At 38.6% G+C, this 72,089-nt stretch overlaps 3 protein-coding genes and 1 pseudogene across 3 annotated transcripts; all 4 read left to right on the plus strand.

The window, feature by feature from the left end:
- Positions 1-7,997: 7,997 nt before the first annotated feature.
- Positions 7,998-8,939, plus strand: LOC140498137 (olfactory receptor 1f45-like). The gene has a single exon (XM_072599425.1). The coding sequence runs from the start codon at positions 7,998-8,000 to the stop codon at positions 8,937-8,939; it is 942 nt and encodes a 313-aa protein (XP_072455526.1).
- Positions 8,940-27,063: 18,124 nt separating this feature from the next.
- On the plus strand, positions 27,064-28,074 carry LOC140498138 (olfactory receptor 1M1-like). Its single transcript, XM_072599426.1, has one exon. It carries the CDS (start codon positions 27,064-27,066, stop codon positions 28,003-28,005), a length of 942 nt encoding a protein of 313 aa, XP_072455527.1. The 3' UTR covers positions 28,006-28,074.
- Positions 28,075-36,364: 8,290 nt separating this feature from the next.
- Positions 36,365-41,864, plus strand: LOC140502211 (olfactory receptor 1G1-like; annotated as a pseudogene).
- Positions 41,865-53,809: 11,945 nt separating this feature from the next.
- Positions 53,810-54,751, plus strand: LOC140498139 (olfactory receptor 1f45-like). Its single transcript, XM_072599427.1, has one exon. It carries the CDS (start codon positions 53,810-53,812, stop codon positions 54,749-54,751), a length of 942 nt encoding a protein of 313 aa, XP_072455528.1.
- The last annotated feature ends 17,338 nt before the right edge of the window (positions 54,752-72,089 follow it).

Here is a 72,089-nt window from a genome sequence, read left to right on the forward strand (position 1 = left end):
GCACAGGCAGCCAAAGGCACAGGGGTGAGACATGGCTACTCATGTACGTCAGGAAAGACAGATAAGCTAGGATCAATGGGATTGCTTTTGCTCTCATGTACTCTTCGATAAGAAGGTATTATTTTCTAAAATACAATATTCAATCTACTCCTCTTTCTATACACAAAAGAGGAAAGAAGAATATCACAAAAGGAAAAAGAGAATGATGTATTGTCATGAATATGAACATCTGTCTGGGAATTTAGCCACATGGATTCTAAATCTGGTTTGCTTGCCCACAGCTAAGAACCCACAACCTGGGCTAGTAACCTGCTTGAAACTTATCTGAAAGTAGCAACCGGGGAAGGCAACAGCTTGATCCTTCAACAACAAAAGAGAAGATCCAGGCCAATCACTGACGTAAGTGGATAGACAGAAGGTGTTTTCTGTTCATCTGAAGTTCAATCTCACACAAAGTAATGGGAATGTGCCTCAAACAATCTCACAGACATTGCTAAAAGGGATTTGAAAATGCAGAATGTCAGAATTCAGGGGCCTGTTGGCATATAGAACATAGAATTTCAAAGACAGAAAGGATTCAAAATATGAATAGGGCTATAGAAGACCTTAGAATATAGAATTTTCAGGCTCAAAGGGAACTTGGAACATGGAATGTCAGAGATGCATAGGGTTAAAAATAGTCTGCTAGCTGTTCTCCAACTAGCATGAACATGGACAGGGAACTTAACCTGTTTTTACCTTAGTTTTATCATTTATAAAGTGAGTCAGTGGGTTAGGAAGCTAGATTATATCAAAGATCAGGGGACTCAGAACTTGGAGAGCCCTTTAAGCAAAAAAAGACAGAGACAGAAGGTCCCTGACAACATAGAATGTAAGAGTCAGAAAAAGGTTTTTAACAGAGATGTCCAACCCTCAAAGCAGGAGGCATGTAGCCCATGACTCTCCTAAGTACCGTCAAAGCTAGATTAAAATGTAATTGGGAAAAATTGAACAAAATAAATAAAAATGTAATAACAGATAAATAACATTACATTTTGAGAGCAAGCAGTTATATAGCCTACAGAAATCTTTATGTGTGAATTACTGAACCCATTTCATTTTGAGTTTCATGACCCCTTCAGAATAGGGGTAATTGGTGCTGAAAGAGCCCTAAGAACATAGAAAAACTGAATGCTAGAGCTGAAAAGGACTTGAGACCACAAAATATAGAATGTTAGAGGAGGAACACCAGAACTGAATGCAACTTTATAAAATAGACTGTCAGGCATAGGAAATTCCTAAGGACCAACTTGTGAAAACTAAGCTAACAGGAGCAAAAGCCGATGGAAATCACAGAATCTGTTAGAGGAAGATCTGAGGCTAGAATCCAAGTCTCTTGAGTCCCATTCCAATAGTCTTTTTGCTACACAATAACGCTGTTTCTCACATTTTGACAGTTAAAGAGGAATGCAATTTCCACACAGGGATACAGAAATAGTCACTTTCAGAATCTCCTCTCCTATTACAGTCCCTAAAGGATCCTTATTCAGCAACATAATTAGCTTCCATGTGTCTATTAGATTAAAGGAACTGTGAAGGACTTTGCCCTCCACAACTCCAAGTAAGAAGTTACTGTTGACATGATCTAATAAACAGAGTCCTGGGCTTGGAACCAGAAAGACTTGGAGTCAATTTTTCTGAAAAGTCACAGTGTTTGTTCATCTATATTTTAGGAAAACGTTTGCAAAGTCTTTTGTGGAATTACTGAGGACAGCAAGTAGAGATGTAGGCTATGCTTTAGTACAATGAAATAGTCCTCCTTCACATGTGGTTGGTTCCCTGTCTCTAAAGGTTTTTAGGTGGAGGTGACATGGTCATTTATGAGAATATTCAAGAGAAGATTTCTGTTCAAGTGTGGGCAAATGGTGTGGTTGAGTTTATAATACTATTTAAACCAAGACTTCAAGGAATTCAGGAAAAAAGGAGGTGGAGATAAGGTAGAGAATTACATGTGGGACAACCAGTTAAAATGCCCAGAATCAAGAGATGAAGTATCTTATGTAAGGAACAGCAAAGAGGTCAAAATTATTGGATCACAAAATGGAGAGTATAGGGAAGTAAATTGTAAGAAGATTGGAAAGGTAGGAGGGGACCAGGTTATGAAGATTTCTGAAAATCAAACAGAAGATTTATATTTGATCCTAGAAGTAATGGGAAGTCATTGGAATATTTGAATAGAGAGATATCCCGGTCAGTTTGTAATGTTAGGGAGATCAATTCTACAGCTGAGAGGAGAATGAACTGGAATGAGGAGACACTTGTGGTAGGAAGACCAGTCAGCAGTCTAATGCAATAATCAAGCTTGAGGTGAGGTGGGTCTGCACCACCATGAGGACAGCGTCACAGGGAAGAAGGAGCTATATAAGAGAGACATCAAGAGGTAAAACTGACAGGACTTGGTATAAAGATTTATATAGATTGGGGTTGGCTGAGAGACAGTGAAGAACGGTGACTGGGAGGATGATGGTGCCTTCATCAGTATTACAGAAGTTTAGAAGAAAAGGGAGTTAGACAGAGAAAAGAAGATAATGAGTTCAGTACTGGACATGTTGAGTGTAAGATATCTGATCTCAGACACTTACTACCTGTGTCACCCTGGACAAATCACTTAATCCTTTTTCCACAGTTTCTTCATCTATAAAATGAACTTGAGAAGAAAAGAGTAAATCACACCAGTATCTCTGCCAAGAAAACCCCAAATGGGGTCAGGAAGAGTCAGACATAAACTGAAACAGTAAAAAAAAAAAAGGGGGGGGGGACATCCAGTTTGAGATGTTCAGTTGTCAGTTGTAAATGGGTGACTAGACATCAAGATGCAGGTTAGCGATGGATAAGAGGATTTGAGAATCATCCACATATCAATAATCATTCAATTCACCATGTTTCTCCCATCTGTTTCCTAGATTTCCTCCCATAGGTTTATGGTCTAAATATCTAGTGCTGCTTGACCATCCATCTCATTCTGTCTTTTGTCCTTTTGTATGAGATATACTATATCTTAACAATGTCATTTTAGCTATGGGTCTCTCCACATCAATTCTCAGTGACTAAATTTAAAATGTGCATCCTATTACACAAATCCATCTTGGTCCTCACCTAGACCGCTGAGGTCATGGTCTTGTCTTGGCTATAAGTACCATTTTAAGTTATGCTCCCCTATTAATTGTTGGTTCTTTGCTCTTATGCTTCCTGGTCTTTTTCCCTTTGAGCTCTGGGAGTATCTCATTTAGTAACAACAATATGAAATGTAATATAAACAGTATTTACAGGATCTTTATAGGAAAGCAGAAAATCACTTCTTAGCCATAATATGCATGTGTACACTTGTCCACATGTGTTCAAGTCCTCTGCTTTCTCAATTCTGTGATATTCTCTATGCATGTATCCCTAAACCACTTAATAATGTCCCCTGCTACCAACATTCTCATGAGGTTGAAATACCTCAATCCAATTTTTAGTCTCAAAAACCATATCCACGGCCTAAATCCTAGGTTCCCAATGTTCCTATAGTTAAAGCATTGATCTATATACTAACATATTCCTTCAGTAATCAGATGTTGGCACACTCTTTGGTATTTCTGTCATTCAATAGCTCTGGACATTTCCATGGCAAAATTCTTGCTTTCAAAGGAAAGAAGGATATTAGTGGCTATTGCTATTAAAAGACTATAGTCTTATAATCTCAAATTGTGTTGGTCTCTTTCAGTACAGAAACATTTGAGTACATATGAAACAGTACTCTCTCATATGCATATCAATTTCATACTGCTGTTTAAAATATTATTGTTTTATCAGATGTCATAAAAAGGACAGAAAGGAACCTTTCCTCATACCAATGGCTGGTATTGTCTCCAGATCTAAATCTTCTCATCCAATACAGAGGATTACACTGTAAAATGGCTCTGTGATTAAAATACTATCAAGAAACCAAGTAAATGGCACTACCCTCATAAAAATAAGATTGTGAAGTCAAAATGATAGAGATGATTGACTGAACCTTAAACTCCTCTGGTTATTACAATATTAAACATTGATCATCTCATGCATATAACACTCCCTCCAATATAGTAGATTTTAATTCCTCAGTAGCTTCATTTTAGTGGTACTAATTAAGAAACAACATCGTGTGTACAGTCTGGTAAGGAGATTCTCTTAATTCAAATTGATGGTCCTTAAACATTAGGTGCATATTCTCTGAGTGCTAGGGTCATTTTCTTTGTTTTTTTAAGAATAATTTTATTTTTAAAATTAATTTATTTTTAATTTTCTGTATTCACTTCCACAAGATTTTGAGTTCCACATTTTCTTTCCATCTCTCTCATCTGTCCATCCCAAGATATTATGCTTTTTGATTACCCCTTACCCCAATTTGCCCTCTTTCTATCACATTCCTCCCTTCTCATCCCCATCCCCTCTATTTTCTTCTATGGCAAGATAGATTTCTGTACCCCACTGCCTGCATATCTTATTACCCAGTAGCATGTAAAAACAATTTCTAGCATTCATTTTTAAAATTTTGAGTTCCAAGTTCTCTCTTCTTCCCTCCCCACCTATCCCTACTTATAAGGTAAGCAATTTGATATAGCTTATGCATGTGTAATTATGCAAAACACTTCCATAACAGTCATGTTATGAAAAACTAACTACATTTTCTTCCATCCTATTCTGCCCCCCATTTATTCATTTCTCTCTTTTGACCCTATCTCTCCTCAAAAATGTTTACTTCTAATTGTCACCTCCTCACATTTGCCCTCGCTTCTATCATCCCTTCCCTGCTTATCCCCTTCCCCCCTAATTTCCTTTCTTGTAAGATAGATTTTCATTCCAAATTGAGTGTGCATGTTATTCTGTCCTTGAGCCAAATGCATTGAGACTAAGGTTCACTCTTTCCCTAATACATCCCCCCCTATTCCTCTCCTTTGAAAAAGCTTTTTCTTCCTTCTTTTTTGTGAAAGATAAATTTACCCCATTCTTTTTCTACCTTTCTCCTCCCAATATAGTACTCTCTCACCCCTTAGTCTTACTTTTTTAGATATCATCCCTTCCAATTCAACCCACCCTGTGCCCTCTGTCTGTATATTTTTAATCCCTCCAACTACACTAATAATGAGAAAAGCCTCAAGAGTTACAAATATTACTTACCATGAAGGAATATAAATAGTTCAACTTTAGTAAGTCCCTTATAATTTGTTTTTCTTGTTTATATTTTCATGCTTCTCTTGATTCTTGAGTTTGAAAATCAGATTTTCTGTTCAGCTTTGGTCTTTTCATCAAAAATGCTTGAAAGTCCTCTACTTCACTGGATGACCATTTTGCCCCTAAAGTATTATACTCAGTTTTGTTGGGTAGGTGTTTCTGGGTTTTAATCCTTGATCCTTTAGCCTCTGGAATATCATATTCCAAGCCCTTTGATCCCTTACTGTAGAAGCTGCTAGATCTTGTGTTATCCTATTTGTGTTTCCACTATTCTCAAATTGTTTCTTTCTGGCTGATTGCAATAGTTTCTTCTTGACCTGGGAGCTCTGGAATTTCGTTAAACATTCCTAACAGTTTTCCATTGTGGATCTCTTTCAGGAGGTGATCTGTGGATTCTTTTAATATGTATTTTACCTTGTCTTCCAGAATATCAGGGCAGTTTTCCTTGATAATTTCTTGAAAGTTGATGTTTAGGTTCTTTTTTTGATCATGGCTTTCAGGTAGTCCAATAATTTTCAAATTATCTCTCCTGAATCTATTTTCCAGGTCAGTTGTATTTCCAAAGAAATGTTTCACAATCTGCTATTTGCTCAGTTTTTTAATTTTGATTTTTATAATTGCTTCATTTTTCATACAGTCATTAGCTTCCATCTTCTCCATTCTAATCTTTAAGGAATTATTTTCTTCAGTGAGCTTTTAGACCTCCTTTTCCATCTGATCAATTCTGCTTTTTAAGACATTCTTTTCCTCATTGGCTTTTTGGATCTCTTTTGCCATTTGGGTTAATCTATTTTTTAAAATGTTATTTTCTTCAGCATTTTTTGGGTCCCCTTTAGCAAGATTTTGACTCATTTTTCATGATTTTCTTGCATCACTCTCATTTCTCTTCCCAATTTTAGCTCTACTTCTCCTACTTACTCTTACTTACTTACACTTTTGGATTCTTGCATGGTCTGAGATCAATTCATATATTTCTTGGAGGCTTTGGATGTAAGAAGTTTGACTTTGTTGTCTTCTGTTTGTATACTTTGCTCTTCCTTGTCACCAAAGTAAGATTCTACAGTCTGCTTCTTTTTCCAGCTTTTGCTCATTTCCTCAGTCATTTCCCCAGTCATTTACTTGACTTTTGAGCTCTTCATCCAGGTAGTTCTCTGACTTCAGTGGGGTGGGGGTAGGTGTACTGTCAGTTGCTTGATCCTCCCACAAGTGGGTGGTCCTAGAGCTACAGAAACATCTTCTGCCTGCTTCTCCTGCTCCTGCTACTGGTGCTTCAGGTACTTCCTACCTCTCCACTGCCCTGAGATTGAGGCCAAATTACTCTACTGTCTCACATAGATCCCACAAGTGTTTTCCACTGAACTTCCAATATATCCTTGGTTTTTTGGGGTCAGGAAGTCTGAAAACCACCACAAGTGCCAGAGATTCAGTCTACCTCCACCCCCAAGGCCTACTCAGGTCCCATCTGCACCAGTGCAGACCATACTGGACTGCATTCTACTCCCAGCAAGACACAGTAGACACATTCCTTTGACCTTTCAGGCTGTCCTGTGCTAGAGATTTGCTTCATTCTGTCATTCTGTGGGTTCTGGATCTCTAGAATTTGCTTAGAGTCATTTTTTGTAGGTATGTGGCTGGGCTGGGGGGAAAGCTCTAGCAAGGTCAGGTTTTACTGCGCCACCTTGCTTCCACCCCCACATAAGGATGACTAGAGTCATTTTCCAACCACCTTTCCCAAGTGAACTCTGGATTTTGACAAAAATAAGCAAAAGTCATAAATTGTAAACCTAGGCTGATATCTTATGCATGATTTTTATCTAGAATTTTAAATAATTTTTTGTAAAATGTTAGAGTGACTATGATATGTCTGTGGTCAATGAGCTCCATTAACTCCCTATTTTTCCTAGTGACTTTTCTCTAGCACCAAATTCAGTCTGTTCACCTCCTGACATATACACAAAGCAGTCTGATGGAATACAGCACAGAATCAGTTGTCAGCATGCCTGATTCTAATTCTTCTTCTACTTCTTCCTAACTTCCTGATCCTCAATTTTCTTATCTAAAAAATTAAGGAAAAATTATGAAGGAGGTACTTCATAGAGCAAAACAAAATAATAACAAACTTCAAAGATCAATAGTCTTTTATTGACTTTGTTTTCAGGTATTTGCTACCACAAATGATTTCATTATGAATTTTGGGTATTTTTTGTTTTATTGTGTTTGATGCTACATCTGTCTTCCTTAGAATATATACCTAGTACTGGCATCTCTGAGTAAAAGTACATGAACAGTTTATTCAAATATCTTAGGAAAGTCTGAATTGAAAATGAATATATTTAGGTCACTTCTCAGCTCTCCAAAAGGACATGACCATGCCTGTTTTCCCACAGAAACCCTAACAATGGGTATTCTTAGCTTTTGTCATCTTTGACAATTTTCAGACTGTTAAGTGAATCGTAATAATTGCTGTCATTCACACTTCTATTATTTTCAGTGAATTGGAGCATGATTTTATGTGATTATTTATAATTTACCCTTCTTCTAAAAAATGTGTATCTTTTTTCCACTTATCATTTGCTGTTGCAGGGCATCATTTCTTGATTCCCTAGATATTCTCCATCATAGTACATTAGGTTTGATATTTTCCTTAGTGCAAATATGTTTCCACTAGCCTATATATCTTTTAACTTTATCTTCACTGATTAAAATGGAAAGAAAACCTCATTTCAACTTTGAAATTTTTATTATGCTCTTTTCACAGACCTATGGAAGGAGAAAATCAGTCTAGAGTCTTTGAATTCATTCTCCTGGGCCTTTCAGAACAGCCAGAGCAGGAGAAAATCCTGTTTCTTGTGTTCCTGCTTATGTATCTGATCTCAGGTCTTGGGAATGTGCTCATCATTCTGGCCATTAAGACAGATTCCCATCTCCACACCCCCATGTACTTCTTCCTTACCAACTTGTCCCTGTTTGACATCTGCTTCACCTCTACCACCATCCCTAAGATATTAGTTGCTTATATATCTGGGAACAAAGAAATTTTTTATATAAGCTGCCTGGCACAAGTATTCTTCTTCATTTGGTTTGTAGGATTAGATAGCATCCTCCTTGCCTCCATGGCGTATGACCGCTACATGGCTATCTGTGCCCCATTACAGTATAACATGGTCATGACTCCAAAGGTCTGTGTCCTTCTGGTAGCAGTGTGCTGGTTTTGGGCTTGTGCTAATGCCCTGACACATACTATTCTGCTGACCCAACTCTCATTCTGTGGCCACAATGAAATCCATCATTTCTTCTGTGACCTCTATGTGATGATAAGCTTGGCCTGCTCAGATACCTTCATCAATGACTTGGTGATCTACACAATGGGAGGACTGATAGCTGTAATTCCATTCACTGGCATTCTGATCTCCTATATTCACATTTTTGTGGCTGTACTGAGGATCCCATCAGCTCATGGGAAATGGAAAGTTTTCTCTACCTGTGGCTCTCACCTCACTGTTGTCTGTCTCTTCTATGGGACCATCATTGGAGTTTACTTTACCCCAACATCTACCCACACTGCACAGCAGGACACAGCATCAGCTGTGATGTACACTGTGGTCACCCCCATGCTGAACCCCTTCATCTACAGCCTAAGGAACAATGATATGAAAGGAGCCCTGAGGATGCTCTTCACCAGAAAGCCTGGCCTCTCTTTGTGAGTCTGTGACATCCTCCTGGGCTTTCTCACAGTGCAATTTTCACTGCTGTAACAAAAGGTTCTCAATGAATCTTCTCTAGTGTAAGATTCTGACTGATCTCCCTAACCTGCCCCAGAAACAGGGCAATGTGATGGATAGAACATGAAGCCATGTCAGAATGCAAGTTCTACTTTTTCTATCATTTCCTGGCTGTGTAGCCCTGAGCTAACCTGGTCTTCAGTTTCCTTATCTATAAAATAAAGAAACAACTATTCAGGTGGTACTTTATGTTGTTTAGTATTTTCCATCATTCCTGAACCTTTGTGATCACATTTGGACTTTTCTTGGTAAAGATACTGGAGTGCTTTGCTCTTTCCTTCTCCAGCAAAGTAGGGCAAACAAAAATAATTTGCCCAGGATCACACAATTAGTAATCGTCTGAGGGCAGATTTGAACTCATGTCTTCCTGGCTTCAGGTCTATGATTCTAACTACTGCACCACTTAACTGCTAGAGCTAGACAAAGTAATAACAAAGTTTACTTAGAGGTACAAAATTTCCAAAATATCCAAGAAAATAAATTTTTAAAAATTGTAAAAATGAAGGTGTAGTCCTAACTTACCAGTAAAGCATTCTGAAAAGCAATTTGAAATCATGCAATAAAATAAGCAACTAAAATATCTTGGATCCATGGTTTCCAAAGCTTCACAAATAGCTTAAGGAAGTCACACTATATGAGGAGAAGCTTCATATACAACAAAATATAGATACTGTCCTTCTGTGGTAGCAAAGACTGGAAAAGAAAGTAGTTTCCCATCAATAAGGGAATTCCAAACAAACAGTTGTTTGAACAAACAAAAAAAAGACTGAAAATTTTAATAAACTATATAAAAGAATGCTCTTTGTCACAAACAGGAAATGAAATGAAAATCAGTACAAATCTAAAGCTTTGTCTCACAACTAGTAAATTGAAAATTATTAAAAATGTGATTAATCAGTGTTGGAGGTGCTAGGAAAAGAAAGGTACACAAATAGCCCATTGGTGGAGCTCTGAATTAACTCAATCATTCTATGTAGTAATTTCATCCATTCAAAGATTAAGGGACAATCTGTGCAAAGAGACAGAGATAGGAGGAGGTAGGTGATATGTGAGGAACAGCAAAAAAGGTCAGTTTGGGTGTATTGAACAGTGACTGAAGAGTGACTAAAAGGGAATCATATACAATAAGGCTAAAAAGGGAGATTGGAGTCAGGCTGTGAAGGGCTTTAAAAGTCAAATCTATTTTTTCTTAAAAGAAAGAGGAAGCCACTAGAAATTAGTGAAGAAAACAGTCAAATATTAAGATCTGGGTTTTGAGATGATCACTTTGTCAGACATGTGGACAGTAGATTGGAGATGGAAGAAATTGGAGTCAGAGGACCAAAATGATGGTGGTTATCATCATAGTCCTATATATTGTTATGACTCATCTGCAGTAGGCTGGTAGTTATCTCCAGTAACATTCAGCAGCACGTAAGTGGTAGAGAAAGAAGGGAATGGTGAGAGTAACTGAGGGTTGGACAAAGGACTGGGATCCAGTCAACAATTTTGTATTCTCTATGTAATAGAAATGGACCCATTAAGAGCCCATGTTGGATTAGGTATCACTCACTATGGAAGTGAATATATACCATGTCTCCTGCCTGAAGAATATATACTTTGCTAGGTCGATCCCAGCAACTCCTCATTGGCACCTAGTGCTCGGATTGTCTCAAATGTGATTGATAATTGTGAGGCAAGGGAACACAGAATCTTGACAAGGAATTTCACTTTAGTCTGTAGGATGATTTGTGGAAACAACTCTACCCCTTCTTTTTTGGCCCTTTTACAAAAGTTTTCTCTGTTTGAATTTCTGACAGAGCATGGCAGGAATTTCTCATCTTCCCATTTGCTCAGTGGCAACAATGACAAATAAAATCTGACAAGAGTCCCCCTTAGGCCAACCACTCCCACTTGTGGAGTGTGAGCAGTACGCTACCTACTAAAGTTCACAAAAGCTTCAGATGACTCCATTTCTTGTGTGTTAGAAGGGTGTTCTAACACAGATGCAAATATATTAGCACATACACCCACACCCACACATACACCCACATTCACACACACACACACACATACACATGTCCAAAAAAAAGACTGTGCTGAAGATTCCATCTATTGTGGGCAAGTGGAAAGCTTTGTTTTACTGTGGCTCCCACCTCACTATGATCTCTCTGTTTTGTGGGACAATCATTGTAGTGTACTTCAGGCCCACATGCACTCACACAGCCCAACAGGACACAGCAGCATCCGTGATGTATACTGTGGTCACTCCTATGCTGTAACCTTTCATCGATAACTTAAGGAACAATGACATGAAAGGAGTCCTGGGAAAGCTCCTCACCAGGAAGCCAAGCCTCTCTTTCTGATTGTGAGACATCCTCCAGAACCAGGCTTAATTTATGTCAGTAATTTATGGATGATTATGTAGTAGGAAATCTATCAAACTTATATTAAAAATATTATTGATAAAAATAGCAATTATTATTTTTAATAGATGAAGAAAAACACTAGAAAGAATAGGAAGAAATAGCACTATTGTTCAAATAATAATTCATATCTGTCTAAAATCAAGAACAAGCATTATCTGCAATGGGGATAAGTTAAGAGATTTATCAGTGATAAAGGAAGAATGTCTATTATCACCATTAGTGTACCATATAGTGCTAGAAATGCTAGCTATAAGAATAAGACCCCTTCACAAAAAAATAATAATAATAATTGCAGTATAAATAAGAGAATTTCCTGCTCGGGCTTCTTGCTACCACTGTACTGAGAAAAACTCTCCCTCAGACTTCATGTGAAACTGCCTGACAAGTCTGTAGCATCAAGTTTGAGACACAAACTCCGGTTACTATTTCCAGGAGGACTTTACCCATTAGAAGAGGAGACCACAGAGGTAGAAAGAAGTTCCAAGTAAGAAATCTGCAGGGGCAGATTTATCTACTAGAAACATGCAAGGCTGGATGCTTCTTTTATATTTCTTGGACTGTATTTTTTAACCTGGGATCCATCTTCTAACTTTGGTTTGTGACATGATTTCAATTTCTTGAATTAGCTTACTAGTTACCTTATTAAACCATCAGACCTTGGCCTTTCCAGAGTTTTTAACATGGTTTACAACTATCTCCTACCCTGTTTTTTACCATAAGGCCATCACTGTCAAGAAGGTCCAAGGTTACCCTGTTTTTTGACATAGCACCATCACCATCAAGATGGTCCAAGATTAGAATACTGGCTATTCACTCACATTGCACTTGAAGACAACTCTATCACTATGTGTATGAGGGGGTGCAACATTCTCTGTGTGTGTGTGTTTATTTTTATTTTATAAAATTTATTTTTTTATTTCCAAGCTTTCTCTTTCTGCAGCCTCTCCCCTACCCATTTGAAAGGAATCTCTTACATTCTCATTTCACCTCCTTTCCACATGTGCTCTTTAACTGATGCAGGGAAGGGGAAATTAGCCAGTAGTCTCCAAGTTCTTCCTCTTGTGCCTTTCACACCAGGCAGAGCAGAAGAGGTTCCTGGTCTTCTCTCTCTTTATCTACCTGATGACAGGGTTATGTAAACTGCTCATCATCCAGGGGAACTGAACTAATTTCCCCCTTCACACACTCACGGTCTTCTTAATCATAAGTTTGTCCCTGGTCAGCATCTGCTTCACATCCATTGCCATCCTTAAGATGCTGTTTTATCATATACTTCAGGCAGCAACACAATTCCATATACCAGCTCTCTGAAAGCAGTGTTCTTTAATTGTTTAACAGGTTTAGACAGTATCCTAAAATAAATTGATACAAAATGAAGTAATAAATTCTTGGTAAACACTTTGGATAATAATAGCAATATTGTAAAGCTGGACAGCTTTGAAATGGTTAAGATCTTTACTCATCACAATGACTAACAATGATTCCAGAAGACAAATGATGAACCAAGTAACTTACTCACTTCCTATGGGAAAAAAAAATGTACTCCAAATGAGACATATGTTTTGGAACATGGGACTTGGTTTTACTTGATTACATACACTTGTTTTTGTAAAAGAACCAATAGTGTTTTGTGGAGATTTAAGAGAATAAGAAAGAAAACAAATGCTTATAAAAGAGAAGATATAAAATCATTAAGGAGGAATAAGAAGGAAAAGAAGGAAAGAAAGAAGGCAGGAAAGAAGGAAAGAAAAAAGGAAGGAAGGAAGAGAGGAAGGGAGAAAGGGAGAGAGGAAGGCAGAAAAGAAGAAAGGAAGGAAAGAAGTAAGGAAGGAAAAAAGGAAGAAAGAAGAAAAAAGAAAGAAAGGAAAAGAAAAAAGAGGAAGAAAGAAAAAGAAAGATGCTATATTTTCAGTTGTCTGTCATGGTCATCCTGGATACAAACAGCTGGTCCCCTGAGAAAGGAAACTCTGGCCACCTTCTGGGAAATTAAGGGTACTACAATAATCATAATAGAAATATTAGAAATCAATGCTGTGTAGAGAGAGAAAGAGACCAAGAAGGAGAGCACCAATATAACAAAGTAACCTATAAGTAAATGAGATTGGACAGACATCTGGGAAAAATTGGTTAATTACTGATAATTTTGTATTTTGTGAACTCTGATATGAGTTAAAAGTACTCAGGATTTAGACTCAGAGAAGCAGGGTTTGAAACCTAACTCATATTTGTGAGTTTTGTGACCTTAGGCAATTCCTTTAACTTCTCTAGGACTCTGTTTCCTCAATTATAAAATGATCAATCTAACATTCCTTTCAACACTAAATCTATGATCATATCAACCTACATATTCAGCTCTGTGAATCTGTGCCCTGAGAAGGGAAGTTCGTCACCACATCTGAGTTGGAGTGTTGTCAAATGGTAAAATTCCCAGTTTTATCTGGGTAAGAAAAATGAACTACAAAAAGAAAAAGACAAGTGCAACCAGGCTCTTTGAGGTCCTTAAACAAGACTTGGGGAGACAATGAGATTCAGGGCAAAGTTCACTGATTCTAAAATTAGGTAGCATGATTTAAAAGGCTCTTTCTGGGGTATAGCTTTTTGATTTTGGACACATCACTTAGCCTAAAGTTCAGTTTTTCCACTTCTGAAATGAATGTAGACTAAATGAATGGTCTCTGAGGTTCCTTCCAGGGCTAGATCTGTGATCACATGATGTTAACCTCAAACAAGACTCTGACAGAAAAGTGGCATATATTCTATGTCTTAAGACCTTTCTCAGTACTGATGTCTTTCACTCTCTGTGTTAAGAACTGTGTCAGTTCATACTTTCTGTGCTCTGAGATCTAAAATTCCTTTCCTGGAAGAGAACTAGAAACACAAGGAGCTCTCAATGTTGCCAGAAGAGCAGTGTGGTGAAAATGAATTTTAAAACTTAAGTCAACTTCTGTCCCAAAGGAAGCAGAGCCCAGAGTGGCATGAAATACAGACAATTAACTACTTTTTGTCTCTAACAAGGGGCTCAGGAAATTGGAGCCCTGGGTCCAGGAACTCCCTGTAAAGTATTTACAATAATCCTCATGCATCATTCCTAGGAAACAGAATAGACTCTTACTCTCATGCACATCACCCCTTAGTCAAATACTCGTGTTCTTTTTCCTAGAAGATTCCACAGCTTGGGCTAGATATCTAGTTTTCGAATTTCTATGCCAGTAGGGGACCAGAGAATGCAATAACTTAGTCCTTCAAGAAAAATGGAGAAGATCCAGGTCAAATAACCAAGGAAGTGCATAGACAGAGGGCACATCCTATTCATTTGAAGGTCAGTCTCACACAAAGTAACGATGTGAATGTATCTCAAAAAATCTCAGAAACTTATTGCTAATAGGGATTTCAAAAAGTAGAATGTCAGAACTGGATGGGCTGTTAGAACACAGAACTTTGGATGTCAAAGACAGAAGGGGCTTGAATTATGAACAGGTCTGGAGGAGATTTAAAAAAAATAAACTATTCAAGTTCGAAGGAAACTTATAACATAAAATGTTAGAGCTCCAAAGGACTGAAAATAGACTGCTGGTTAGTCTCCTTGTCCAAAGTCTCTCCTTACTCTGTTCATCCTCCACTCAACTGTCAAACTGATCTTCTAAAGGTACTTGTCTGACCATATCACTCCTCTATTGGGGTGAATCTCAGTTGGCTTTGAAATCAGATACAAAATCTTCTGCCTGACCTTTAAAGCCATTCATTATTTGAATCTTTTCTAGCTTTCACGGTGTCTTTCATCTTGCACCTCTGTAGGTACTCTGAAATCTGGTGACACTGACCTCCTTTGTTCTCACATAAAAACCTCTCTAAATACAAGCATTTTCACTGACTGGTCCCCATGCCTGGAACTCTCTCTAATCTCATCTCCACCTACCAGCTTCCATGGTTCCCTTCAAGGCTCAGCTAAAGTTCTTTCTTCCAGAAAAAGCCTTTTCCAGTCCTTAATCCAAGTATTTTTCCACTGAGACTCCACCAAATTGATCCTGTATGTGTCTAGTTAGCACATTGTTGTCCTGTGTGTTGTCTCCCCCTTGAGAGTGGAAGCTCCCTGTGAGCAGGGGTTGTTCTTTGCCTTTGTATCTCCAGTGCCTAGCACAAAGCCTGCCACGTAGTAATAAATGCTCACTGACTGCCTGGCTGACAGAAAAGTCTCTTTAAACAAAAAAGGAAAAACAAGGAGGGAGTTTAGAATGCAGGAGATATAATAGTAGATTACAAGATGACTCTCCCACATTGTTCATAGAATATTAATGTTATAAAGAACTTCAGAACTTAGAAAAGGAAATGTTAGAACCAGGAGAAAAAGTAAGCTTTTTTTCAGAAACCAACTTTAGAAGTGGGAGGGAAGTCAGAGTCAGTCTCTCAGTCAATGTTTATTAAGCAGTTCTTGTGTGACAGGCCACGTGCACATCACTGTGACCCAACACCAAAGGGGAATATTCCCTAGAATGAAAGGAACTTTCAATGTAACTCTGGTGATGACTTGGACATATGTAAGCATTTATAGATTAAATCAAAATAAGTGAAAAGTGCTTAGCGGGAGGAAAGAGACAAACAGCTGAGCTGGCTGCTCAATACATCAGGAGAGGTTTCACATAAAAGGTGGTCAGGCAGAATTTGAAAAGGGACTGGGAAAACTAACAGCTGGAGTTGAGAAAGCAAAACACTCAAGGTATGGGACGCAGGCAGTGGAAAGGGATGGTGGTGGGACATGGAAACTGAGTATGTCAGGAACAACAGATGGGGTAAGAAATATGTCAATGGAATGAGTTTTACTCTCACAATTACTTTTGTGTAAGAAGGTGTTATTTTTTTTTAATTAATTTCTTTATTTAACTTTTAACATACATTTTCACAAAATTTTGGGTTCCAAATTTTCTCCCCTTTTGTCCCCTCCCCCCACCCCAAAACACCGAGCGTTCTAATTGCCCCTGTCTGCCAATCTGCCCTCCCTCCCTCCCCACCCCTTCCCTTTGGAAGGCAAGCAATTCAATATAGGCCAAATCTGTGTAGTTTTGCAAATGACTTCCATAATAGTAGTGTTGTGTAAGAACTAATTATATTTCCCTCCATCCTATCCTGCCCCCCATTACTTCTGTTCTCTCTTTTGATCCTGTCCCTCCCCAAGAGTGTTGACCTCAGATTGCTCCCTCCTCCCCCTGCCCTCCCTTCCATCATCCCCCCCACCCTGTTTATCCCCTAATCCCCCACTTTCCTGTATTGTAAGATAGGTTTTCATACCAAAATGAGTGTGCATTTTATTCCTTCCTTTAGTGGAAGGTGATGAGAGTAAGCTTCATGTTTTTCTCTCACCTCCTCTCTTTATCCCTCCACTAATAAGTCTTTTGCTTGCCTCTTTTATGAGAGATAATTTGCCCCATTCCATTTCTCCCTTTCTCCTCCCAATATATTTCTCTCTCACTGCTTGATTTCATTTTTTTAAGATATGATCCCATCCTCTTCAATTACCTCTGTGCACTCTGTCTCTATGTGTGTGTGCATGTGCGCATGCGTGTGTGTGTGTGTAATCCCACCCAGTACCCAGATACTGAATAGTTTCACGAGTTACAAATATTGTCTTTCCATGTAGGGATGTAAACAGTTCAACTTTAGTAAAGTCCCTTATGACTTCTCTTTGCTATTTACTTTTTCATGCTTCTCTTCATTCTTGTGTTTGAAAGTCAAATTTTCTTTTCAGCTCTGGTCTTTTCATCAAGAATGCTTGAAAGTCCTCTATATCATTGAAAGACCAATTTTTCCCCTGAAGTATTATACTCAGTTTAGCTGGGTAGGTGATTCTTGGTTTTAGTCCTAGTTCCTTTGACCTCTGGAATATCCTATTCCACGCCCTTCGATCCCTTAATGTAGAGGCTGCTAGATCTTGTGTTATCCTGATTGTATTTCCACAATACTTGAATTGTTTCTTTCTAGCTGCTTGCAATATTTTCTCCTTGACCTAGGAACTCTGGAATTTGGCCACAATGTTCCTAGGAATTTCTCTTTTTGGATCTCTTTCAGGCGGTGATCTGTGGATTCCTTGAATACTTATTTTGACCTCTGGTTCTAGAATCTCAGGGCAGTTTTCCTTGATAATTTCATGAAAGATGATATCTAGCCTCTTTTCTTGATCATGGCTTTCAGGTAGTTCCATAATTTTTAAATTGTCTCTCCTGGATCTATTTTCCAGGTCAGTTGTTTTTCCAATGAGATATTTCACATTATCTTCCATTTTTTCATTCTTTTGGTTTTGTTTTGTGATTTCTTGGTTTCTCATAAAGTCATTAGCCTCCATCTGTTCCATTCTAATTTTGAAAGAACGATTTTCTTCAGTGAGCTTTTGAATCTCCTTTTCCATTTGGCTAATTCTGCTTTTGAAAGCATTCTTCTCCTCATTGGCTTTTTGAACCTCTTTTGCCAATTCAGTTAGCCTATTTTTCAAGGTGTTATTTTCTTCAGCATTTTTTTGGGTCTCCTTTAGCAGGGTGCTGACCTGCTGTTCATGCTTTGACTGCATATATCTCATTTCTCTTCCCAGTTTTTCCTCTACCTCTCTAACTTGATTTTCAAAATTCTTTTTGAGCTCTTCCATGGCCTGAGCCCATTGGGTGGGCTGGGACACAGAAGCGTTGACTTCTGTGTCTTTGCCTGATGGTAAGCATTGTTCTTCCTCATCAGAAAGGAAGGGAGGAAATGCCTGTTCACCAAGCACGTAACCTTCTATAATCTTGTTTCTTTTCCCTTTTCTGGGCATTTTCCCAGCCAGTGACTTGACCTCTGAATATTCTCTTCACACCCACCTTGCCTCGGTATCCTCCCAGCCAGTGCTTGGGGTCTGAGATTCAAATGCTGCTTCCCAGCCTGAGGGCTTTGGGCAGAGGTGGGGCTGCTATTCAGTGTGAGATTAAGTTCAGGTGCTCAGGTGGGGGCAGGGTCGCCACAAGGGGCTCAGTTCCTTCAGGGGGTTTATGCAGAGACCTTCAACAATGGATCCAGGCTCCTGCCTGCTTGGGGAACCCCAGTCTGCTCCCACCTCCACTTCTGCCTCCCGAGGGGGCCTGAGTTATGGGGGCACCCCACTCCCCTCTTGACCTGCCAAAGAGACCCTCTCACCAACCCTTGTCACCTGTGGGTGGAGGGACCCACACGGCTGCTGGAGATTACATCCCTGAAGCCTGCTTGAATCTGCTCCTTTCGGCGCTGCACCGCCGAGGCAGGGTTGAGCTCTGCTCTGGGTCTGGGGAGTGAGGAACCTTTTGTGAGAGGTTTTCAGGCTCTCTGGAGCAGAAATCTCATCTGCTCTGTTCTGTGGCTTCTCCTGCTCCAGAATTCGCTGGTGGTTCTTTTTTTTTACAGGTATTTTATGGGCAGTGGGTTCGGAGGTAGCGTATGTGCATCTTTCTACTCCGCCATCTTGACTCCTCCCCCGTGTTATTTTTTTTAAATGCAAAATTCAACCTACTCCTCTCTCCATCCACAAAAAAAAAAAGGAAAGAAGAATACCACAAAGGGAAAGAAAGAATGCTGTATTGCTGTGACCATGAACATTTGTCTGGGAATGAAGCCACATGGATTCTAGATTTGGTTTGCTTGCCCACAGCTAAGAGCCCACAACTTGGATCAGTTACCTACTTGAAACTTATCTGAAAGAAGAGACCCAGGGAAGGCAACAGTTTAGTACTACAAGAACAGAAGATCCAGACCAAACACCCAAATAAGTACACAGGCAGAGGACACTTTTTGTTCATTTGAAGGTCAGTCTCATGCAAAATAACGTTGTGAATGTGACTTAAAGAGTTCCGGAAACTTATTGCTTAGAGGGATTTGAGAATGCAGAATGTCAGAATTGAATAGGATATTCGCACAGAGAACATGGCATTTGAAAGACACAAATGATTTAAAATATGAATAGGACTAGAGAAGACCTTAGGTTGAAAAGGAACTTAGAACATAGAATGTCAGAGATGCATAGGGCAACAAATATCTCACTAGTTGGTCTCCAGCTAACATGAACATGAACATGGAACTTAACCTGTTGCTTTAACTTAGTAGTATCACTTGTAAAATGTGTCAGTGGCTTCTCAGACAAGGTTATTTCAAAGATCAGGAGATTTAAAACTGGGAAATTCCTTCAAGCAAAACAATGTGAGAGACAGAAGGTGCCTGATAATATAGAATGCAACAACCAGAAGAGGTTTTTAACAGATGTCCAACTGTCAAAGCAAGAGGCATATGGCCCATGACTCTGGTATCAGAACCACGATTCTGGTTCTCATACCAGAACCATATTAAATGTAATTGGGAAATATATAATAAAATAAATTAAAAAACATAATAAAAGAGAAATAGCATTTCATTTTGAAAATGTCATTATGTAGCCTATGAGAATCTTTATTTATGAATTAGTGGACTCATTTAATTTTGAGTTTGACATCACCCCTTTAGAATAGGGGTAATTAATGCTGAAAGGGCCCTTAGAGCATAGAAAAACTGAATGCTAGAGCTGAAAAGAACTTGAGATCAAAATATATAGAATGTTAGAGCAGGAACTTCAGAGTCAGATGGAATTTTATACAATAGACTATAAGACAAGGAAAGAACCTAAAGAAAAACTTGTAAAAACTCAGCAAGCAAAAGCTGATCCAAGTCACAGAATCTATAAGAGAAAGGTCTGGGACTGTAACCTAGGTTTCTTGAGTCCCATTCCAGTAGTCTTTCTACTACACAATGATGACATTGTTTCTTAAATCTAAAAATTTAGAAAGGAATCTAGACAGGGATACAAAAATTGTCACTTTCACAATCTCCTCTCTTACCTTACTCCCCAAAACATTCTTAGTCAGCAACATAATTAGCTTCTATATGAATAGAAGCTAACAATGAAGAACTTTCTCCTCCCCAACTCATAGTTACAGGTTACAGCTGACATGGTCTAACAAACAGGGTCCTGGGCTTGGAGCTGTAAAGACCTGGGGTCAATACCTAAGAAAAGTCACAGGCTTAGCTCATCTATGTTTTAGGAAAGCATCTGCCAAATCTTTCATGGAATTATTGTGGACAGAATTACTGTGTGCTAGATATTGGTACAGTGAAATAGCACTGCTTCGGATATGGTGGGTTCTCTATCTCTGAAGGTTTGCATGTGGAGGTTACATGGCCATTTATGAGAGTATTCTAGAGGGGATCTCTATTCACATGTGGGTGAACTGTATGGTTGAGCCTATGATACTATTTAAGCACAACTTGAAGGAATGCAGGAAAGCTAGGAGGTAGAGATGAGGTAGAGAATGGCATGAGGGACAACCAGTGAACATGTCCAGAATCAGTGGGTGAAGTACATTGTGTAAGGAACAGCAAAGAGGTCAAAGTCATTGGATCACAAAATGTACAGTATAAGGAAGTAAGGTGTTCAGAATACTGGAAAGATGGGAGGGGACCAGGTAATGAAGACTTTGAAAATCAAGTAGAAGGTTTTATGTTTGATCCTGGAAGTAATAGAAAATCATTGGAGTATTTGAATAGAGAGGTATCCTGGTCAGTCTGGCACTTTAGGAAAGTCAGTTCTAAAGCTGAGAGGAAAATGAACTGGAATGAGGAGAGACATGTGGCAGGAAGACTGACTAGCAGCCTAGTGCAATAATGCAGTTTGAGGTGAGGAGGGCCTGAAACAGCATGAGGGCAGCATTACAGGGAAGAAGGATGTATATTTGAGAGAAATCATAAAGTTAAAATTGATAGGACTTGGCATGAAGATTTATATAGGCTGAGGTGGGGTGAGAGAGAATGAGGAATGGTGACTGGGAGGATGATGGTGTCTGCAACAGCAACAAAGAAGTTTAGAAGAAAAGGGGGTTTAGACAGAAGGAAGAAGATAATGAGTTCAGTATTGGACATATTGAGCTTAAGATATCTGGTGTCTGATACTTACTAACTGTGTGACCCTGGGCAAGTCACTTTATTCTGTTTGACCAGGTTATTTCATCTGTATAATGAACTAAAGAAGGAAATGACAAGCCAAATCAGTATCTCTGCCAAGAAAACCCTAAATGGGATCACAATGAGTCAGACACCATTGAAACAACTAAGCAAAAAAGGAGACATCCAGTTCAACATGTCCAGTTGGTGGTTTCAGATGGGACACTAGAGATCAAGAGAAAGGTTAGGACTGATAAGAAGATTTGAGAATCATCCCAATATCAATAAGTGAATCCACCTTGTTCCTTCCGTCTGTTTCCTAGGTTTCTTCCCATAAGTATATTGCCTAAATATCTCGTGCTACTTAACCATCCATCTTTTTTGTCTTCGTCCTCTGGTGTGAGATACACCTTAACACTAATTTTATCCAAGGATCTCTCTTGTGCATTTTTATAGACCTCATCGCCATCATCTTGGCTTGACTACGAGCTCCCTTTTAGGTTATTCTCCCCTGTGTGTTATTGGTTTTCTACTATTCTTATTCTTCTTGACCTATTTCCTACTAACTCTGGGTTTATTTCATACAATAACAACAAAATGCAAAGCAATAACAGCAATGTCTACAAGATCTTTATACAAAAGCAGAAAATCACTTCTCAACTATAATATACATGTACATACTTCTCCACACATATTCAAGTCCTCTGCTTTTTCATTTCTTTGATATTCTCTATACATATATCCCTAAACCACTTTGAGCAGAAAGTCAAGTTGGTGACCTTGCACAACCCTCCCTCCCTCAAAACAAAGTCAAGTGTAAGACCTGCTAACATTTCTTTGATATCATGTTCTTCTTTGGAAATGAAGGACAAAGACAAAGCAGCTCCTCACGCTGTTAACATACTCATAATGTTGAAATGCTTCAACCCAATTTTTACCCTCAAAAACCATACTCATTGCCTAAATCCCAGGATCCCAAAGCTACCACAGTGACAACATTGGTGTATATACCAACATATCCCTCACTAATCAGATGTTGGCACACTATTTGGTATTTCTGTTGTTCAGCAGCTCTGGTCATTATCAAGTCCAAATTTCTGCTGTCAAAGGAAAGAAGCACACAAGTAAATATTGCTATTAGAGTCTTGTAATCCCAAATTACCTGGGTCTTTTAATACACAAACAGCTGAGTACACATAAAACTTGGTGCTCTCTGGTATGCTTATCAATGTTATAAAACAATTTATTTTTTTTAAATTTTTTTTTAAATTTAAATTTATTTATTTAAGTTTTCAACATTCATTTCCACAAAATTTTGGGTTCCAAATTTTCTCCCCATTTCTCCCCTCCCCCACCCCAAAACTCTGAGCATTCTAATGATCCCTATCACAGATCTGCCCTCCCTTCTAACATATCTTCCTTCCCTTATCCTCATCTTCTCTTTTGTCCTGTACGGCAAGATAACTTTCTATACCCCATTACCTGTATTTCTCACTTCCTAGTTGTATGCAAGAACAATACTCAATAGATGTTCCTAAAACTTTGAGTTCCAACTTCTCTTCCTCCCTCCCTCCCCACTCATCCCTTTTGGGAAGGCAAGCAATTCAATATAGGCCATATCTGTGTAGTTTTGCAAATGACTTCCATAATAGTCATGTTGTGTAAGACTAACTATATTTCCCTCCATCCTATCCTGCTCCCCATTTCTTCTGCTCTCTCCTTTGACCCTGTACCTCCCCAAGAGTGTTGACTTCTAATTGCTCCCTCCTCTCATTGCCCTCCCTTCTATCATCCCCCCCACCCTGCTTATCCCCTTCTCTCCCACTTGCCTGTATTGTAAGATGGATTTTCATTCCAAAATGAGTGTGCATTTTATTCCTTCCTTTAGTCAAATGTGATGAAGGTAAGCTTCATGTTTTTTCTCTCACCTCTGATTTTTTCCTCCACTGAAAAGTCTTTTACTTGTCTCTTTTATTGAGAGATAATTTGCCCCATTCCATTTCTCATTTTCTTCTCCCAATATATTTCTCTCTCACCCCTTAATTTCATTTTTTAAAGATATGATCTCATCCCATTCAATTCATTCTGTGCTCTATGTGTGTGTATGTGTGTGTGTGTGTGTGTGTGTGTGTGTGTGTGTGTGTGTGTGTGTGTAATCCCACCAACTACCCAGATACTGAAAAACGTTTCAAGAGTTAGAAATATTGTCTTTCCATGTAGGAATGTAAACACTTCAACTTTAGTAAATCCCTTATTATTTCTCCTTCCTGTTTACCTTTTCATTCTTCTCTTGATTCTTGTGTTTGAAAGTCAAATTTTCTTTTCACCTCTGGTCTTTCCATCAAGAATGCTTGAAAATCCTCTATTTCATTGAATGACAACTATTTCCCTTGAAGTATTATACTCAGTTTTGCTGGGTAGGTGATTCTTGGTTTTAGCCCTAGTTCCTTTGACTTCTGGAATATCATATTCCATGCCCTTCGATCCCTTAATATAGGAGCTGCTAGATAATGTGTTATTCTGATTGTATTTCCACAATACTTGAATTGTTTCTTTCTAGCTGCTTGCAATATTTTCTCCTTGACCTGGGAACTCTGGAATTAGGCCACAATGTTCCTAGGAGTTTCTTTTTTTGAATCTCTTTCAGGAGGGGATTGGTGGATTCTTTCAGTATTTATTTTGCCCCTGGTTCTAGAATATCAGGGCAGTTTTCCTTGATAATTTCATGAAAGATGATGTCTAGGCTCTTTTTCTGATCATGGCTTTCAGGTAGTCACATAATTTTTAAATTGTCTCTCCTGGATCTATTTTCCAGGTCAGTTGTTTTTCCAATGATGTATTTCACATTATCTTCCATTTTTTCATTCTTTTGGTTTTGTTTTGTGATTTCTTGGTTTCTCATAAAGTCATTAGCCTCCATCTGTTCTATTCTAATTTTGAAAGAACTGTTTTCTTCAGTGAGCTTTTGAACCTCCTTTTCCATTTGTCTAACTCTGATTTTTAAAGCAAACTTCTCCTCATTGGCTTTTTGTATCTCTTTTGCCAATTGAGTTAGCCTATTTTTAAAGGTTTTATTTTCTTCAGCATTTTTTGGGGTCTCTTTTAGTAAAGTGTTGACCCACTTTTCATGCTTTTCTTGCATCTCTCTCATTTCTCTTCCCAGTTTTTCCTCCACCTCCCTTAATTGATTTTCAAAATCCTTTGTGATCTCTTCCATGGCCTGAGACCATTGAATATTTATTTTGGATGTTTGGGATACAGAAGCCTTGACTTTTATGTCTTTCCCTGATGGTAAGCATTGTTCTTCCTCATCTGAAAGAATGGGAGAAGATACCTGTTCAGCAAGAAAGTAACCTTCTATAGTCTTATTTTATCCCCCTTTTTGGGTATTTTCCCAACCAGTTACTTGACTTTTGGGTCCTTCTTCAAGGAGAGATTTTTGTACTCAGAATCTTAGCAGAGTTTCCTCTCCACAGCCACCTGGCTTCCAGTTCTGCCAAACCAGCACTGGGGGGCTGAGATTCAGTTAAGCTGTGGGGGGAGGGCAGTCATTCAGTGTGAGATAAAGATGAGCTCCCTAAGGGCTTCTACACAGGGCTGAGGTAAGAATGGGCTGCTCAGTGCCCCCAGGGGTTTTGCTATCCAACAATGGATGCGGGATGCTGTGGGAACTGCTGCCGCCTGCCCAATGTGGCTTCCATGGCCACTGCTTAAGGCCAGAGCTATTGGAAGGCCTTTCTCCCTTCCTGGCCAACTGAAAAAACCCTGTCACTGACCTGTGGCGCCTGTGGCTTGAGGGATCTGTGAACCTGTTGCTGCTGCTGCTGGAACTGGGGATTCCACAACTGGAGATTCTGCCCCTGAGGTGTCCTCCTCCCAGAGCCACTCTGCACTATGTGGCCAAAGCTGGCCTGGGCTCTGCTCCGTGTCTGGTGCAGCAGATGTTTCCTGTGGGCCTTTTAGGTCACCCTGGGCTGGAAATCTTCTCCACTCCATTGTTCTTCACTTCTGCTGCTCCAGAATTTGTTAAGAGTCCCTCTCTATAGGTATTTTATGGGCTGTGTGGGGAGAGCTTGCATATGTGTGTCTTTCTACTCTGCCATCTTGGCTCTGCCCCTCTTACAAAACAATTTAAAATAGTATTATGTTATCAGGTGTTGTTGCACAAAGGACATAGAGGAAATTTCTTTCTGTGCTTCATATCAATAGCTAGTATTGTCTCCAGATTCAAATCTTCTCATCCAATACAATGGATTGCAGTGCAACATGGCTCTATACATAAAGTACTATTAAGAAACCAATAAAATGACCCACCCTCACGAAATAAAATGTTCAGGTCAAAGTAATAGTGATGACTGACTGAACCTTAAATTCCTCCAGATACTACAATACTTTGTGTCTAATATTTCCTGTATATAACACTCTCTCCATTAATGTAGATTATAATCCCTCAGTAGCTTCATTTGAGTGGTGCTGTGATTATGAAACAACATCTTGTGCATAATCTGGTGAGGAAATTCTTTCAATTCAATTTGATTCGTCCTTAAACATTAGATATACATTCCTTGATCACTATAGTCATTTTCCACCTCACCTTTCCAGACTCAGTACTCAATTTTAACAAGTAGAAATGAGAAAAATCAATGAATTACAAACATTGGCTGATGGCTCATGCATTTTTCTTAACTAGAATCTGAAGTATTATTGTTTCCTTTGCTAAAAAGTAGGTCTCATTATGACGTCTTTGTGGTCAATGAGCTTCATTAGCTCAGTATTTTTTTCAATGACTTTTCTCAGGTTTGAAATTCATTTTTTTCACCTCTTGACCTACACACAAAGAATTCTGATGTCATAGAGCATACAACCAGTTGTCAGCTCGCCTGGCTCAAATTCTTCTATTATGGAATCATCTGGATGATGCCTGGTTTTTAATTTTTTTATCCATGAAGTTAAGTAAAAATTACTAAGGAGATGCCTCATAGATTGAGACAAAATTGCAACAGACTTCCAGATGAATAGTCATTTATCTTCTTTGTTTTCAGGTATTTGCCACTACAAAGGAAGTTGTTATGAATATTTTGGTGTCTACTAGATTTTTATTGTTGCCTTTGCCTTCCTTAGGATATATGCCAAATACTGGGATCTTTGAGATGAAGAATATGAACAGTTTCGTGAAATAACTTGAACAATTCTGAATTGAAAATGAATATATTTGGGTCACTTAACAGCTCTACAAAAAAGTCATAACCATGCCTGTCTTCTCACAGAACTGCCAGCACTGAGCATTCTTTACTTTTATAATCCTTGCCAATTTTAAGAGTGCAAAATGGAAACTTAGAATGCTTCTCATTTACATTTCTACTATTATCAATGATTTGAAGCATGATTTCATGGGTTTATTTATAATTAGTCCTTCTAAAAATGTTGGTTTATTATTTTGCCACATTATTATTATATTATTACTACTTTTTATTTTGGGACATCTTTTCTTGATTCCCTGGAAATTTTCCATTCTAGTTTATTAACTTTGATAATTTCTTTTGTGCACATATTTTTCCACTGTCCTATGTGTCTTTTAATTCTATCTGCACAGATTTTAATGGAAAAAAATCTCAAATCACCTTTGAAGGGCTATTTTAAAATTTTTTATTCCACTCTGTTCACATGTTTTTCCCAACAGAGCCATGGAAGGGGAAAATCATTTAAAAATCTCTGAATTCATCTTCCTGGGCCTTTCAGACCAGCCAGAGAAAGAGAGGTTCTTGTTCCTTGGGTTCCTCCTTATGTATCTGATCACAGGGCTGGGGAATATGCTCATCATTCTGGACATTAGGACAGATTCACATCTCCACACCCCCATGTACTTCTTCCTTACCAACTTGTCCCTAGTCGACATCTGCTTCACCTCCACAACCATCCCCAAAATGTTGGTTAATTATGTATCTGGGAACAAAGCAATTCTTTATATTAGCTGCTTGGCACAAGTATTCTTCTTCATATGGTTTGGGGTGGTAGACAGTGTCCTTCTCACTATTATGGCCTATGATCACTCTATGGCTATCTGTGCCCCACTCCATTACTCCATGGTCTTGACCCCAAAGGTCTGTGTCCTTCTGGTAGCGTTGTGCTGGTTTGGGACTTGTGCTGATGCACTAACACATACTGTTCTGCTGACCCAACTCTCATTCTGTGGCCACACTGAAATCCCTCATTTCTTCTGTGACCTCAATGTGGTGATAAGATTGGCCTGCTCAGATAACTTCATCAATGACTTGGTGATGTACACAATGGCAGGACTGACAGCTGTAATTCCATTCATTGTCATCCTAATCTCTTATATTCAAATTTTTGTGGCTGTGCTAAGGATCCCATCAGCTCAAGGGAAATGGAAAGTTTTCTCCATGTGTGGCTCTCACGTCACTGTGGTGTGTCTTTTCTATGGGACAATCATTGGAGTGTACTTTAAGCCAACATCTGCCCACACAGCCCAACAGGACACAGCATCAGCCATAATGTACACTGTGGTCACCCCCATGCTGAACCCTTTCATCTACAGCCTAAGGAACAATGACATGAAAGGAGCCCTGAGGATGCTCTTCTCCAGGAAGTCAGGCCTCTCTTTGTAGCTCTGAAACATCTTCCTGGGCTAGTCACACTGCAGTTTCACTGCTGTGATAAAAGGTACTCAAATAAGTCTTCTTTAGCTTAACATTCAAACTCTTCATCCTTATCCTGCCCAAGAAACAGAGCAAAGTGAGGGACAGAGCATGAAACCAGTTGTCAGAATGCCTGGTTCTACTTCTTCTACCGTTTCCTGTCTGTGTTTCCCTGAGTTAATCAATCTTGAGTTTCTTTATCTATAGAATAAAAGAACAACTATTCACGTTGTACTTGATGTTGTTGTTCAGTTGTTTCAGTCACGCCTGAACATTTCTGATCACATTTGGACTTTTCTTGGCAAATATAATACAATGGTTTGCCATTTCCTTGTCCAAGAGATTAAGGCAAAACAAAGTTAAGACATTTGTCCAAGATCACATGATTAGTATATGCCTGAGGTCAGATTTGAACCCAGGTCATACTGACTCCATATCTGAGATTCTAACCACTGTGCCACCCAGCTTCTAGACCTAGACAAAATAAGAAAGTAATTTAGATGTAGAAAAGATCCAAAATCTCAAAGAAAGCAATTTTTTAAACTTTTTGAAAGTCACTGAAAGTAGGAAAAGGATAACTCATAACTTACTGGTAAAATTAGGAATTAGTATAAGCACCCTGGAAAGCACCTTGAGACCATGTAACTAAAGTAACCAAAGTACCATTGACTCATGGTTTCCAAAGCTTAACAAATACCTTCAGGAGATCTCTACATATATAACAAAAAGCTTCTAATACAACAAAATATGAATAACTGTCCTTCTGTGGTAGCAAAGGCCTGAAAAGAAATTTGTTTCACATCAATAAGGGAATCTCTAAAAAAACAGTTCTTTAAACAAACAAAAAAGGCTTCAAATTCTAATCAACCACATAAAAGATTGCTTTTTCTGACAAACAGGAAATGAAATGAAAATTAGTACATATCTGGCACTTCATATCACACCCAGCAAATTCAAAATGATAATGAATATAAGAATCATCAGTATTGGAGGTCCTGTGGAAAGAAAGGTAGATAAACAGCCCCTTGCTGGAGCTGTGAACTGACTCAACCATTCTAAGAGTACTTTGGTGCATTTGAAGACTGACGGATAATCTGTACAAAAAGAATGGCTTAGCAGGTGGGGAGTGATATGTGAGGAACAGCAAAAAAGGTCAGTTTGGGTGTATTGAGAAGTGATTGAAAGGGAATCACTTACAATAAAGCTAGAAAGGGAGATTGGAATCAGGCTGCGAAGGGCTTTAAAAGCCAAACAAGTATGTATTTTATCCTATTGGGAATAGGAAGCCACCAGAGATTATTCACCAAAAATGTCATATAGTAAGATCTGGGTTTTGAGATGATCACTTTGTCAGACATATGGACAATATATTGGAAAGGGAAGAAATTGGAGTCAGATGATCAGAACAATTGTGGTTATAACAATAGTCCAACATAGTGTTATCACTGGTCTTCACTAGCATGATAGTTTCCTCCAGTAACATTCAGCTGCACATGAATAGTAGAGAAAATAGGGAATGGTGAGGGTAATTGAGGGTTGGGCAAATGACTAGCCCCCAGTCCACAAATTTCTGTTCTATATGTAATAGGAATGAACTCATTGAAAGCCCATTCTTTGTTGAATTAGGCATTACTCTCTATACAAGAGAGTATACACTATATCTCCTTTGTGAACAACATGTACTTTACTAGGATGACTTCAATAGTAAGGAAAGTAGAATCTTTTGCTGTTTTTGTTTTAGTGTAATCATGTGACTGAGGAGCATCTTTCCCACCCAGACCTGGGAAAATTTGTAAGTATATGCCTTTAGTTAATGAAGCACTGGTTGTCAAGGGATATGATGCTCTCTGGCTCTAAAAAAGACTCTGAGGGTGAGGTTTTATTTTGGGACACAGTTTTTGTAATAAGGTTTGAGTGCCAGATGAGGTCTCTGAGAAGCTTCTTTAAGGAGTCACCTGCCTTTGAGAAGCCAGATGTTTTGCTTCCCTCTCTGCCACCTGGTCATACAGCCGTCTATCTGTTGAATTATGGTCAGGCAGAGGAAGCCAAGCTTGTTGATTACTTTGTGGTTCAGGGTGTTGACTCCCCTGAACCAAGTGAATGATACATGTGCTTGGTTAAGGGAATGATACATGGGCTTGATTAAAGTGGTTGTTAATTCCTCAAAAGTTGCCTTTCCTTTTATGAATGCAAATCTAAGGACCTGTGATAGCAGGTGTATCTTCAGGTGCTTATTGATACATTATGGTGATGAGAATGGGAACCGCATAAATTAAAGGGGAAAGTATGGGAATTGGGATAATTTTCTGTTGTTTCCCAGTTGTGTTAGCTATGATTCTGTGGAACTCTGGGAGGTGGGGGTGGCCAGAGCCAGGGCTCCAGTGGATTAGCCCAGCTCCTGCCTTTGTTGGAGGAGTAAGGTCTTTAAAATGTATTGTATTCAGCAACCAGACCAGAGCAGCAAGAATTTGAAATGAGCCATGAAAACTTAGCAGAACACTGTCTTGGAGCAGAAGCCTGCCTGCCCAATGACCCAGCAGAAACCAAGAATAGCCAGTGTGAGGATATTGGTGACGTGTGAGGAACAGAAACAGCTTTCACACAGACCCACGTGGCTGGCTTCTGCTGGAGGAGGAGGAACCCAGGAGCTTGGAGTTCAGCCTTGGCATAAGATTGGGCACTGAGACATGTAAGAACCAGTGACAGCAAGCCTCCCGTGTATGTTTGGGGGCTTACTGATACAATGACACAGCAGTTCCTCATTGGTACCCAGTGGTGGCATTGTCTCAAACATGATTAATGATTGTGAGACAGGGGGACACAGATTCTTGACAAGGAATTTCATTTTAGTCTATAGGATGATTTGGGGAGACAGCACCACCACTTCTCTTTAGGCATTTTTTCCAGTTTTCTCTGCCTTGAACTTCTGACAAGGTGTGGCAGGAATTTCTCACCTTCCCTCCTGCCCAGTAGCAAGGATGCCTTGCAACAAGAACAAATAAAAGTCTGACAAGAGCCCCCTTAATGCAACCTATCCCACTTGTGAAGTGTGATCAGTATGCAATCTAGGAAAGTTCGTAAAAGTTTCAGATCGATCTCTTACAGGTTCATGTGATAGAAGGATCCTCTAACACACATACAAACATACACACACATACACTTCAAAGAAAGTATATATTCTGAGTGCTTCCTGGTGTCCTTGATGACTCAAGAGTTTATATTTAATACTGAAAAACCCTTTGTTGAGCTTCTAAGCTGAAACTCAGTGGTGATGATAAAAGTGTCACTCTTGCCACTTAAGCTTCTTCTTCCTGTCAGACACAACATTCAAGAATGTTCGGCCTTAAGGCCGAAGGGCTACCCAAGCCTTTTCTTACCTGTCTTCCAGGTCTTCGGGGATCAACCGGATAAACGTGTTGAGAGAAGAGACTTTCCAGAGTCGAACAAGGGTTAGGCTCTATTCAGGGTCTTAGTTACATGTGCAGGGTGAATTCTTCCTCAGGAGAGAGGAATCCTCCTCCTCCCAAGGGGCAAAGATCATACAGCAAGAGAATGGGAGTGGGAGAGAGGAGGGACCTTCTGCCCTCTAAGGGCCCCTCAGCTCGAAGAGTGCCTTCAGGCTTTCCTGTCCCTACTTAAGCTCTCCCTCCACATAGTTTGCATATGAATACCGTGCCTGCTCTCAGCCCTTAGCTAGTCAACAACACGTGTGCTCAGACCATGGGCCAATCTCAAGGGTGGGATGCTCTCCCCAGCAAGTTTCCCATGGAGAAGAGGCGGAAATGCACGAGATAGCCCGTGTCTCATGCCTCAATTCCCAGCTGTTCCCTGGGGGGCCTCATGAGAACTCTGAGGTTTAGAAGTCCTCACCTTTACCTGCCCGAGACTGTCCACATGAGAACTGAGCTTACACCCCCAACACAAGAATAAGTCTCTGAGTTATCAGGAAGGTTGGGAGCAGGTGTACATTCCCCTTGCAGACATAAGGTGAGAGCTCATATGGCCCCAAATAATCTTATGCTCATAAAAGAACTATTTCCTTTGGCACAAGAACTGGTGAATGACAGAACAGCAGGTAGTAATATGCCTTTCTTGTGCAATTAAGCAATGACCTAGCTGCTGACAGTGTGGTTGCAGAGTTGCTAGCAGCAGAAGCAGACAGGTTGAAAGGGAAGAGCCAACAGGTAGACATGGTTGTTGCCCTTCATCTTTGAAGAGGACCAAAACGACATCACCATGATAAAGTGAAATTTTAGTGTTCTGACTGTGGCAGATCAGAACAATATGAGTTCAGAATACTCTACCACAGGTTGGTCACAGACAGTCTGTGTGAATATTTGGGACAGATATCCCAAATTTGCACATCTTGTGATTACTTTGTGTAGTCTCAATTCTGCTTTGCTCAAAGAGCACAGCACCCTTTCTGATAAGGGCACCCCATGCTGATTGGTTCTGTGCCAAAGTTTTCCATATTGCACAGACAAATCCCAAAGTTTTTGAGAGAGACCTTGAGAATGTTCTTGTATCGTTTCTTCTGGCCACCATATGATCACCTGCCCTATGCGAATTGTCTATAAAATAGTCTTTTTGGCAAGTGTACACTGTGCATTCCAACAATGTGGTCAGCCCATCAAAGTTGTGCACTCTGAAGCATAGTTTGAATACTTGGCAGTTCACCTTGAGCAAGGACTTCAGTCTGATACCTTATCCTGCCAGGTGATCCTCAGAATCTTTCTAAGACAGTTCAAATGGAAATGTCAGGTAGACATAGGAGACAGATGAACAGAGAGACAGAGAAAGGAAGGAGGAGAGATGGAGGTACACAGAGAGAGGAGAGTGAGGGAGGAATATGGAAGGAGAGTTAGCTAATACTACTAATAGTGCTTTGCAGCTTGCAAAGTCCTTAACATATGTTATTTCATTCGACCCTGAAAACAGCCTTGTGACATAGATGCCATCATTATCCTAATTTTACAGATGAGGAAAGTGAGGCAGAGAAAAGTCAAGTGACTTATCTAGGATCATACATTTAGAAAGGGTCTGAAGTGAAATTCAAACTCAGGTCTTCTTGATTTCATATTCAACATGACCTCCTCTGTTCTATCTAGTTTGCTTTTTGAAATACAGAGTTTCTGACCCGATAACCAGGTACCAGAGGAAACATACTTCCTAAACAATAAGCTTCTCAGAGGAAAAGGTCACCAGTAGCACTATCAGTTATTAAATGAAAGATTAAAAAAAGGTCATGCCCTGAGTCGGCCTAGGATCTGGACCTTACTTGGACAGTGCAGATCATAGGTGAATGCAAAGGAAGCATTCAGAAGCACCACAAAATTGACATTACTATTTATGGTGAGTATAATGAATGAAATGAGCCATTTGACATGTTTTATGTTTTCCCATTTGTTCATACAATGACCTCATGTTAAAGTCATTAGGTCTTTCAGAGTTTTTGAGTGAGAGGGGAAAAACACTATCCTGTACTAAATATCACTGATATACACTGAATAGCTTTTCAAAAGGTGCTGCTTGTTCACATATGGTAAAATACCACAGGATTCTCCAGGAATTTCTCTGGGGGAAAGAGCACTGAACCAGAGAGAAGGAAACCTGGCCCCCTCTTTTAGCATCAAGTCACCTAGGATTGAATGTGGCTCTTTGGGGAGCACAAGTCTCTTGTAAGCAGAAGCAGCCTGGGCTGTAGGGAGCATATCAAACAAAGGAGCTCAGTTCAAGTAATCTTTGGGGTTTTTTTCTTCTGACATTTTATGACATACATTCTAATTTGATGTGTTTTTTCTTCTGAAGCTCCTTCCAAGTGAGACATTGTGGATTCTCTTTCATTGGAGTAGCTTAGTGGCCCAGTGGATAAAGCACTGGACGTGGAATCTGGAAGACTCATATTTCTGAGTTCAAATATGACCTCAGACATGTGACAGCTATGTGACCCCTCAGTAAGTCACTTTACTCTGTTTGCCTCAGTTCCTCATCTGTAAATGCAGGTGGAAAAGGCAAACCACTCCAGTATTTTTGACAAGAAAATCCATAAATAAGGTTATGACAAACTGGATGTGACTGAACAGCAACATAACAAATTATCTTTCAACTCTGAAATTATATGTATAAGACTCTCTTCATACTCTAGTGTCATAAGGATTATATTCCCTTCCAGCTCCAAAAATCTATGTTCTTGGTAATCAAGTGCCCTCAAGCAATGAAATTTTATGCAATGCAAAAAATATAAATCTCTCACTTCTGCTTTAGGAACAATGCATGAGGTAAGGGGAGTGTTGACAGGCTTTCCCCTTATTTTCCTAGAACTCTTGCAAGGCAGCACCAAGTTTTAAGAATGTCATTTGTTACTCAATTCTCACACTAGAAGTAGAGGAATCTGGAGAAATCCTGAGAGAAATGATAGTGCTCCTCTATTACAGACAGATAGTTCAGTAGAGAGAGCTCTGAGTCTGAAGTCAGAAAACATTTCATGTTGGTCTTCAGACACTTACTAATTGTATGTCACTTGACAAGGCACTTAAATCTCTGTTTTCTTCAGTTTCCCCAACTCTAAAAAGAGGATAATAATAGCACCTGCCACCTAGGGTTATTGCAAGGATCAAGTATGGCATTTTCCAAAGTATGTTTTGCATAGTAGTCACTACATAAATATTTATTGTTATTGATTGCCATGATATCCATGTGAGGTGTTACATACATGAGTAAGAGAGACGATGTCTAGATTTTGGACAAACGGTACCCGACATTTTTAAGTCACCATAAAGGAAAATGGATTTGGAGGGAGACTTCTTTGCAAAATGAAAGTTTGTTGTTGTTTGCCTTTCAATTTTGAAGAAGACCAATGACCTCATTGGTGATGTCTTGATGCCTTCATGAATAGGATTTAAGAGAGGAAACGTTGCAGACTCATCAGCCTCACTCTCTCCTGCAGAGTCATTAAAGTCAAGGGAAAAGACAAAAATCGAGGTGACTGCTGATGGAGCAGGATGTAGTGAATTACTTTGGCATCTTCAATATCTAAGCACTCCGTAATGCCTACTTCAGCTGCCTGCATTGCCACTGGAACAAATTGCTCTCCTCCTCCCATTTCATCAAGGGCAGTCTTAACATGGTTGGGGTAGATATACCCCTAATTAAACAACAGACTTGAGGCTTGTTGGTTCCTCTGAAATTGGTTTAGCCCATCTGCCATATTGGTTTAGCAGTGTGTGGCTGTTGTTCATGCTACAGCTTCCTGGAACCACCACTGAGAGTTGGGTGACAGGTGGACATGAAAGGTGGATGAGTAGCTTTGTAAAGGGCTTGGCAAGCCCTTACACAAGAGATGCTTGTTGTCCTCCACGCACCTCTATAAGGGAGTAATTGTTCTGCTACATCCCTGAGAGAAATCTTGTATATGAGACCAGGACCAGAGGTACTCCAGAACAAGAAAAGAGACATTTAGCAGTAAGAGATTCATTTTAAGGCATGATGCAGGCTATCAGGAATTCTAGAAAGAAAGGGATTATATTTCCCCTGAAAAGGGAAATATTGCCAACTCCTGGGACACTAGGGGTACTAGATTCATGGACCACAGGATTATCAGTGGGGGACAGTGATAAAGTTCTATAGGAGAATACAAAAATTTTGAGGGCTGCTAGAAGCATGAAATGCAAGAAAATCAAAGGTGCAAAGGGTCATGAAAGGAGCCCAAGAGGGAGCAGCAATATGGAGGAGCAAGATTCAAACATCCATGTGAGTGAAGTTGCATGGGACTATGGGGGAAGGATATTCACTGGTGGTAACATCATTTTCTTTGGACTCTAATAGAAATTCTAAGGGCGTTGGATTTGGGGTCAGACAACTTGGGTTTCAATATTAGCTCTGTTGCTTCCTAGCTGTGTGAGATTCAGGGAGTCTCTAACCTGTCTGCTCCTGTTTCCTCATATATAAAGTGAAAGGTTTGCACCAAATGCCTAATAAAGCTCCTTCTGGCTCCAGAACTCTAATACTGTGATAATGTGTCATATAAGAATATTAGACACCACAAAAATATGTATTTTATATCTGAAGGTCCTTCTGAGTGCTAATGTCTTCTATATTATGTTCTAAGATCCCTTTCTACTCTGGTGTTCTATGCCTCAGGATCTAAGGTCTGTTCCTTGAAGGACAATTGGAAATACATGGTGATCTGCACATTCCTGGAAGCACTGTTTTGTGAAAAATAAGTTGAAAAGCTTAGGTCATGTACTATCCAAAAGTGTGCTTGGTCCAAAGGGGTTACACTGAAGAATGGACAATTGTTTGGTTTATCTAACAATGAGCTCAGGGAACTATGCCCGGAGTCCAGGGAGTCCTTGTAAAAGCTCTGACAATAACCTCTTACATTGTCCTAATGGACAAAGCAGATGCCTGCTCTCACATACACTATGTCAGCAAACATTTCAAGCCTTCTTTCTCCTGCAAGGACCTACAGCTTGGACAATTCTGCTATGAAAAGGGGAATAGGAAAGACAATATGGCTGGATTCCTCATAACAGAAAAAGAAAACATGAACAGAAAAGCTAGACCAAACATCCAAGTAAGTGTATCTGTACATGTCACCTCTTCATTTCAAGGGGAAAATCTCATGGAAAATACTGCTGTAAACTTTTGCATAGAAACTTGTACAACTCCAGTCCATAATTTACTCAATTCAATTTCTTAGTTAAATTGATCTTATCAAAGCAAAAATCTGACTATAACATGTCCCCCTACCATGTAACCACTCAATAAACTGTAGTGGCTCCTGTCATCTTTATATTTGTATACATATATATATATATATACACACACACACACATGCATACATATGAACATATGCATATACATACACATATACATATATGTGTATATATGTATATATCTGTATATATATATATATATATATATACACACACACATATATATATATATATATATATATATGAAATGTGTGAATATAATACCCTTAGTCTTGAAATTCAAACCTCATTTAAGGAAACTCTCTTCTTAACCCAGTGTTCACAGCCTAATGCCTCCTTCTTCTACGTATGTGTGTGTTCGTCCTTTGTTGCTAAAGAAGACTATGCCTACTGACTCACCTTAAATAGACAAAGAAATAGGGACATGAACTATTATTTGATGAAAGTAATAAACTCCTGGAAGGCAACTAGGTGACACAATGCATGGAGAGAGTGTCAGACCTGGAGTAAGGAAGACTCCTCTTCCTGTGTTTAAATTTAGCCTGGGATACTTAGTAGCCATGTGAGAAAGTCACTTAACCCTATTTGCCTCAGTTTCCTCATCTGTAAAATTAACTGAAAAAGAATATAGCAAGCCACTCCAGTATTTTGGCCAAAATACTCCAAAAGAGTCAGACACGACTGAAAAGTGACTAAACAAACAAACAAAAGAAACAACTCCTAGATGAGAGAGGTTCCTCTACCAAAACAGGTCAGCACCTTCTCTGAAACTTAGAACTTTAGAGAATTTCCTAGAAGGCTGAAAAATTGAATGGTCGACAATTACATCCCCAATAAGTGTCAAGATCATGGTTTGTGTACTGCTCTTGCTGACTCTGTTGAGGTTCAGGGTGCTAGGCACCCCAAAATACCAACATGCCAAGTTCTGTGCAATGAATTCAACTCAAGCTTTCTTTAAACCAAAGAAAAACAAAGTTTGTTAAGGATTTACCATACTGGGTTGACTCTTAAGGAGCCTAAGTATTTGTAATCCTTGTATTAACAAGCAGGTCAGATATAATCTCTGTTAGACAGAGTCTGAGCTGGATTGAATCTGAGAGCCTTTATGGAAATGAGAAAGATCTTATATGCAGAAAGACTGGGAGGGATCTGGGGATGGTCTAGTAGTCTGGGAGTTCCAAGGATGGTTTTAATTGGAGTGATCAGTAGTCTAGGGTGCCTAGAGCTCTTGATGGGAATGGCCAGTACTCTGGGGTGAATAAAGATAATATCCAGGGAGAATCTTGATTGGAGTGACCAGTAGCCTGGAGAATGGAATTTTGATAGGATTAAGGGTGGGAAGTATGACAGAGATTTGGGCATAGTGACAAAGAAAAGTATATGGGCCTGAAGAGACTACTAGATCAGGTGGGAAGATTCAACGAGAGTTCAAGGAGGTTCCCTGACTGTACCTCATCAACTCCAAGGCCAGCTCTTTACTCACTCTCTCTCTCTCTCCCTCTCTCTTCCTCTCTCTCTTTTTTTAAGAAGAAGAAGAAGAAGAAGAAGAAGAAGAAGAAGAAGAAGAAGAAGAAGAAGAGAGAAAGAAGAAGAAAAAAGAAGAAAGAAGAAGAAAGAAGAAGAAAAAAGAAGAAAGAAGAAGAAGGAGGAGGAGGAGGAAGAGGAAGAAGAAGAAGAAGATAGAAGGAGGAGGAGGAGGAGGAAGAGGAAGAGGAAGAAGAAAAAAGAGGATGAGGAGGGAGAGGAGAAAAAGAAAGTGAACAAGAAGAAGGAAAAACAACAACCACCACAACATTTACATAGCACTTTATGGTTTAAGAAATGAGTTACAATATGCTAAGTAATTTGCTCCTCACAACAATCCTGTGAAGTAGATGCTATTATTATTCCCATTTTGAGGAAACTAAAGAACAGAAGAGAATAAGTGACTTTCCCTGGGTCATACACATAGTGTCTGAGGCAGGATTCAAATTCAATTCTTTCTGATTCCAAGCCCTGGAATCTCATCATCTCACTTAACTGTACCACCTGTGCCATTAAAGTCACAACTTCCTTCCAGGGGTATTTTAATTCATAGCAGTGCTTACTCAGTTCCTTCTAGTGATATCATTGATATTCACAAAAATCAGTCGCAGTGGGGAGGACTTTATCGCATTTGACAACATCCAGAGAAAGACCAAGAGAATTGAAAGAAAGGCAGAAATTAAGCTATAGGATATGTTTACAACTGGATCTGACTCAAGACAGTACTCTTCTAATTGATATTTGATAATATAATAAAATGAGATATCTGTAGGACAATCAATAACTAAGAAAAGGAGATTTAATTAATCATAGCATTTGAAATATATTCAAAAACAATAACCATGAAGGACACCCCAAGTTGATTCATTTAAGCTAAGCTCCCTGGCCTGAGTTACCCCATAGTTGTGCACCAACCAAAAATTAGTGACCACCTAGAACTTCTCATGATGCTTTTTTGTATTCAGCGGACGAGAAATCAATGTCAGTAGCCTGGGCCTTTAATGTCCTGAATCAAGTTTCAAGGATGCTTTGTATACCTTGTAAGGACAAAATAGACTAACTTACATGGATGCTGTGGTTAGAATACTGCTCTCACCACATAAACGTGAAAAGGGAAACTTCAAATGTATACACTGAAGAACAAAAGACCAATGAAGAATATGATAACTGTTTTGTGGTTTCGGAAGACTTGTCACAAGGTTAAGAGTTTATACCTTTTCTACTCTTCCCTAGAAGACAGAACTAAAAGCAATTAGCAAAGAATTTTATAGGGAAAAGTCTTTTTTCAGTTACCAGTCAGTGAGATTGACTGTTTGCTTGAGGTGACAAAGGGAGATGGCAAGAGCTCATCAGGTAATAGATTTGATGCATGAAGACACTACAGGAGTGATTTGGTTCCAACTTCTGGTTTTGCAGATCAACAAAATGAGGACCAGATGGGATAAGTAACTTCACCAAGTTTGTACAGGTCTACAGTGATGAAACCAGATTCAAAATTAGATCCTCTGTGTCTAAATGGAACACTATTCATGCCCAAGAATTATTTAAATTCAAATGGGTTAAATGCAGATCCACTGTCAGGAACCAATGAATCCAATAATATGCATTTATTAAATTCCTCTTTTATGTTCCAGGCACTGTACTTGGCTCTGAGGATGCACAGAAAATTATTAAATAGCTTGGCCTCTGGGAACTTAAATTCTACTTGAACAAAAGAAGTAGAGGTCAGTTCACCTCTTACATGTATTAAATAGATACAGTATATTAAAATATAACATATTAATTTAATACATAGCTTTAAATAATCTTTACATAATCTCATCCATGAGTCCATTAATCTATTAGTGCATCCATGAATCTTTGAGTCCTTATTTCATCTCTTATTCCATGTGCACTTCTCAACAGAAGCATGGAAGGAAGAAATCAGTCTTGTGTCTATGAGTTCATCCTCCTGGGACTCTCAGAGCAGCCTGAGCAGGAGTCACCCCTGTTCTCCCTGTTGCTTCTTGTGTACCTTATCACAGGTCTAGGGAATCTGCTCATCATTCTGGCCATTAAGACTAGATCATATCTCCACATTCACAGGTACTCCTTCCTTAGCAACTTGTCCCTAGTCCACATCTGCTTCACCTTCACCGCAACTGCCAAGATGCTGGAAAATAACATATCTAGAAAAAAAAGTAATTCCATATGATGGGTACCTAACAAAAATATTCTTCTTCATTTGGTTCAAAAGGATAGATAGTATCCTTCTCACTACTTGCCCTAGGACTGTTATCTGTGCCCCACTACATTATTCCGTGATTATGAGCCCAAAGGTCTGTGCCTTTCTAAAAGCAGTGTCCTTGTTTCGAGCCTATGCTATTGTTCTGACCCATCTGGGCTACTAACCCATATTTCATTCTGTGGCCACCATGAAATCCCTCGTTTTTTCTGTGACCTCAGTTCCCTGCTAAAGGTGGCCTGCTCAGACACCTTCATCAATGACCTGATGGTCAATACAGTGGGGATGCAAACAATTATCATTCCCTTCATTGCCATCCCTATCTCCAACACCTGAATATTTTCAATTATCCTGATGATCCCATCTATTATGGGGAAATGGAAAACTTTCTCTACCTGTGCCTCCCACCTCACTGTGCTCTCTCTATTCAATGGGACAATCATTGGAGTGTACTTCAACCCAAAATCCACCCACACAGGCCAACGGGACACAGCAGCAGGTGTGATGTGCACGGTGGTCACCCCCATGCTGAACCCTTTCATCTACAACCTAAGAACAAGGTCATGAAATAAGCCCTGAGGATGCTTCTCACAAGGAAATGAGGTCTCATTTTGTCTCTATGAGATATCCTCCATAATCAGAATTTCATTTATAGCAGGAATGGAGGAATGGTTCAATATTAGGAAATCTATCAAACATATATTAACCATACTAATGATAAAAATAACAACTAATGCATTAATAGATGCAGAAAACACTGGAAAGTTAGGGAATACATGGAGCTTTTGTTAAAATGATAGTTAAAATCTATGTAAAACAAAGAACAAGCATTTTCTATAATGGGAATAAGCTAGAGATCTATAAAGGATAAATCAAGAATGGCCATTATCACCATTACTATTCAATATAGTGCTAGAAATGCTAGCTTTAAGAATAAGACCCTGTTACAAAAAAATAAAATTGAGGTATAACTAAGAGAATTTCTTGCTCAGGCTTCTTGCTGCCTTTGTGCTCAGAAGAACTCTCCCTCAGACTATCTTGAACTGTCTGACACTGTTTGCTTAAAATATGCAGGTCACTCATCCTGCTGAAGTGCATAACATCAAGTTTGAGACCTAAACTTCAGTTCCAATTTCCAGGAGGACTTCACTCATTAGAAAAGGAGACCAAAGAGGCAGAAGGAAGTTGCAAGCAAGAATTTAGCAGGGGTGAATCAATATAATAAAGATTTACATAGTTGGGTGCTTCTTTTATATTTCAATGGACTCTGTTTTGTACCAAATCATCACACTTGGGCCTTTCTTGACTTTTTAACCTTATATATAACTATGTCCTACCCTGTCTCTTTTATGTATTAAATAGATATTTATATGACCATCCCTGTCAAGAAGGTCCAAGGTTTCACTCTTTCTTGGCATAGCATCATCACCATCACGATGGTCCAAGGTTGAAATACTGGGCCATCCATTTACATTGCACTTGAAGATAAGCCCCACCACTATGCATATGAAGGGAGGCAACATTCTTTTTGTGTGGTGGTGTGTGGGGGTTAATTTTTAATTCATAAAATTCATGTTTTTATTTCCAAGTTCTCTCTTTTTGCAGCCTCTTCCCCACCCATTTGAATTGAATCTCTTAAATTCTTGTTTCATTTCCTTTGCACATGTCCTCTTTAACAGATCCAGGGGAGAGGTAATCAGCCAGTAGTCTCCACATTCATCCTCTGGAGCTTTTCACACCAGTCAGAGGAGAAGATATTCCTGTTCTTCTTTCTGCTTATCTACCTGATAACAGGGCTAGGGAACATGCTCATCATCCTGGTGATCAGAATTCCCACCTTCACACACTCATGTACTTCTTCCTTATATACTTGTCCCTGGTCATCATCTGCTTCATACTCAACACCATCCTGAAGATACTGTTTGATTATATACATACGGGAGAAAAACAACTCCTTACACCAGGTCTCTGACAGTAGTGTTCTTTAGTTATAACATATGATTCAACAGTATCCTAAAATGAATTGATGCAAAATGAGGTAAGGCTATCTATGAAAACACTTTGTATAATAACGGCAACATTGTAAGACAAGACAGCTTTGAAATGGTTATGATCTTTACTCATAACACTGACTAACAACGATTCTAGAAGACAAATGATGAACTAGGCTACCTACTCATTTCCTCTTGGAAAAAAAAAATATATATATATAATCAAAATGAGCCACATGTTTTGGGACATGGGACTTTGTTTTCCTTGATTATGTATACCTGTTTTTGTAAAAGAGGCTGTAGTATTTTGTGGAGATGTTAGAGATTATGAAAGAAACAATTATTAATGAGGAAATAAAATAAATAGGAGCAAGAAAAGAGGAGAAAAATGAGGTGAATAAGGAGGAAAGAAAGGAAGGAAAAAAGAAAGAAAGGAAGAAAGGAAGGAAGGAAGGAAGGAAAGAAAGAAGAAACTAATTTTCTGTTTTCAGCTGTGGTCATTTGAGATACAAACAGCTGGTCCCCTGAGAAAGGGAACTCTGGCCACCTTCTGGGAAATTAAGACTACGCCAATAATCGTAACAGAAATATTAGAAATCAATGGGGTACAGAGAGAGAAAGAAGCCATGAAGGAGAGCACCAATATGGAAAAGCAACCGGTAAGTAAATGAGATTGGGCAGGCCTCTGGGGGAAAGTTACTTAGTACTAATACTTTTATATTTTACAAACTCTGAAATGGGTTCTAAGTACCCAGGATTTTCATTCAAAGAATCATCATTTAAAACTTAGCTCTTTTACTTGTGAACTATGTTATCTTAGGAAATTTCTCTAACTTCTCTAAGGCTCAGTTTCCTTAATTACTAACTTTCAACAGTAAATCTATGATCCCATCAGCCTGCATTTTCAGCTGTGAATCTGTGCCCTGAGAAGGGAAGTTGGTCACTACACCTGAGTTGGAGTGTTGTCAAACAGAGAAATTTCTGGTTTATCTGGGTGAAAGGAATGAACTAAAAAAGTAAGAAGACCAAAGAGCAATCAGTCTCTTAGTGGTCTTTCACATGACTGGGGGAGACAACGAGATCCAGGGCAAAGAGAACTGATGCCGAGATTAGATAGCATGGTTTAAAAGGATCTTTCTGGGATATATCTGTTTGCTTTTGGGTACATCACTTAACCTAAAATACAGTTTCTTCAATTCTAAAATGAATCATTTGGACTAAATAGATGGCCTCTGAGATTCTTTCCAGGGCTAGATATCTGATCATGTGATTTTATGGCCCATGTAAGACTCTGACGTGGAATGTATGTACATCCTATTTCTTATGACCTTTCCTAGCATGGATATTTTATAATCTCTGTACTAAGACCTGTGCCAGTTCAAACTTTCTGTGCTTCAAGATCTAAACTCCCTTTCCTGGAAGAAAACTAGAAATACAGGGAACCTTCAGTGTTACTGGGAGAGCATTGTGGTGAAAACGAATTTTAAAACTTAAGTCAAATTCTGCCCCAAAGGAAACAGAGCTCAGAATGGTATGGACAATTACCTAGTGTTTCTCTCTAACCAGGAGCTCAGGGAATTGGATCCCTGGGTCCAGGAATGCCCTGTAAACTACATACAATGAATGCCTTGCAGCATTTTTCCTAGAGAAGAAAGTAGACTCCTACTCTCGTGGACATCACCCCTCATTCAAAGCTTCAAGACCTCTTGCTCCTAGAAGAACCCATAGTTTGAACTAGATACCTCTTTGAAACTTATCAGTCAGCAGAGGCCCAGGGAGGCAATAGTTTGGTCCTTCAAGAACAGAAGAGAAGATCCAGGCCAAACGACCAAGTAACTGCATAGGCAGAGTATACTTTTGGTTCATTTGAAGGTCAGTCTCACCCAAAGTAATGTTGGGAATGTGGATCAAAGAATCACAGAAACTTATTGCTAACGGGGATTTGAGAAGGTAGAATGTCAGCATATCAGAACAAGACGGCCTGATAGAACACAGGATACTGGATTTCAAAAACAGAAGGGACTTAAATTATGAGTAGACCTGGAGGAGATGTTAAATAATATTTCATATATACTATGTGTATATATATTATATTTTGTATAATATTCAAGTTTAAAAGTAATGTAGTACATGGAATGTCAGCTGCATAGGACAGAAAATAAATTGCTGGTTAGTCTCCCTGTCTAAAGTCTCTGCTAACTCCAGTTCAACCTCCACTCAGCTGTCAAAGTTATCTTCCTAAGGTATGGGTCTGACCATATCACTCCTCTATTGGGGTGAATCTCAGTTGGTTTTGAGATCAGATATAAAACTTTCTGCCTGGCTTTTAAAACCATTCATGATTTGAATCTTTTCCAATTTTCACAGCTTCTTTCATCTAACACCTCTGTAGGTACTCTGAAATCTAGTAACATTGACCTCTTTGTTTTTCCTCACATAAAAGCCTCTCTGAATATAAGCATTTTCACTGCCTGGTCCCCAGGCCTAGAACTCTCTCCAATCTCATCTCCACCTCCCAATTTTCATGACTCCCTTCAAGGCACAGCCAAAGTCCTTTCTTCTAAAAGATGCTTTTTCTAGTTGTACTTAATCCAGGTGCTTTTCCACTGAGACTCCCCACAATTGTTCCTGTATATATCCAGTTTGCACATTTTTGTCTGCATACTGTTTGCCCCATGAAAGTGGAAGCTCTTTGACAGCAGAGACTGTTCTTTGCCTTTATATTCCCAGTACTTATCACAGAGTCTGCCACATAGCAATAAACACTCACTGACTGACTGACTGACTAACTGAAGAGTTTCTTTGAGTATAAAATATTCAAACTGGGAGGGACTTTAGAATGTAGGACATATAATAATAGAGTCCAACATGACCCTCACACATAGTTCATAGATTATTAATATTGAAAGGAACTTTAGAACTTAGAAAAGAAAACGTTAGACTAAGTAGGAAAGGAAACTTTTTTCAAAAACCAAATTTAGAAGTGGGAGGGGGCTCAGAGTCAATCTCTCAGTAAATGTTTATTAAATAACTCTTTGTGACAGGTGATGTACAAACTACTGGGACCCAGGAAAAAAGGGCAATAATCCCTACCCTCAAAGAGCCTTCATTATAACTGTGGAGATGGCATGGACATATGCAAATATTTACAAAATAAAGGAAAATAAGTGAGAAGTGGTTTGGGAGAGGAAAGAGACAACCAGCTGAGTTGGCTGCTAAATACGTCAGGAGAGGTTTCACATAAAAAGTGGTCAAGCTGAATTTGAAAAGAAATTGGGAATTCCAACAGGCAGAGATGAGAAAGCAGAATATTCAAGGCATGGAGCACAGACAGAAGTCCCTCGGTGGTGGGACTTCTTGCATACTCATGTATGTAAGAAGAACAGATAGGCTGGCAATATGTCAATGGAAAGGGTTTTACTCTCACAATTACCTTTCCACAAGAATATGTTATGTTCTAAAATGTGATATTCAACCTACTCCTCTCTCCATTCACAAAAGAGGAAAGAAGAATATCACAAAAGGAAAGAGACTATGCTGTATTGTTAGGAATATGAACATCTGTGTGGGAATTCAACCATATGAATTCTAGACTTGGTTTGCTTGCCCAAAACTAAGAACCCACTGCTTGGGTTACTTAACTATTTGAAGTATATCTGAAAGTAGAGGTTTAGGGAAGGCAACATCTTGGTCCTTCAAGTACAGAAGAGAAGATACAGGAAAATCAGCCAAGTAAGTACATACATGGAGGGCCCTTTCTATTGATTTGAAGTTCAGTCTTACACAAAATACTGTCAATGGGCTTCAATTAATCTCATGGGCTTCAATTAATCTCAAAAACTTATTCCTAAAAGGGATACGAGAATACACAAAGACAGAAATGGATGGGCTGTTGGCACATAGAACATAGGATTTCAAAGACAGAAAGGATTTAAAGTATGAGTAGGGCTAGAGAAGACTTTGGAATATGAAATGTTCAGGCTCAGAAGGAACTTAGAACATAGAATGTCAGATACATAGGTCTAAAAATAGCCTACCAGTTAGTCTCCCACAGGCATGGACACGGACATGGAACTTAATGGTTCTTTAATTTAGTTGCATCATTTGTAAGATGAGGCAGTGGTTTGTGACACTAGGTTGTTTGAAAAATCAGGGAATTCAGAACTGCAAGATCCCTTGAAGCAAAAAATGTCAAAGACAGAAAGTCTTTGAGAGTATAGAGCATAGCTGCCAAGAGAGGTTTTTAACAGAGATGTCCAACCATCAAGGCAGGAGGCTTAAGGCCCCCAACTCTCAAAAGTACTATCAGAACCAGGTTAAACTGTAATTAGGAAATATTTTTAAAAAATAAATAAAAACATAATAAAACATAAATAGCATTACATTTTGAAAGTAAGTCATTATGTAGCATAGAGGAATCATTGTGTGTGAATTAGTGGACCTATTTCATTTTGAGTTTGACATCACCACTTTAGAATAGAGGTAATTGATGCTAGAAGAGCCTTACAGCACAGAAAAACTGAATGGTAGAGTTGAAAAGAATTTGAGACCAGAAAGTATAGAATATTAAAGCTGTAATATGAGAGCTGGATGGCACCTTATGCCATAGACTATTAGGCATGGAGATGACATAAAGACCAATTTGTGAAAATTCAGCTACCAGGAGGAAAAGCTGATCCAAGTAACAGAATCTATTAGTGGAAGATATGGGCTCCAATGTGGATCTCTTGAGGTTCATTCCGATATTCTTTCTCCTTCACAATGATGACTGTTCCTAAAATCTGAAACTTTATAGAGGAATACAATTTCCAGACAGGGATAAAGAAATTGTCACTTTCAGAGTTTCTTGTCTTATCTCACTCCCCAAAGCATCCTTAGTCAGCATCATGATTAACTTCCATATGTCTATTGGCTTACAGAAATCATGAAGGACTTACTTCTCCCCAACTCAAAATAACAGATTACAGTTGGCATGGTCTACTGAACAGAGCTATGGGCTTTGAACTGGAAAGGCTTGGGGTCAATTCCTACAAAAAGTCACAGGTTTAGCTCATTTATATTTTAGGAAAGCTTTTGCAATGTCTTTCTGTGGACAGTAAGGAGAGATATGGTCTAGATATGAGTAAAATGAAATAATCCTCCTTCATATATTGTGGGTGCCTTATCTCTGAAAGTTTTTAAGTGCAGGTGACTTGATCATTTATGAGAATATTCTAGAGGGTATTTCTGTTCAAGTGTGGGTGAACTGTATGGTTGAGCTCATGATACTATTTTAACCAAGATTTGAAGGAATTCAAGAAAACTAGAAGGTAAAGATGAGGAGGTAGAGAATGGCATGTGGGACAATCAGTGAAAATGCCCTTAATTAGAGGATGAAGGATCTGTAAGGAATAGCAAAGAGATCAAAGTCACTGGATCACAAAATGGAGAGAATAAGGAAGTAAGGTGTAAGAGAAAGGGAAAGGTAGGAGAGGACCAGGTTTATGAAGAGCTTTGAAAATCAAATAGAGGATTTTTTATTTGATCTTGGAAATAATAGGAAGCCATTTGAGTTTTTAATAAAGAAGTGTCATGGTTAATCTGGCCCTTTAGGAATATCTATTTGTTGACTGAGAGGACTGGAATGAGGAGAGACTTGTGGCAGGAAGACAGGAAGCAGTCTAGAGCAACAACCCAGGTATGAGGTGAGATGGGCCTGAATCAGCATGAGGGCAGCATCACAGGGAAGAAGGCGGTACATAAGAGAGACATCACAAAGTTAAAATTGATGGGGCTTGGAAAAAGATTTATATGTGCTGGAGTGGGGTGAGAGAGAGTGAGGAATGGTGACTGGGAGCATGGTGGTAACTTGCAACAATAATGAAGTCTAGAAGAAAAGGAGGTTTAGGCAGAGGGAAGAAGACAGTATTGGATGTGTTGAGTTTAAGGTATCTGTTCTCTCACACTTGCAAGCTATGTGACCCTGGGTAAGTCGCTTAAGCTTCTTTGTCCCAGTTTCTTCATCTATAAAGTGAACTAGAGAAAGAAGTGGCAAACCATGTCAGCATCTCTGCTAAGAAAACCTCAAATGGGATCAGGAAGAGTAGCACACAGTTAATTCCAATACTATGTAGGACACTAGGGAAAACTGGGGAAAAAATTCCTCCCAAATTGTTTTTTATGATACAAATATGGTTTTGATACCTAAACCAGGAAGAGTTAAAACAGAGAAAGAACGTTGCAGACCAATTTCTCTAATGAATATAGATGCAAAAATTTTAATTAAGATTTTAGCAAAAAGAATACAGCAACTTATCACAAGAATAATACATTATGATCAGGTAAGATTTATACCAGGAGTGCAGGGCTGGTTCAGTATTATGAAAACTATTAACATTATTGATCATATCAACAACAAAACTAACAGAAACCACATGATTATCTCAACAGATGCAGAAAAAGCTTTTGACAAAATATGACACTCATTCCTACTGACAACACCAGAGAACATAGGAATAAATGGAACTTTCCATAAAATAATAAGCAGTCTCTACCTAAAACCTTCAAAAAGCATTATATATAATGGGTATAAGTTGGATGCATTTCCAATAAGATCGGGGGTGAAACAAAGATGTCCATTATCACCACAATTATTCAATATGGTATTAGAAATGTTAGCTATAGCAATAAGAGAAGAAAAAGAAACTGAAGAAATTAGAATAGGCAAAGAAGAAACTAAGTTACCACTCTTTGCAGATGATATGATGATAGAATTAGAGAATCCCACAGAATAAAGTAAAAAGCTACTTGAAATAACAAACAACTTCGGCAAAGTTGCAGAGTACAAAATGAACCCACACAAATCTTTTGCATTTCTATACATTACTAACAAAGCCCAATAGCAAGAGATAGAAAGAGAAATCCCACTTAAAGCTATAGTAGACACTATAAAATATTTGGAAGTCTACCTGCAAAAACCAACCCAGGGACTATATGAACACAATTATAAAACACTTTTCGCACAAATAAAGTCAGATCTAAATAATTGGAAAAACATCAGCTGCTCATGGGTGAGCCAAGCCAATATATAAAAACAACAATTCTATCTAAATTAATTTGCTTATTCAGTGCCATACCAATCAAACTATCAAATGATTACTTTTTGCAGATAGAAATAATAGTATCAAAATTCATCTGGAAGAACAAAAGGTCCAAAATATCAAGCAAAATAATGAAAAGAAATTCTAGGGGAGGTGGCCTAGCTCTACCAGATCTCAAATTGTATTATAGAGCAGAAAATATTAAAACCACTTGGTACTGGCTAGGAAAGAGAAGGGTACCCAAGTGGAATAGGTTAGGTACTCAAGACACAGTAGTCAACGAATATAGCAATCTAGTGTTTGATAAACACGAGGTTCCCAGTTACTGGGATAAGAACTCACTGTCCAACAAAAAAGGCAGGGAAAACTGGATAAGTGTGGTGGAAACTAGGCATAGACCAATGCCTGACATTGTACAGAAGAATAAAGTCCAAAAGGGTCCAAGATCTAGGTATAAAGATTGATACTATAAAAAAATTAGGCAACCAAGGAATAGTGTTTTTGCCACATTTGTGGAGAATGGAGAAATTTGTGACCAAACAAGAGATAGAGACCATAATGAAGTACAAAATGGATAATTTTGATTACATTAAATTGAAAATTTTTTGCACAAATAAACCCAATGTAACTAAGATTAGGAGGGAAGCAAAAAACTGGGAAAAAATTTTTGCAACTAGTATCTGTGATGAAGGCCTTATTTCTAAAATACATAGAGAGCTAACTCAAATGTAGAAGAATACAAGCCATTCCCCAATTGATAAATGGTGAAAGGATATGAACAGACAGTTTTCAGAGGAAGAAACCAAAGCTATCTATAGTCATATGAAAAAATGTTCTAAATAACTTATTGATTAGAGAGATGCAAATCAAAACAACTCTGAGATACTACATCACACCTATGAGATTGGCTAACATGACAAAACAAGATGATGATAAATGTTGGAGAGTATGTGAGAGAGTTGGAATACTAATTCATTGCTGGTGGAGCTGTGAGCTGATCCAACTATTCTGGAGAGCAATTTGGAGTTATGCCTAAAGGGCTACAAAAATGTGCATACTCTTTGATCCAGCAATACTGCTTCTAGGACTGCATCCCCAAGAGATCATAAAAATGGAAAAGGGTCCCCCATGTACCAAAATATTTATAGCAGCTCTCTTAGTGGTAGCCAAAAGCTGGAAATCGAGGGGATGCCCATCAAGTGGAGAATGGCTAAATAAATTGTGGTATATGAATGTAATGAAATTCTCTTTTGCTATAAGAAATGATGAAGAGGAGGACTTCAGAGAGGCCTGGAAAAACTTATACAAACTGATTCTGATGAAAAGGGGCAGAACCAGGAGAAATTTGTACACAGCTACAACCACAGTGTGTGAGGCATTTTTCTGGTAGATTTAGTACTTCATTGCAATGAAAGAACTTAAAACATTTCTGAAGGACTCTGGAGGCAAAATGCCGTCCACATCCACAGAGAGAACTATGGAATTAGAATGCAAAATGAAGCAGAATATTTTCTCTTGTGTTATGTTTTGTTTTGTTTTAGTTTTTCGCATGGTTTCTACCATTCATTTTACTTCTGTGCAACATGACCATTGAGAAAATGTGTTTAATAAGAATGTACATGTAGAACCCATATAAGATTGTCTACCATTTAGGGGAGGGAGGGGGGAGTAAGGAGAGGAGAGGAGGAGAAAATCAAAGACTTATAGAAGTGATTGTAGAAAACTGAAAACAAATTTTTTAAAAAGTAGAAAAAAATGACAGGAAACTAGAGGTCAAGAGAGAGGTTAAGGCTGAGGAAGAGGATTTGAGAATCATCCAAATAGCAATAATAATTGAATCCATCTTGTTCCTCTCATCTGTTTCCTAGATTTCCTCCCATAAGTATACTGTCTATGTATCTGGTGCTGTTTGACCATCCATGTCTTTATGTCTTTTGTCCTTTTGTATGAGATATATCAAAACAAAGTCATCGTATCCATGGATCTCTTCCCACCAAGTCTCAATGATACAGTGTGAAATGTGCATCCTATTACAAGGATTCATCTTGCTACTCACCTACACTTTGTGCATTTTTATAGACCTCTGAGGTTGTGGTCCTGGCCTGACTACAGGCTCCCTTTCAGGTTGTTCTCCCCTGTGAATTATTGGTTCTTTACTTCTCTTATGCTTCCTGGCCTGTATTTCTTACAAATTCTGGGAGTATCTCAAATACTAACAAGAAAATGGAAAGCAATGAAAACAATATCTACAAGACCTTTATTGGAAAGCAGAAAATCACTTCCCAGGTATAATATGCATGTGTGTACACTTGTCTGTATGTGTTCAAGTCCCCTGCTCTCTCACTTCAATGATATTCTCTACACATATTTCTTTAAACCACTTAATAGCATCCCACACTATTAACATTCTCATAAGGTTGAAATACCTCAACCCAATTTTTAGTCTCAAAAATAGTACCTGTTGCCCAAATCCCAGGATTCCAAAGATCCATATATGAAAGGTGTATGTACCAATTATTGATCAGATGTTGGCATACTATTTGGTATTTCTATCAGTTAGGAGGTCTGGTTATTTCCAAGGCAAAATTTCTGCTTTCAAAGGAAAGAAGCACATGAATAACTATTACTATTGCAGTTTTATAATCTCAGAATACATGGTTCTCTCATAATGCAGAAATAGTAGAGTACACATGAAACTTGTTGCTCTCTCATATATTTAAAAATTTTATAAATCTATTTAATATGTTATCATGATATCAGGTGCTTCAAAAAGGACATGGAGGAACCTTTCTGTGTCTTATACCAATAGCTAGTATTGTTTCCAGATTCAAATCTTCTTATCCAATACAAAGGATTACAGGGTAACATGGCTCTATGCAGCAAATACTATCAAGAAACCAAGCAAATGATACTATCCTCATAAAAATAAAATTTTGAAATCAAAATGACAGAGATGACTGACTGAATCTTAAATTCCTCTGGGTACTACATTTTAAGGATCTATCATCTCATGTATATAACACTCCCTCCATTAATATAGATTATAATTCCTCTATAACTTCATTTGAGTGGTGCTGTAATTAGAAAATCTCATCCTGTGCACAATCTAGTAGAGAAATTCTCTTAACTCAAGTTGACTGGTCCTTAAACATTAGATACACATTCCATGACCACTAGAGTAATTTTCCACCCCTCCTTTCCAGATTGAATCCTCAATTTTGATAAATAAAAATAAGCCAAATCAACCAATTATAAACCTGGGCTGATGGCTCTTGCAATTGTTAATTTAGAATTTAAAGTAACTGTTTTGTAAAATGTTGGTCTGATTGTGACATCTCTGGTCAGTGAGTTCCTTTACCTCTCTATTTCTTCCAATGACTTTTCTGTACTTTGAAATTCAATCTTTTAACTCTTGACCTACGCAAATAGCATTCTGATACAGCATAGAACCATTTGTCAGCATGCATGGTACTAAATCTTCTTCTACTACTTCCTAGTTGTGTGATTCCTGGTCTTTAATTTTCTTCTAAATAAAAATTAAAGAAAAAATATTAAGAAAGTACTTCATAGAGCAAGACAAAAGGATAACAAACCACCAGGATCAATAGTCATGAATTGACATTGTTTTCAGGTATTTTCCACCACAAAGGATGGTGTTATGAATTTGGGTTGTCTTTTGTTTTTGGTTGTTTGTTTGTTTTATTGTCTTTACTGTGGCCTTTGCCATCCTTAGGATAGATGCCTAGCATTGGAATCTCTGAGACAAAGGACATGAACATTTTGATCAAATACCTTGAACAATTCTAAAGAACATAACCATGTTTATCTTCCCACAGAACCTCCAGCACTGAACATTATTAACTTCTGTCATCTTTGCCAACTTTCAGACAGTGAAGTGAAAACTAAGAATTCTTTCCATTTACATTTCTTTTATTATCAGTGATATGGAGAATGGTTTCATGTGGTTATTTGCATTTTGACCTTTTTCTAAAAAATGTTGTTTATCTTTATGCATTTATCAGATGTTATTGTGGGGCATGTTTTCTTGATTCTCTGAATATTTTCTATTTTAGTTTATTAGCTTTGATATTTTCTTCAATGAAAATATTTTTACACTATCCTATGTGTCTTTTAACTCTAGCTATATAGACTATAAAGGAAGAAACACCTCAAATCACCTTGAATGGGGTGTTTTAAATTTTTGTTTCATTCTGTCCACATGTTTTTCCAAACAGAACTATGGAAGGAGAAAATAATTCAAGAGTCTCTGAATTCATCCTCCTGGGCTTTTCAGAACAGCCAGAGCAGGAAAGGATCCTGTTCCTTGTGTTCCTGATTATGTATCTGATCTCAGGGCTGGGGAATTTGCTCATCATTCTGGCCATTAGGACAGACTCACGTCTCCACACCCCCATGTATTTCTTTCTTACCAACTTGTCCCTGGTTGACATCTGCTTCACCTCCACCACCATCCCCAAGATGTTGGTTAATTATCTGTCTGGGAACAAAACAATACTTTACATTAGTTGCTTGGCACAAGTATTCTTCTTCAGTTGGTTTGCAATAGTAGACAGTATGCTCCTTCTCTCCATGGCCTATGACCGCTACATGGCTATCTGTGCACCGTTACACTATAACATGGTCTTAACCCCAAAAGTCTGTGTCCTTCTGGTAACAGTGTGCTGGTTTTGGGCTTCTGCTAATGCCCTGACTCATACTCTTCTGCTGACACGACTCTCATTCTGTGGCCACACTGAAATTCATCATTTCTTCTGTGACCTCAATGTGGTGATAAGATTGGCCTGCTCAGATACCTTCATTAATGATTTGGTGATCTACACAATGGGAGAAGTGACAGCTATAATTCCATTCATTGGTATTCTAATCTCCTATGTTCATATTTTTGTGACTGTGCTGAAGATCCCATCAGCTCAAGGGAAATGGAAAGTATTCTCTACCTGTGGCTCTCACATCACTGTGGTCTGTCTCTTCTATGGGACAATCATTGGAGTGTACTTTAACCCAACATCTACCCACACAGCACAACAGGACACAGCATCAGCTGTGATGTACACTGTGGTCACTCCCATGCTGAACCCTTTCATCTATAGCCTAAGGAACAATGATATGAAAGGAGCGCTGAGGATGCTCTTCACCAGAAAGTCAGGTCTCACTTTGTGACTAGGAGACATCCTCCTGGGCTTTCTCATACTGCAGTTTCCCTGCTGTGACAAAAGGTTCTCAATGAATCTTTACTAGTGTAAGATTTGAACTATTCACCCCTAACCTGTCCAAGAAACAGAGTACTGTGATGGATACAGCACCAAACCTGTTGTCAGAGTGCCTAGATCTACTTTGTCTACCATTTCCTGGCTGAGGAACCCTGAGTTAATCTGATTTTCAGTTTCCTTATCTATAAAAGAACCCTTACTCAGTTGGTACATTATGTGGCTGTTCAGTTGTCTCCTTCATGCCTGACCCTTTGTGACCATTTTTGGTCTTTTCCTGGCAAAGATACTGGAGTGGTTTGCCACTTCCTTTTCCAAAAGATTAAGGCAAACAAAAGTTAAGTGATTTGCCCAGGATCATACAATTAGTAAATGTGTTAGGTTAGATTTGAACTCAGGTCTTCCTGAGTCCAGGTCTGTGACTCTAAATACCATACCACCCAGCTGCTAGAGCTAGACAAAATAAAAACAAAGCCCATTTAGAGGTATAAAGCATACAAATCTCAAAGAAAATAATTTTTTAAAAATTTTAAAAATGACTCTGGAGTAACTAAAGTATCTTTGACCCATAGTATCCAAAGCTGGACAAATACCTTAAGGAAATCACTGAATATGAAGAAAAGCTTCATATACAAACAAAATATTAATAATTCTCCTTCTGTGGTAGCAAAGACCTGAAAAGAAATAATTTCCCATCAATAAGGAAATCTCTAAACAAACAGGTATAAAAAAAACACTACAAATTATAACCAACCATGTAAAGATTAATCTTTGTCACAAACAAGAAATGAAATCAAAATCAGTACAAAAATGAGAGTCTTCATATCACACCCAGAAAACTGAAAATGATAACAAATATTTGAATATTCAGTGTTAGAGGAGCTATGGAAACAAAGGTGCACAAATAGCACATTAGTGTAATTGTTAATTGACTCAACCATGTTAAAGAGTACTTCTGTGTATCTGAAGAATGAGGTACAATCTGTGCAAAGGGACAGAGATAGTTTGGGTGTGTTGAAGAGTGACTGAAAGGGAATCATGTACAATAAGACTAGAAAGAGCAACAGGAGTTAGTTTGTGAAGGACTTTAAAAGCCAAACAGACAAATATGTATTTAATCCTATTGGGAATAGGAAGTCACTGGAGATTATTGAACAAAAGAGTCATATAGTAAGATCTGGGTTCTGAGATGATCACTTGGTTAGTTACATGGGCAATAGATTGGGGAGGAAGAAATTGGAGTCAGAAGACCAAAATGATGGTGGTTATCATAGTAGTCCAACATATTGTTATGATTGACCTCCAGTAGGGTAGTAGTTTTCTCCAGTAGCATTCAGCAGCATTGTAGAGGAAGCATCAAATGCAGAGTGTTATTGAGGGTTGAACAAGGGACTTTCCCCAGTGCACAGTTTCCTATTCCATAAGTAATATGAATGAGCCCATTAGAAACCCATGCTTTGTGAGATTAGGCACCTCTCACTATGGAAGTAGATATACACTATGTCTCCTTTCTGACTAACATGTACTATACTAAGATAATTCAGACAACTCCTCACTGGTACCCAGTGGTTGGGTTGTCTCAAATGTAATTGATGATTGTGAGGCAGGGGGACACAGAATCTTTGCAAGGAACATCACTGAAGTCTATGGAAGATTTGGGGAAATAGCTCTACCCTTTCTCTTTTGGGCCTTTTTCCAAAAGTTTTTCTGCCTTGAACTTCTGATAAGATATAGCAGGAATTTCTCATTTCCCCCCTGTCCAGTGCAATGATGACAAATAAAAGTCTGACAAGAGCCTTCTTAGGCCAACCACTCCCCGCTCTGGAGTGTGACCAGTATGCAACCTAGTAAAGTTCACAAAAGTTTCAGATGGGTCTGTTACAGGTTCATGTGTTTGAAGGATCCTTTCACACACATGCAAACACATACACACAAACATACACATACATACATGTCAAAGAAAGTTCACCCTCTGACTGGTTCCTGGTGTCCTTGATAATTCAAGACTTTATATTTTATACTGAAAAACTCATTGATGGACTTCTAAGTTGGAACTCAGTGGTGATGACAAAAGTGTGATTCTTGCCACTTATGCTTACTCTTCCTGTTAGATATGACACAAGAATATGTCTCTGAGTTACCGGAAAGGTGGGGAGCAGGTGCATATCCCCCTTGCTGACACAAGGTGAGACTTCATATCTCCCCAAAAAACATTATGCTCATAATTGAGCTAATTCCTTTGTCACAAGAGCTCTAGAAAAGCAGGTGGCATTGTCCCCTTCCTGGGCAATTAAGTGGTGGTCTAACTGCTGACAGTATGGTTGCAGTGTCACCAGCAGCAGAAACAGAGAGGTTGAAAGGGAAGAGTCACTAGGTAGACATTGAAGAGACAAAGACAGGCAGACAGAGACAAAGAGAGAGAAAGACAGAGTCAGAGAAAGGAAGGAGGAGAGAGGCACACAAAGAAAGGAGAGGGAGGGAAGAAGATGGCAGGAGTGTTAGCTAATTCTTATAAAAGTGCTTTAAAACTCACAAGGTCTTTAACCTATGTATTTTCATTTGACCCTCATAAAGATAGATGCCATCATTATCCTAATTTTATAGATGAGTAAAGTGAAGCAGATAAAAGCAAAGTGACTTATCCAGGGTCACACAGTGAGAAAGGGTTTGAGGTGAAATTCAAACTCATATTTTCTTGATTTCATATCCAGCATGAGGTCCACAGTTCTATCTAACTGGCTTTTTGAATTACAGAGTTTCTGAGCCAGGTACTAGGTGCCCAAAAGAAGAATGCAATAAACGGTACACTTCTCACAGGAAAAGACCACCAGGAATAGGATGATCCTATAACTGAAGGACTAAAGAAAGGCATTCCTTGTGTTGTCCCTAAGAGCAGAAACTTCTGAGTTACTAGGACAGTGCAGATCTGAGATGAATTCAAAATAAGCATTGAGAAGTACCTCAAAGTACCTCAAAGATGACATTACTATTTCTGGGGAGTATAATGAATGAAATGAGCCATTTCATATCTGTTATATTTTCCTATTTATTCATACAATGACCTCATACTGAAGTCATCAGGTCTTTCAGAGATTTGTGGTGAGGGGGGATAAAGCACTATTCTGTACCAAATATGAAGATTGTACATTGAATAGCTTTTGAAAAGGTGCTTTTTGTTCACATGTGGTGAAACACCAGACATGAGCCTTTACTTAACTTGTTTTTGAGATTGTCCAGGAATTTCTCTGGTTGAAAGAGGACAGAACCATAGACAAAGAAGTCTGACCCTTTGCTTTGATATCAGGTTACTTAGGAATAAATATGGCTCCTTGTGGAGCAGGAGTGTCTTGTAAACAGAAGCTGCCTGGGTTGCAGGGGGCACATAGAGCCAAGGAACTTTAACTAATCTTCGGAGATTTTCCTTCTGACATTTCATGATTCATGCTCTAACTTCATGGGTTCTTTGTTTTAAAGCTCCTTTCAGGTTAGACATGCATCTTTCCAAATTCAAATCTGACCTAAGATACCTGCTAGCTATACAACCCTGGGTAAGTCATTTCACCGTGTTTGCCTCTGCTCCTCATCTGTAAAATGAACTGGAGATGAAAATGGCAACCATTACAGTATTTTTTTCAAGAGAACCCCAGATTGGGTCAGGACAAACTGGACATAACTGTACAACAACAACAAAAATTGTCTTTCAAATCTGAAATTACATGTATGAGGCTCTCTTCATACTCTAGTCTCATAAGGGCTACAATGCTTTCCAGCTCCAAAAATCTATGCTCTTGGGAATCAAATCCTTTCTGCAATAAAATTCTATGCTTTGCAGGCAATACAAATCTCTCTCTTCTCTGTTAGGAGTGATGCATTAAGTGAGGGGAGGGTTGACAGGAGTTTCCCTTGTTTTCACAGAATTTTTCCAGACTGGAATATGAGGAACCTGGAGAAATTGTGAGAGAGAAAAGAGAGTATATAGGCAAACAGGTAGTTCAATGGGGAGAGCTCTGAGTCTGAAGTCAAAAACTTGACTTCATATTGGTCTTCTGACACTTACTAAGTGTATATTCCTTTGCAAGTCACTTAAACCTCTATTTCCCTCAGTTTCCCCAACTGTAAAAAGAGGATAATAATAACAACTACCTCCTAGGGCTATTGTGAGGGTCAAATATGAAATTTTATAATGTGTTTTGCATAGTAGTCGCTACATAAATGTTTATTATTATAACTGCTGCTTATCATGATATTCATAAGAAGTGTCAAATACACAGGTAGGAGAGACATGATATAGATTTTGTAGAAAAAGGTATTTGACACTTTTAAATCACTATAAAACAAAGTGGAATTGGAAGAAGACTTCCTCGTAAAACTTAAGGGAACATTGTTGTTGTTTGTCCTTTGATTTTGAAGATCGATGACATCAGGAGTGATATCTGGACTCTGTCATGAATAGGATTTAAGTGAGGAAAAATTGCACACTAGTCAGCCTCACTCTCTCCTCCAGAGTCATTGAAGTCCAGTGACAAGACAAAAATAAAGATGATTGCTGATACCACAGGATGCATTGACTTCGGCATCTTCAATATCTAAGCACTCCACAGTGCCTGTTTCAGCTGCCTGCATCACCATTGGAACAAATTGTTCTCCTCCTGTTTCACCAAGGGAAGTCTTCACATACTTGGGGTAGTCATACTCTTAACTCACCAACAGACTTGAGGCTTATTGGTTCCCCTCAAATTGATTTGGCCCATCTACCAAGATGGTTTAATAGAGTGTGACTGCTGTGCATCCTACAGCTTTTTGTAACCACAGCTGAGAGTTGGGTGTCAAGTGGACACCACATGTGGATGAGTAGCCCTAAAAAGGGCTCAATGAGCCTTCACACGAGAGGTGCTAGTCCTATTACATACTCTACATACCCCTATGAGGGAATAATTGTTCTGCTAGACTCCTTGAAGAACTCTTGTATATGAGGCCTGGGATCAGAAGAACTCCAGAATAAGAAAACAGGCATTCAGTGGTAAGAATTTCATTTTAAGCTGTAATTCAGCTTATTAGGAATTTTAGAAATAAAGGAATCATAATCCCCTGGAATAGGGAAATATTTTGAATTTCTGGGAGACTAGAGAGACTAGAATCATAGAACACAGGAGTATCAGTGGATAACAATGAAAAAGATCCATAGCAGAGTACACAAATTCTGAGCGCTGCTAGAGGCATGAATTCAAGAAAATCAAAAGTGCAAGGGTCATGAAAGCAGTCAAAGAGGAAGCAGCAATATGGAAGAACAACCCCCAAACATCTATGTGACTGTGAAGGAAAGACATTCCCTGGTGGTAACATCATTTTCTTTGGATTCTAATAGGAATCCTAGGAGCACTGGATTTGGGGTCAGAGGACTTGGATTTGAATATTAGTTCTGTTTCCTCCTATCTATGTGAGAATGAGGAAATCTCTTAACCTGTCTGTTACTGATTCCTCATGTATAAAATGAAAGGTTGGGAGCAGATGACTAATAACTCTCTCAGGCTCCAGATCTGTAATACTGTGACAATGTGTCATATGAGAACACTGGTCACCAGGAAAATATGTATTCCATCTCGGAAGGTCCTTCTCAGTGATAATGTCTTCTGTTCTGTGTTCTAAGACCCCCTTCCAACTCTGGTGTCCTATGCTTCATGATCTAACGTCTGTTTTTGGAGGACTATAATCAACCACATCAAAGATTACTTTTTGTCACAAGCAGGAAATGAAATGAAAATCAATACAAATCTGAAGCTTCCTATCAAACCAATCAAATTGAAAATGATAACAAACATGTGAATAGTCCATGTTGGAGGTGCTGTGGAAAGAACGTACACAAATAGCCCCCAGTGGAGCTATGAATTGATCATTCTAGAGAGGCTTATGGTTCATTGGAAGACTGAGGCACAATCAATGCAAAGAGATAGAGATAGGACGAGGAGGGTGATATGTGAGAAACAGCAAGAAGATCAGTTTGGGTGTATTGAAGAGTGACTGACAGGGAATGGTGCACAATAAGATTAGAAAGGGAGATTGCAGTCAGGGTTTTCAAAGCCAAATGTATGTTATCCTATAGGAAATAGGAAGGTACTAGAGATTATTTAACCAAAGAGCCATATGGTAAAGTCTGGGTTTTGAGGTAATCACTTTGGCAGGCATGTGGACAATATATTGGAGATGGAAGAATTGGAGTCAGAAGACGAAAATGATTCTGGTTATCATAATAGTGCAAGATATTGTTATGACTGGTCTGCACTAAGGTGGTAATTATCTCCAGTAACATTCAACAGTACATGATTAGGAGAGGAAAAAATGAATGTTGGGTGTAATTGAGTCTTGGGCAAGGGACTTATGTTCTTTTGTTCTTCAGGTTCCTCATGTGTAAAATGAGGATAATAATAGATCCTACCTCACTAGCCTCAACAAAGCTGATGTGAGAATTAAATTAGTTTACAAACCTTTCAACACTATATAAATGCTGTTCTTCCTTCTTGTTCTTGTCCCCTTTCTGCATTTTCTCCTCCCCCTCCTCCTCCTCCTTTTCCTCATCCTCTTCTTCATCAACTTCTTCTTGTTCTTGTTCTTCTTTCCCTCTTTTGAGAGCTATAGGAAATAAAGAGCTGGCATAAAAGTCAGCAAGACCTCAAAAGTTAAGTAAATAACTTAGAAAACAAGCAAAAACTGGAAAAAGAATCAAACTATCAAATCTTACTTTCATGACAAGGAAGACCAAAGTATACAAACAGAAGAAGACAACAAAGTCAAAGCGCTTACAGCCAAAACCTATAAGAAAAATAGTAATTGGTCACAGGACATGCAAGAGCTCAAAATGGATTTTGAAAATCAAATAAGAAAAGTAAAGCAAAAATTGGGTAGAGAAATGATAGTAATTAAAGAAAATCATGATACCAGTTAAACTAACAAAAAATATTTTCTAGAGCTAGAAAAAATAATATCAAAATTCATCTGGAAGAATAAAAGGGCCAGAATATCAAGGGAACTAATGAAAAGAAATGCTCGAGAAGGTGGCCTAGCCCTACCAGATCTCAAATTGTATTATAAAGCATCAATCATCAAAACCACTTGGTAATGCCTAAGAAACAGAGGGGCAGACAAGTGGAATATGATAGGTACTCAAGACAGTAGTTAATGAATATAGCAATTGATTATTTGATAAACTCAAGGACCCCACCTTCTCAGATAAGAACTGAATGTATGACAAAAATTTCTGGGAAAACTGGATAACAATGTGGTGAAAACTGGGCATAGGCCAATACCTGACACCATACACAAGAGTAAAGTTCAAATGGATATATGATCTAGGTGTAAAGAGTGATACTATAAACAAATTAGGAAAGCAAGGAATAGTGTATTTACCAGATTTATGGAGAATGGAGAATTTTTTGACCAAACAAGAGATAAAGAACATTATGAAGTGAAAAAGGGATAATTTTGATTGCATTCAATTGAAAAAGTTTTGCACAAACAAACCTGATACAACTCAGATTAGGAAGGAAGCAGGAAACTGGGAAAGAATTTTTGCAACTAGTGTTTGTGATAAAGGCCTCATTTCTAAAATATATAAAGAACTGAGTCAAATGTACAGGAATACAAGTCATTCCCCAATTGATAAGTGGCCAAAAGATATGAACAGAGAGTTTTCAGAGGAAGAAATTAAAGCTATCTATAGCCATATGAAAACAATGCTCTAAATCACTATTGATTAGTGAGATGCAAATAAAAACAACTCTGAGGTACCACATAACACCTAGCGGACTGGTAACATGGCAAAACAGGAAGATAATAAATGTAGGAGAAGATGTGGGAGAGTTGGAACACTAATTCATTGTTGGTGGAGCTGTGAGCTGATCCAGCCATTCTGGAAAGCAATTTGTAACTGCCCAAAGGGTTACAAAAATGTGCATGCCCTTTGACCCAGAAATTCCACTTTTGGGATTGTATCCCAAAGAAGTCATAAAAATTGAAAGAATTCCACATGTAGCAGCTCTCTTTGTGGTGCCAAAGAACTGGACAGCTAGGGGATGCCCATCAGTTGGGGAATGGCTGAGCAAGTTGTGGTATATGAATGTCATGGAATACTCTTTTGCTATAAGAACAAGATGATGAACAGGAAGATTTCAGAAAGGCCTGGATGGACCTATACGAACTGATGCTGAGTGAAAAGAGCAGAACCAGCAGAACTTTGTATACAGCAATAACCACAGTATACAAAGAATTTTTCTGGTAGACTTCATCCTTTACAGCAATGCAAGGACCTAAAAAATTCCCAGTGGACTCGAGGCAAAATACTTTCCACATTCAGAGAAAGAACTATGGAATTGGATCTCAGAATAAAGCAGACCATTTTCTCTTCTGTTATATTATATTTTGTTTTGTTTTCTTGGTTTCTGTCATTTGTTTTAATTCTTCTGTGCAACATGACTATGGTGAAAATATATTTAATAAGAATGCATGTGTAGGGGGGCGGAGACAAGATGGCGGAGTGAAAGCAACGACTCACCTAAGCTCCTGGAAAAACTCCTCTGGATATCTCTGGGGGGAGAGTCTGACCACGGACTTTGACGGATTCGGAGCCCAGGCTGGACCGGAGGGTCCACGGGAGGGATCTGTTCCGCGGGGGTAAGACCCCGGCGCACAGCGCAGCGCGGTCGGCGCGACAGGGCGGAGGGGACCAGAGGAGCCCGAGAGTGGCGGGCGAGACCAGCGGAGCAGGAGATAAGCCAGGCCGAGCCAGTGAGAGCCGCTGAGTGCCAGACATCACCACAGCAGCCCTTGAAATATTCAGCCTGAAGACGGACTTTGGTGGGTCACTACTTGAACTTCCAGGAACTGGGATGGCAGAGTGATCAGTAAGTGCTCTCTCCTCCCCCCTGATGACCGTGAGGGAACCATAAAATTCTTCCCCAGATTAATCTTGGATCAGCGGGAACAGCAGAAGGGGGCGGGTGGTCTCATAACACCAGAGGCTGGAAAAGTGGCAAAGGGGGATTCTTCCTACTGTGGTGGAGGCGATCTGGAGGGACAGACGACCCAGGGCAGAGAAAATTCGCACTGAGACCCAGGCAAGCCTCAGAGCCAGGAGACGAGCCCCAGGAGGGGCGGGAACACGCGTTAGCTTCTAGGCATGCCCCAGCCCTCCAGGGGAAAAGGGAAGACAATAGGGAAGCTGGGATTACCATCCCCTGACCTTGCCTTTGCCTCAAGTCAGCTGAGGAGATAGCCTGAGACCAGACCACACCTCCCACACACCTAACAAGATAACCCCAGGGTTGATCGGGGAAACAAAAAACAAAAGCCTGCTTTTAGCCCAGACACACATCAGCTCAACTTAAAGATCTGTACCTTCTGACTGAAAGAACCAAAAGCTACAACACCCAGCCAACATCATGAATCTGAAAAAGCAGACGAAAAATGAAAAAACCATAGAATCTTTCTATGGGGATAAGGACCAAAACACAAACACCAAAGAGGTCAGAGCTGAGACTGTACTTCCATCTGAAACCTCAGATGGGACTATGAATTTCTCGCAAGCACAACTAGATTACCTGGAACGTCTGAAGAAGGATATAAAAGAAAAACTGGCCAATGATTTTAAAACTATAAAAAAAGAATTCACTGATGAGAACATCACCCTGAAAAAGAAAATTGAAGAAATGGAAAAGGAAGTTCAAAAATTAACTGGAGAGAATAATTCCCTAAAAGGAAGAGCTAATCAAATGGAAAAGGAAACCCAAAACCTAATTGGGAAAATTGATCAGATGGAAAAGGAAACCCAAAACCTAACTGGGAAAATTGGTCGATTGGAAAAAGAAGTACAAAAATTAAATGGAGAAAATAGCTCCCTAAAGGGAAAAATTGGTCAGATGGAAAAGGAGATGGAAAAGCTAACTGAAGAAAACACTACGATGAAGATTAGAATTGGGCAAGTAGAAACTAATGACTCAATGAGGCAACAAGAATCAGTCAAACAAAATCTAAAGAATGAAAAGATAGAAGAAAATGTAAAATATTTAATTGGAAAAACAACTGACCTGGAAAATAGATCCAGGAGAGAAAATCTAAGAATTATTGGCCTGCCAGAAACCCATGATGAAGAAAAGAGTCTGGACAATATCTTCCAGGAAATCATCAAGGAAAACTGTCCAGAAGTACTAGACTCAGAGGGCAAAATAGTCATCGAAAGAATCCACCGTTCCCCTCCCAAAAGGGATCCCAAACTCAAAACCCCAAGAAATATAGTTGCCAAATTCCAGAGCTATCAAGTGAAGGAGAAAATACTACAAGCAGCCAGAAAGAAACAATTCAAATATCAAGGACACACAGTCAGGATCACACAGGACCTTGCAGCTTCTACATTAAAAGATCGAAAGAATTGGAACCCAATATTCCGTAAGGCAAAGGAGTTGGGACTTCAACCAAGGATCAACTACCCAGCAAAGTTCAGCATAACATTTCAGGCAAGGAGAAAGTCATTCAACGAAATAAGGGATTTCCAGAGCTTCCTGACCAAAACACCAGAACTCAATAGACAATTTGATCTTCAAATGCAGGTCTCCAGAGAATCATAAAAAGGTAAACAGAGGGGAAAAAACAAAAACAAAAACTTGCTACTCAATTAGGGCAAACTGTTTACCTCCCTATAAGGGAAGATGATACCTGTTAATCTTGAGAACTGTGTAGCTATTATGATAAAAGGGATATATGTAGAGGGAACGGGCATAAAGTAAATGATGTCATGTCAAAAATATGATTTAAGTATGAGAAGGGAATGTAGTAGGAGGTGTGGAAAGGGGGAAGCAGAAAATGGCAAATTATATCACAGGAAGAAGTACAAAACTATAGTAGAGGGAAGGAGGGGAGGGAGATGAGCATTGTTTGAGAGGTACTCTCATCTGATTTGTTCAAAGGAGGGAACAATAATCTTAAGTAGATAATCCTAACTAGCTCTATAGGTAGTAGGAGGGGAAGGGGGAAGAAAGGGGAGGGTGGCTAAAAGGGAGGAAAGAAGCAATAAGAGTAAAGGGGAGTAAAAGGGAGGGGGGCTAAAAGAAGGAGGGGAAGGCTGCAGGAGGAGGGGGAGAAAAGTGAATACTATTGAGGAGGGGAAGGGAGACGGGAGAGCTAAAAGCACAAATGGTGGGAAAGAGGTTGGAGGGAAATACACACATTGTAATCATAACTGTGAATGTGAATGGAATGAACTCTCCCATAAAACGGAGACGGATAGCAGAATGGATTAAAAGCCATAATCCAACAATATGCTGCTTACAAGAAACACATTTGAAAGGGGGGGATACACATAGGATAAAGGTCAAAGGATGGAGCAGAATATATTGTGCCTCAGCTCATGTAAGAAAGGCAGGAGTAGCAATCCTAATCTCAGACAAAGCAAAAGCAGAAATAGATCTAATCAAAAGGGATAGGGATGGAAACTATATCCTGCTAAAAGGCACCATAGACAATGAAGCAATATCATTACTAAACATGTATGCTCCAAATGGTATAGCATCCAGATTCTTAGAGGAGAGGCTAGGGGAGTTGAAGGAAGAAATTGATAGCAAAACTATACTAGTGGGGGACCTCAACCTCCCCCTCTCTGAACTCGATAAATCCAACCTCAAAATAAACAAGAAAGAGGTTAAGGAGGTAAATAAAACTCTGGATAAGGTAGATATGATAGATCTTTGGAGAAAATTAAATGGGAATAGAAAGGAATATACCTTTGTCTCAGCGGTACATGGAACATTTACAAAAATTGACCATGTACTAGGACATAAAAATCTCACAATCCAGTGCAGAAAGGTAGAGATAATCAATGCATCCTTTTCAGATCATAATGCATTAAAAATTACATGTAATAAAAGGCCATGGAAAGAGAAACCAAAAATCAATTGGAAACTAAATAATCTAATTCTAAAGAAGGGTTGGGTTAAAGAAGAAATCATAGAAACAATCAACAATTTCATTCGAGAGAATGACAATAGTGAGACAACATACCAAAACTTATGGGATACTGCAAAAGCAGTTATTAGGAGAAGTTTTATATCTCTGAATGCTTACATAAATAAAATAGAGAAAGAGGAGATCAATGACTTAGGCTTGCAGTTGAAAAAGCTAGAAAAAGAACAAATTGAAAATCCCCAAGTAAATACCAAATTAGAAATACTGAAAACCAAAGGAGAGATTAATAAAATTGAAATTAAGAAAACTATTGAATTAATAAATAAAACCAATAGTTGGTTTTATGAAAAAACTAATAAAATTGATAAACCTTTGGTCAATCTGATTAAAAAAAAGAAAGAAGAAAACCAAATTACTAATATTAAAAATGAAAGGAGTGAACTCACCTCCAATGAGGAGGAAATTAAAACAATAATTAGAAACTACTTTGCCCAACTTTATGCCCACAAATTCGATAATCTAAACGAGATGGATGAATATTTTAAAAAATACAAATTGCCCAGATTAACAGAAGAGGAAGTTGAATACTTAAACAACCCCATCTCAGAAAAAGAAATTGAACAAGCCATCAATGAACTCCCTAGGAAAAAATCTCCAGGGCCAGATGGATTCACAAGTGAATTCTATCAAACATTTAAAGAACAGTTAATTCCAATACTACATACACTATTCTTGAAAATTGGGGAAGAAGGAGTCCTCCCAAATTCTTTCTATGATACAAATATGGTTTTGATACCCAAACCAGGAAGAGACAAAACAGAGAAAGAAAATTATAGACCAATTTCCCTAATGAATATAGATGCAAAAATTTTAAATAAGATTCTAGCAAAACGAATACAGCATCTTATCACGAGATTAATACATTATGATCAGGTAGGATTCATACCAGGACTACAGGGCTGGTTCAATATTAGGAAAACTATTAGCATTATCGATCACATCAACAACAAAGCTAACAAAAATCACATGATTATCTCAATAGATGCAGAAAAAGCTTTTGACAAAATACAACATCCATTCCTACTAAAAACATTGGAGAACGTAGGAATAAAGGGAACTTTCCATAAAATAATAAGCAGTATCTATCTAAAACCTCCAGCAAGCATTATATGCAATGGGGATAAGCTAGATGCATTCCCAATAAGATCAGGGGTGAAACAAGGTTGTCCATTATCACCACTATTATTTAATATGGTACTAGAAATGTTAGCTGTAGCAATTAGACAAGATAAAGATATCCAAGGAATTAAAATAGCCAAAGAAGAAACTAAGTTATCACTCTTTGCAGATGATATGATGATTTACCTGGAGAATCCCAGAGATTCAAGTAAAAAATTACTAGAACTAATAAACAACTTTGGCAAAGTTTCAGGGTACAAAATAAACCCACACAAATCTTCTGCATTCCTATATATCAGCAACAAAGTCCAACAGCAAGAGATAGAAAGAGAAATCCCATTTAAAGTTAGGGTAGACAGTACAAATACTTAGGAGTCTACCTGCCAAAACAAACCCAGGGATTATATGAACACAATTACAAGACACTTTTTGCACAAATAAAGTCAGATTTAAGTAAATGGAAAAACATTAGTTGCTCATGGGTAGGCCGGGCTAATATAATAAAAATGACAATTCTACCCAAATTAATATACCTATTTAGTGCCATACCAATTAAACTATCAGACAATTACTTTCTAGAGCTGGACAAAATAATATCAAAATTCATTTGGAAAAACAAAAGGTCCAGAATATCAAAGGGACTAATGAAAAGAAATGCTTGGGAAGGTGGCCCAGCGCTACCAGACCTCAAACTCTACTATAAAGCAGCAATTATCAAAAGCACTTGGTATTGGCTAAGAAACAGAGAGGTAGACAAGTGGAATAGACTTGGCACTCAAGATGCAGTAGGCAAGGAATATAGCAACCTTCTGTTTGATAAACCCAAGGACCCCAGCTTCTGGGATAAGAACTCATTGTTTGACAAAAATTGCTGGGAAAACTGGATAACAGTGTGGCGGAAATTAGGCATAGACCCATACCTGACACCGTACACAAGAATAAAGTCCAAATGGGTACATGATTTAGGTATAAAGATTGATACCATGAATTAACTGGAGAAGCAAGGAATAGTGTATTTATCAGATCTATGGAGAAGGGAAGAATTCTTTACTAAAGGAGAGATAGAATGCATTATGAAATGCAAAATGGATAACTTTGATTACATTAAACTGAGACGTTTTTGCACAACCAAACCCAATGCAACCAAAATCCGGAGGGATGTAGTAAATTGGGAAAGAATTTTTACAGCTAAGCTCGGGGATAAAGGCCTCATTTCTAGAATATATAGAGAACTGATCCAAATGTATAATCATACAAGTCATTCCCCAATTGATAAATGGTCAAAGGATATGAACAGGCAATTTTCAGAGGAAGAAAGTAAAGCTATCTATAATCATATGAAAAAATGCTCTAAATCACTATTGATTAGAGAGATGCAAATCTAAACAACTCTGAGGTACCACATCACACCTATAAGATTGGCAAACATGACAGAACAAGAAAATGATAAATGCTGGAGAGGATGTGGGAGAGTTGGAACACTAATTCATTGTTGGTGGAGCTGCGAGTGCATCCAACCATTCTGGAGAGCAATTTGGAACTATGCCCAAAGGGCTACAAAAATGTGCATACCCTTTGACCCAGCAATATCGCTACTAGGACTATATCCCCAAGAGATCATAAAAATGGGAAAGGGTCCCACATGTACAAAAATATTTATAGCAGCACTCTATGTAGTTGCCAAAAACTGGAAGTCAAGGGGATGTCCATCAATTGGGGAATGGCTGAATAAATTATGGTATATGAATGTAATGGAGTACTATTGTACCATAAGAAATGATGAACAAGAAGACTTCAGAGAGGCCTGGAAGGACTTATATGACCTGATGCTGAGTGAAAGGAGCAGAACCAGGAGAACTTTATGCACAGCAACAACCACAGTGTGTGAGAGTTTTTTCTGGTAGACTTAGATTTGTGTAATAACACAAGAACTTCTTACCAAAAAAAAAAAAAAAATCCCAATGGAGGATCTCAAGGCAAAATACCTGCCACACTCAGAGAGAGAAATATGGAAGTCACTCACATATTGTAGCAGATCATGTTTGTGTATGTGTATGTGTTTGTGTATCATGTTCTGATTTGTTATACGATTTCTTTCATTTATCTTAGTCTGACTACATAGCATGACTATAGTGAAAATATACTCAATAGGAAAGTATATGTAGAATCTATACAGAATTGTATGCAGTCGTGGGGAGGGAGGGGGGGAGTGGGGGGTAGGTGGGGTGGATAAAATCACAATTGTATGGCAGTGATTGTTAAACATTACAAAATAAAAAAAAAAAAAGGATGCATGTGTAGAACCTATATAAGATTGCATGCTGTGTCAGGGAGGGAGGGCGGGCATGAGAAGGGGAAGGTGGGTAAGGGAGGGGGAAAATCTAAGATATATGGAAGTGATTATAGAAAACTGAAAACAAATTAATGAATTAATTAAAATATTAAAAATGCAAAAAATAATGAAAAACGAGTCAAATGTTGCTAAAGCAGACCCAAAAAATGTTGAAGTAAATAACGCTTTAAAAAATAGATTAACTCCAATAGCAAAAGAGATCTAAAAGCCAATGGGGAGAATTCCCTAAAAAGCAGAATTGGCCAGATGAAAAGGATATTCAAAAGCTCACTGCAGAAAATAATTCCTTAAAAATTAGAATGGAGCAGATGGAAGCTAATGAATTCATGAAAAACCAAGGAATTGTAAAACTAAGCCAAAGGAATGAAAAAAATAGAAGACAATGTGAAATATCTCATTGGAAAAACAACTCACCTGGGAAAACAGATCCAGGAGAGACAATTTAAAATTATTAGACTACCTGAAATCCATGATCAAAAAAGATCCTAAACATCATCTTTCAAGAAATTATCAATGAAAACTGCCCTGATATTCTAGAACCAAAGGATAAAATAGATGTTGAAAGAATCAACTGATCACCTGAAAGAGGGCCCAAAAAGAAAACTCCTAGGAATATTGCAGCCAAATTTCAGAACTCTCAGATCAAGGAGAAAATATTGCAAACAACCAGGAAGAAACAATTTGAGTATGGTGGAAAAGCAATCATGATTACAAAAGATCCAACAGTTTCTACATTAGGGGATCACAAGCCTTGGAATATGATATTGCAGAGGTCAAAGAAGCTAGGATTAAAACCAAGAATCACCTCCCCAGCAAAACTGAGTATAATACTTCAGGGAGGAAAATGGTCATTCAATGAAATAGAGGACTTTCAAGCATTCTCGATGAAAAGACCAGAGCTGAATAGAAAATTTGACTTTCAAACAAAAACATCAAGAGAATCATGAAAAGGTAAAGAGGAAAATGAAATCATAAATGACTTACTAAAGTTGAAGTGTTTACATTCCTGCATAAAAAGATCAAATTTGTAATTCCTGAGATTTTTCTCAGCATTACGGTAGTTGGAAGAATTATATACATATAGAATGAGGGCACAGGATGATTTGAATAGGTAGGGATGATATCTAAAAACAATAAAATTAAAGAGTGAGAGAATATATTGGGAGGATAAAGGGAGAAAGAATGAGGTAAATTATCTCACATAAAATAGACAAGCAAAAACTTTTTCAATGGAGGGGAAGAGGGGGCAGGTGAGAAGGAAAGAGTGAACCTTACTCTCATCACATTTGAGTAAAGGAGTGAATAACATGCACACTCAATTTGGTATGAAAGTCTATCTTACACCACAGGAAAGTGGGGAGAAAGGGATAAGCAAGGGGTGTGGGCAATTAGAAGTGAACACTTTTGATGAGGGAAAGTATCAAAAGAGATAATAGAATAAATGGGGGACAGGATAGAATGGAGGGAAATATAGCTATTCTTTCATAATATGATGGTTATGGAAGTGTTTTGCATAACTACACATATATAACCTATATTGAATTGCTTGCCTTCTCAGTAGGGATAGGGATGGAGGGAGGAATGGAAAGTAGTTGGAACTCACAGTTTTAAAAACAAATGTTAAATACTGTTTTTACATGCAACTGGGAAATAAGATATACAGACAATGGGGTATAGAAATCTATCTCACTCCACAAGAAAATAGTTGGGATCCAGATAAGAGAAGTGAGAAATGTGATAGAAGGAAAAGCAGATTAGGGGTAAGGGGTAATCAGAATGCACACTGTCTTGGGATGAGTGGAGGGAAGAGATG

The sequence above is a fragment of the Notamacropus eugenii genome, chromosome 4, assembly GCF_028372415.1.
Source record: "Notamacropus eugenii isolate mMacEug1 chromosome 4, mMacEug1.pri_v2, whole genome shotgun sequence".
Classification (NCBI taxonomy): Eukaryota; Metazoa; Chordata; class Mammalia; order Diprotodontia; family Macropodidae; genus Notamacropus; species Notamacropus eugenii.

Bases quoted from the DNA above. Each gene is read 5' to 3' on its own strand.
- LOC140498137 (XM_072599425.1), top strand. From the start codon at position 7,998: ATGGAAGGAGAAAATCAGTCTAGAGTCTTTGAATTCATTCTCCTGGGC.
- LOC140498138 (XM_072599426.1), top strand. From the start codon at position 27,064: ATGGAAGGGGAAAATCATTTAAAAATCTCTGAATTCATCTTCCTGGGC.
- LOC140498139 (XM_072599427.1), top strand. From the start codon at position 53,810: ATGGAAGGAGAAAATAATTCAAGAGTCTCTGAATTCATCCTCCTGGGC.